Source organism: Pyrus communis, chromosome 9 (genome assembly GCF_963583255.1).
Source record: "Pyrus communis chromosome 9, drPyrComm1.1, whole genome shotgun sequence".
NCBI lineage: Eukaryota > Viridiplantae > Streptophyta > Magnoliopsida > Rosales > Rosaceae > Pyrus > Pyrus communis.
Window position 1 is genome coordinate 19,544,972 of NC_084811.1, and position 72,089 is coordinate 19,617,060.

At 40.0% G+C, this 72,089-nt stretch overlaps 2 protein-coding genes across 2 annotated transcripts; one reads left to right on the forward strand and one right to left on the reverse strand.

Annotated features, from left to right (window-relative positions):
- The first annotated feature begins 12,872 nt into the window (after positions 1-12,872).
- LOC137745194 (uncharacterized) lies at positions 12,873-19,415 on the forward strand. The gene is made up of 11 exons (XM_068485102.1): positions 12,873-13,285; positions 13,777-13,864; positions 14,949-15,040; positions 15,158-15,276; positions 16,170-16,285; positions 16,359-16,486; positions 16,576-16,662; positions 17,736-17,796; positions 17,920-17,960; positions 18,058-18,178; positions 19,056-19,415. Exons 1-11 carry the CDS (start codon positions 12,927-12,929, stop codon positions 19,113-19,115), a joined length of 1,272 nt encoding a protein of 423 aa, XP_068341203.1. The 5' UTR covers positions 12,873-12,926; the 3' UTR covers positions 19,116-19,415.
- Positions 19,416-19,634: 219 nt separating this feature from the next.
- LOC137745046 (U4/U6 small nuclear ribonucleoprotein PRP4-like protein) lies at positions 19,635-24,599 on the reverse strand. Its single transcript, XM_068484902.1, has 5 exons — positions 23,596-24,599; positions 22,807-23,260; positions 22,515-22,712; positions 22,318-22,399; positions 19,635-20,237 (listed from the first exon to the last, which is right to left on the reverse strand). The coding sequence occupies exons 1-5, from the start codon at positions 24,354-24,356 to the stop codon at positions 20,104-20,106; spliced, it is 1,629 nt and encodes a 542-aa protein (XP_068341003.1). The 5' UTR covers positions 24,357-24,599; the 3' UTR covers positions 19,635-20,103.
- Between the last annotated feature and the right edge of the window lie 47,490 nt (positions 24,600-72,089).

Consider the following 72,089-nt stretch of genomic DNA (forward strand, 5'->3'; position numbering starts at 1 on the left):
TCTCAGCTTCTTCCTTCTTTGATTGCCTAAACCTGCCAGGAAAGGGTACATTTAGTGGAATAGAACTAGAAAAAGTTGAATTGGGACTTACCTTGATGGTTTGGAACGGTTTAGGAGGACTAGATGAATTCGGCAAGGTTTGGTCATCCTTGGCCGTGGGCTTTGCTCCCCGTGCTTCTTCTTGCAGCAACTTGTCCTCCTCGTTTTGACTTGATTTGGATGTATTTGAGTCCGTTCCAACCTGTTTACCACTTCTCAACATGATGGCCTTAGCGGTTTCAAATCCTCCCTTCGGGTTCATAACGGTTGAACTAGGCAATGTGCCTTGTTCTCTAATTTGCCCCATAAACTCGGCAATTTGACCCATTTGCTTCTCCAAATTATCCACCCGTTTGTCTTGGATTTGTCTCTCCTTATTTTGAGTTTGTACTTCCTGCGTCAAAGTAGTAAGTAACTTAACAACTTGATCATTATCCAAAGACATACCTGAGGTTGTTAGGGCAGATTGCACTTGGTTTTGATTGGGGATGAATGGCTTTGTATAAAAGCCCGGTGGTTGCTGCCTAAATCCTCCTTGTTGTTGGGGTTGTTGAGGATCCCGCCATTTGAAATTTGGATGGTCCCTCCAACCCTGATTGTAGGTATTAGAGTATGGATCATGGCGTGGTTGATTTTGGTTCCCAAAACCCACGGCATTGGCAGATTCCCAACCTCCATTCTCTATTAACTGAGGGCATGTCTCCGATGGATGCCCTTGCATTGAACACACGCCACACACTTGGTTTTCTTGTGGTTTTGACCCCTTGACAACCTGAGACACGAGAGAAGTAAGATTAGCCAATTGTGACTGAATATCAGAAATTGCACTTACCTCATTCACACTTTGTTGTCGTGGCCCCTCTCTTTGTCCAACACCTTCATATTGTTGAGCGTTGTGTGCTCGGTTGGCAATTAGAGCTTTGGCATCCATTAGAGTCTTGTCCACTAATGCACCACCCGCCAAAGCATCTAGCATTTGACGTTCCATGGGAAGGAGTCCCTTGTAGAAATATTGAATGAGCAGCTCCTCCTTCATTTGGTGCTGTGGACATGAAGCAACAAGTGATTTAAAACGTTCATAATAAGATGGGAACGACTCACCTTGATTTTGTTGAATGCCACTAATTCGTTTCCTCAAGAGAATGATCTTTGCAGTGGGAAAGAATTTCTCTAAGAATGCACGTTTCATACTTTCCCAAGAATTTACAGTTCCAGGAGCCAATTCAAACAACCAATCTTTGGCCTTGTCCATAAGTGAGAATGGAAAGGCCTTCATCTTCAAAATACTTCCATCAACGTTGATGGGTGTCATACATGAGCAAACTACCTCAAATTCCTTAAGATGTTTGTTAGGATCTTCCATGGACAACCCATGGAATTTAGGAATATGATGTAATAAACTAGACTTAAGTTCAAATTCTTCTGTCTTACCTTCAGCTGCCGTAGGGTATTGTATGCATAAAGGAGCGGCATTGCCCATACCTGAGGCAGAGAGCTCCTTGATGGTCCGATTGTCCACTGCCATGGTTGGTACTTCTTCTTTAAATTCAGGTTCGGGACTAAGAGGATTAGATGCTTGTGATTTCTTTTTCCTTCTCAAAGTCCTCTCGAAATCACCGTCAAAGTCGGAGATATGCTCACGAACAGGTTGTGAGCTACGGGTCATAAACTAGTACCTACACACAAGAATAAACAAGATAAGTAATCAACTTAATAGACTTGGCAAAAAAAACAAAACACATACACACGGTGCAAAAAAAAAATTAAAACAAAACAGAAACTAAACAATTTAAACAAGACTCAAGATAAGGGATTAGCAAATTTGCCAATTCCCGGCAACGGCGCCAAAATTTGATGCGATATTTATACGCACACAAACTAAACCCTATTTGTGACAATTGTAGTAATGATGTAAGTAGGGATCGTTCTAACCGGGGATTAACTAGGGATGCTAAACACTTGACTCAAATAAATAAAACTAACTTTTAAAACACTAAGACAACTAAAAGACTCAAAACAAGTTCAAAAGACTCCAAATACTTAAAAACATAAAATAAGACAAATCAAATGATTAAGACTTAACAAAATAGGGGGGGGATTGTGGTTGGACGAGATTAAATTAAACGGAAAGATTATAATTTAAAACAGATAGTAAAGATGAATGTGATGAAAATATGGATGATGGAATAGCTAAGGGGTTCTTCTCCACACATGTTACACTTGCATACAAGATTGATTTTCGGTTGGTCTTTCGATAAATTATGAAACTCAATGCTCCAAGTTAATTAGGTCCGCTTAAATTAACTTTCAGATTTCCCTAGATTCGTTAGATTGAATGGAATACGCATTACAACCAACTTATTCTTAATCAAAGTCCCTAACTATGGAATACGCATGATAGAGACATTCAACAAAGATCATTAAGTTCAATGAAAATTATAAGTGTTGACGAGGCATTCGTTACCATGGAATACGCATGAAACTTATGCCAAGAATTCGTTTAACGCGATTGTTTATAAGCAACCTCCACTACTTGTGAATATAAGTTCGTAACTATTAGGTGAAACTCACTTATATTCTAGCGTCATATTCATTCAAACGGTTAAACAAATTGAATCCACAACTTATGAAATTCCAACCAAAAGTAATCAATTCATATTGTAAGCATAAACATGTATTTTGAATCACCCCCTAGCTAAAGGGGGGTTTAGTTCCTCATAACTTTGAAATCAAAGAAACACCTAAACATTCCAACAACTCAAACTTGAATTGTATGAACGTTTAGGCACTCTTCTCTTCCATTACAAAACAAAGAAAATTGAATTTAAACATTGAAATCAAAGAAACACCTAAACATTCCAACAACTCAAACTTGAATTGTATGAACGTTTAGGCACTCTTCTCTTCCTAGTTGTTGTAGCACAAGGTCTAAGGTGAGCTTTGGGGATTATGTGAAGTGGTTGGATAGTGGCTGCAATGGAGGATAAAAACTGCACAGATTGGAAGGATATGCACGGCAATGGATGTGTATTTGTGTTGTATGTTGTGTTGTGAAATGAATGAATCCATTGTGGCTAGGTTGCATGCTTATTTATAGGTAAATGAGAGGGAACATGACAGCTTGGAATAGGTGGAAATGTGGCTGCAAGTTTGGTGAATGATTATGAGTGAATGCATGTGAATGTGGCTAGGTTGGAAAGCTGGAATTGCTGGAATTGTAATGTACCCCACGACATTGATTGTGTTTGAGTGTTGTGGCTGCAATGTTTGTTGGTTAAAGATGCATGTGGATGTATTATACAATGGGAAAGTATGTGATTGACAATTAGGGTGAATGGTGGCTGCAATGATGAAGTGTGATGGCTGAAAATGCAAGGGAAGTGCACGACATTGATTAGTTTTAGGTGCATGTGGCTGCATTGTTGTGCAATGATGGAGGAATAAGTGCATGTGGTTGAATTGGTGATGAATGTGCATGTCAAAGAATGGATTTGGCTGCAATGGTGTGTAATTGGGCTAGGTTTTAAGTGCATGAAATGGACCCAAATTGCTCCCCCTTGCATGGCAAGGAATGGTGTTTGTGTTGAGCCCATGGCAAGGTGTTATGTAATTGGGTTAGGGCCATTGTTTTGTATCCTCAAGTGCATACAAGGCCTTCAATTTCATCCAACACTTGGGCTCCAAGCATAAGCTATCTATCCTTAGCCCAATAGTGCTCCAAAAGGCCCCAAAACACTCCACAATGCATCCTTTCGCCAAAACACGTCTTTCGATCCTGAAAACACACAAAAGAAACATAAAGGACTAAACTAACTAAAGAAACATAATGTAAATGTACGAGAACAAGCCATTTAAGTCGCATGAATATGGTCCTATCATCCGGCCGAATTCCGGCCTTCTTCTCCGGCGTGAAACCCAGCCCAAGAAACCTCCCAGGCCTTCGGGCCGTTCCTGCCAAGCCCAAAACCCTGGGCAGCCCAACCCAACCCTTTTATTATTTTGTTTTGTTAATTTAAAGGCCTTTGGGCCATTTCCTTTAGGGCCTTTAGCCCGTAAACCCTAAACCTTTTTTTTTAAACCCTAAAACCCATTAGACCTAAACCCTTTAGGCCCAAACCCAAGTCCAAACCCTTTAATCCGGATCCAAACCCAGACCCGTTTGACATGTTGACCCGAACCCGGTTTGACCGTTGACCCGATCAACGGTCAGCATTGACTTTGACCGGTCAACTGTCAACGTTGACTTTTTGGGTTTTCGTGTGGAACCCCTTCTAGACTAATTTCGACATCCTGAACCCATTTCCGATGTACGTTTTCCCAAATTCAGTTGTTTGAGTAGAGTTTGACTAAATGTACCATTTATGTGCTTAGGGGCAATTATTTGTGGCGTTTCCTTCTTCGCTAGATGGCGTGGCTTTTCGACAGCGAAGTACTGTGAGTGGACCCCTTCTAAAAATGCATGTTTTGATAGTAGAAATGTATACATGAAAAACATGATTTAACAATTATGTTCTATGAAAGGCTTTGAGATAATATGCTTACTAAGACTATTTTGAATTATTACTATTTTTCCTATAACCCATGTTCTTATAGAATATCCAATGGATGACGATATGATATTTAGAACACTTCTTTATAGTATAGATGATGGATGACTTTATACTATAAAGTTGCTTTTCAATACATGTATGTTCAATGGTTTTGTACTTACCTAGTGGTCATTTCCGCTACGGGACGTAGGGCTAGATTCCCGTCCGTCTCGGGCGACGGTTTGGTGCTGGCATAGGGCCTGAAGTGTGTTTCCTCTGGCTATTTAGCACAGGGACGGGGAGTCGGCATGAGGCTTGTAGTGTATTTTCCTCTGACTATCTTCTCAGAGACAGGGAGCCGGCATAGGGCCTGGAGAGTTATATCGGACATTCACTAGTGATTATTATATATACAAGTTATGATTTAAGATATTGCAAAACATACTAGGTTTTGGAAAACCTATGTTTATCATTATATATATGTTTTCATAAAACCTGGGGGTTAGTACGTTGATAACTGTTTTATTTTATATATATATATATATAAATATATATATAAATATATATATCAATTTGGTCCACTCATGTTTGTTTTGCGCCCCCTTCAGGACTTAGAATCGAGGCATACAATCCTGGCGTCCAGCCACTTTCGCATCGGCATTTTCGTGACCTCTTGGTGTAGGATCCATTCTTTTATTCATTCAATTTTATATTATTTCCTTTAGTGTTCTAGTTAGTTGTATGCTCTGAACACATTCCTTATTTGCATATTCATTATTCTTTTATATTTATAAGTCTTATTTATCCCTTGTTTTTAGCATTTGCATTCAATAAATGACTTTCGTCACCTTCGAGTGTCGGCCAGCACGTGCCTATCCTAGTATTCAGGGAATATCGGGATCAGGGCGTGTTAGGGGGGGGTAAGAGGACGAACTGAGTGTTGGAATTTTTTTTTTTTTCAATAACTGTTTTTTATTATTTTAATATTTAAAAAATATTAAATGATTTTTTTTTAGTTTTTAATAATTTTTTTTAATAGAAAATGGGTCCCGGATCAAGCCATAGTAGCATTTAACTAAGAAATTCACGCCAAGCTAACGAAAGGTATAACATTGTCAATTTTAAAAGATGAGATATGAAAGTGTCGTGATACCAATAGTTAAGGTAGTTTTTTGTACTTTACCCAATAAATAAACACTAAAAGCCAAAATGTAAAACAAAATTTTAGAAACTCAATGGGCTGTTAAATATCCATTTCATTTCTGAAAACTAAAATCTTATTTAGTAACTATTTTCAAGCTTCAAGCCTGTTGATGCACAAAATCGGCGAGGACTTTGGTACAACAGAAAGTGTCAAGTTTGTGACCTTCGCTAGGTTCCTCTGGTCATTAGTGTGGATAAGTATGTAAATGAATAGAGACAGAGAAGCAAATAACACAAGATGTACATGGTTCACCCAGATTGGCTACGTCCACGGAGTAGAGGAGTTCTCATTAGTTCTGAAGGGTTTACACAAATACATAGGTTCAAGCTCTCTTTTAGTGAGTTCTACTGAATAGTTTAGTACAAATGACATTAGGGATTATTGTGGGAGAATAATCCCCTTTTATAGAAGAGAGTTTCTAGCTTTGTTCTGACATTGACACATGTCGTGTTGTGATTGGCCTCTGATATCGACACGTGTCGCGTCGTGATTGGCTTCTGATACCGACATGTGTCGTGTTGTGATTGGCCTCCTGGTTGGAGGAAAAGTCTTGTGGGTCCTTGACGGTATGCTGTTGACCGGTGCTTAGTAGTTTCGGGATTGGTCAAGTATGGTACAAACAGAGCCCCCCTAAGTTCCCGAGTGAGGGAAGCTCCTCGGTTGGGGACTTGCAAGATCCAAGCCATTAAGTAATCACGAAACTTCCAAGTACCGAAGTGTGGTGTCACCTTCACTTGCCTTTTCTGTCCTGTAAGTAGATGTGGCATCTTCTCTTGGAAGTACTTTTCCTTCATCCAAGAGTGGTATCTTTAGTTGGCGTTGACGCACAAGGTAATGTATCATTTTCATTTGAAGCTTACTTGTGGTGAAGCTTTTGTGTTGAGGCTTTGTAGGTGAAGCTTTTGTATTGAAGCTTTGTTGGGCACCATAACTTGATTTTGCTTCACACTATCTTGATCAAGAGTGTGTGAAGCTTTTGAGAATTGTAGTTGCTCTCCATTAATGAAGCTTTGTAGGTAAAACTTTTGTGTTGAGGCTTTGTAGGTGAAGCTTTTGTGTTGAAGCTTTGTAGGTGAAGCTTTTGTATTGAAGCTTTGTAGGTGAAGCTCTTGTGTTGAAACTTTGTGGGTGAAGCTTTTGTGTTGAAGCTTTGTTGGGCACCATAAATTAATTTTGCTTCACACTATCTTGATCAAGAGTGTGTGAAGTTTTTGAGAATTGTTGTTGCCCTTCACTTGTTGAAGCTTTTGTTGGCACCATAAATTGATTTTGCTTCACACTATCTTGATCAAGAGTGTGTGAGGCTTTTGACATTTGTTGTTGCCCTCCATTTGTTGAAGCTCTTGTGGTGAAGCTTTTGTGTTGAAACTTTGTGGGTGAAGCTTTGAGGTTGAAGCTTTGTTGGGCACTATGAATTGATTTTGCTTCACACTATCTTGATCAAGAGTGTGTGAAGTTTTTGAGAATTGTAGTTACCCTCCATTTGTTGAAGTTGTTGAATTTCCCAATTTCCTTTTTTTTTTTTTTTTAGGAAAATTAGAAATTTGAAAATGTGGGAGAGACAACATATACAAATTTTGTGGAAGAGAGACAACATATACAAATTTTGCTTCCAAACTGTTGAGCAAGAGATTGTGATGTAAGCCACACCTTGTAGTAGTTGAAGGTTTGGATGAACCATATAAATTGAATTTGCTTCGAACAGTCTTGATCAAGAGTGTGTGAAGCTTTCTACGAGCTGTAGTGTTTGCATTGTTACAAAGGAGAAATGTCTGAAGCAGATGTAAGAGGGCTGAAGAGCTTGATCTTCGTATACCATACACCGAAGCCGTTGTTGGCTTGCAATAAGACTTTGTTGGTGACTATAACTCTTGTTAGGCATAAGTGCTCCCCTAGTTGAGTTGTAAAACTTGAGGGTTTTTGATTATTTATGAATGCTAGGAGTTCACATGTACAAGTTGTACCACTCGTCTTCTGGTTGGTGGAATGAATGGTGAGTTGCTTTCATCACTTTATTAGTGGTACGAATGTGAGTTCCTTTATCACCTTTCATCACATTTCACCACCTGGTTGGTGGCACGAAGATGAGTTCCTTCTTCACTTGGTTGGTGGTACGAGTGGCAAGTTGCCAAATGATGTTAGAGTACGGGTTGTACATTTCATCACCAATCAATTTCATCACCTGGTTGGTGGCACGAAGATGAGTTCCTTCTTCACTTGGTTGGTGGCATGAGTGGCAAGTTGCCAAATGATATTAGAGTACGGATTGTACATTTTATCACCTAGTTGGTGGCATGAATAAGAGTACGAGTTGTACATTTCATCACCTGTTTGGTGGCATGAAAATAAGTTCCTTCTTCACCTGGTTGGTGGCATAAGTGGCAAGTTGCCAAATGATGTTAGAGTACAGGTTGTACATTTTATCACCTGGTTGGTGGCATGAAGGAGAGTGCAGGTTGTACATTTCATCACCTCGTTGGTGACATGAAGATGAGTTCTTTCTTCACATTTCATCACTTGGTTGGTGAGAATAAGGGCGAGGTGTCGAGGCACATTGTAGCAAGTGTCGAATGACACAAAGTATGTTGAACCCTTTCGAAGCACAGTTGGCCTATGTATGGATGTGTTGGAATGTATGATGTTCATGTTTATTGACATGAGTGATGCTTATGAATGTTTTGCTATGCATGAAGGGATCCATGCTTTCGATATGTGAACCATGTTGGTTGTAACACTTAGTATCACATACTTTGTGTCAAAGTACGCATGTTGAAGCTCTGAGTTGGAGTATAGGGGTAGGTCAGCGTAGACCAAGTGTTCTAGTGCTAGGAATGCAAAAAACTCAGAATAAGTTGTCTGAATTCCCTCTTCTTTAAATATTTGCCGAATGGCTTGTGTGACAAAAGATCTCAAGTGGTTGAGAGTCAAAACATTTGTAATGTGTATGCCTTCTTATGATAGCATTTCCTTCAATACCCAGTCCTTCACTTTGAAAAAATGAGGCTTGGCCCCATAGTCATAATAGTTAACGGTACGTTCACCCCTGGTTGTCTTAATACAAACTTTTATCCCTCTTGTTGTAATAAGCTTGCTGAGAGTAAAAATTCTTCCTCTTACCAAGAGACAAATACATTTGGTGACTTAGCGAGTAGCTAAATAAGGCAGGAGATGATGCAATGGGTGTTTGAATGGCCAAGATCTCTTCACTTGGTAGAACTTGACTTCCACTTCCTACTTGTTGATAGGGGTTAACCATATGGGGGTTCCCTTGGTATGTCCTTGCTTCGGCGAAGGCGTGGTTGTAAGCTTGCATTATCACCCCAGAGTAAGTCTTCCAAATGTTGGCATTGATCATGTACTTGAAGAAACAATCACGTAGGCCTGCCATGAAGGCTTTGAGGGCGGTCTTGTCATCCGCCTCAGTGCAGCGAGAATACTTATGGCTGAAGCGGCCGACATACTTTCGTAGTGGCTCGTCCGGCTTCTGGCGAATAGTGTACAAGTCATCTGCGGAATGCAAGCGATCTGTCTGGAAGATGTGTTGAGAGATAAACAGTTTCCTCAGTTCCTCAAATAAGTCTACTGTTTCAGGTGGAAGACGACAATACCAATTCAGAGCTCCGATAGAGAAGGTAGAGGGGAAGAGAAGACATCGTTCTTCGTCGGTGTGCATCCGATATGCCATGGTGGACTCAAAGAGGTTAAGGTGTTCAATCGGGTCCTCCTTTCCAGTGTAGAGCTGTAAGCCAAGCTTCTGCTTTGTCTTTGCTTGGAGAGGGTGTCGAGGATCCTCCTTGTAAGAGGGCCAGGCCTAGGTTGGTTCCGATCAGGTATTTCGGCCTGACGTTCGGCCTTCAACTTGTTTACTTCCTCAAGGAGTTGTAGGACAAGGGGGTCCTGAGTGGAGTCATGTACTGCTGGATCCTTCTTCCGTAAGTTTCCATCTTCTCTTGGAAGTAGGAAAGCTTGATCAAGGGCATGAGATTTTTCTTTGGACTCACCGTACTGACTTCCAGGGCGAGCCTGTCAAAACGCCCCCGAGTCCCCTGTACCTTCATATTCCTCTAGGACATGTCGCTCATTCCCTAGATTGGCAGTTGGCTTAGGGCATGAGAGATGACTGAATCTTTCAGAAACCCTTGGGTTATTGACCTTCGAGCTTATGTGGATGGGGTTCTCTCGACGTTGCCTCAGGAAGTCTCGACAGTCGCGATAAACGGCTTTTGATCCTTCTACTCTTTCTGCAAGAAGGTGTCTTCCTCCACTTCTCCTGCTTCGGGTCGAAGCAGCTGCGTCGAGAGAGGTCTCATGTTGATCAACACCTTGATGAGTAACTCGCTCCCCATTAAGGATATCCATGTTGAAGACAGGTGATCCCTCGTGTTGGGGAACACCCAGGTGGTGGTTGACTTCCTCAAGGACGATGAGTTCGTGTGTTTGAGCATGCCTAGCTTCATGGAGCATCTTGAAGAGCTTCTCATACTGCTTCTAAAGGATCTCATTCTTTATCGCTATCTTGTTGTTCTGAGCATCTAGCTCATCGATTTTAGCCTGAAGAGCAAACTTCTTTCATTCCTTCTTTCGTTGCTTCGCACTAAGTAAGAGGGGGTGTCGTTCTGTGTGATGTGGCTCCCTTCACTCCCCATGTTGGAGAGGGGTGCCTGGTCAAAAGAATGTGTACGAATGGTGGAAACCAGTTTGACAAAGCTGGAGAAAGTAGGAATAAGTGCGATTCCCATAGACGGCGCCAAATGTTGATGCACAAAATCTGCGAGGACTTTGGTACAATAGAAAGTGTCAAGTTTGTGACCGTCGCTAGATTGCTCTGGTCATTAGTGTGGATAAGTATGTAAATGAATAAAGACAAGGAAGCAAATAACACAAGATGTACATGGTTCACCCAGATTGGCTACGTCCACGGAGTAGAGGAGTTCTCATTAGTTGTGAAGGGTTTACACAAATACATAGGTTCAAGCTCTCTTTTAGTGAGTTCTACTGAATAGTTTAGTACAAACGACATTAGGGATTATTGTGGGAGAATGATCCCCTTTTATAGAAGAGAGTTTCTAGCTTTGTTCTGACATTGACACGTGTCGAGTTGTGATTGGCCTCTGATATCGACACGTGTCGCGCTGTGATTGGTTTCTGATACCGACATGTGTCATGTTGTGATTGGCCTCCTGGTTGGAGGAAAAGTCTTGTGGGTCCTTGACGGTATGCTGTTGATCAGTGCTTAGTAGTTTCGGGATTGGTCAAGTATGGTACAAACAAAGTCCACATGTCCGCAGCTCATATTTAGATACTACCACGAGTCCAGATTCGGATTCTCCATCGCCTTAGGATTTGGGAGCAGCCATGAGATAGCCTCGGGTTTATCTCTAGTTGCCTTGGAAGAATGGGTTGTTAACACTAAATCTCAGACTAGCGCCGCCTAGGCCCCGCCTAGGCTCTAGGTGGCTAGTCACTGCCCCGATTAATGCCTAGACATTTGAAAATTAAGAGAGGGCACCTAAACCTGCTAAGTGCCCGCCTAGACCACCTAGACACTAGCCTAACCCATCCAGACCCGTCTAGGCACTCACCTAGCCTGCCTAGACTTGCCTAGGCACTCGTCTAGGTTGTGACTCACTTGGACAGAAAATAGATAACTTTTTTAAAAAAAAAAAAATTGTAAGAGGCTTGTTGAATACTTAAATGAACACATATTATATGTGTATTCTCCATATATTGCATTATGTTCCAATACTTCATATTATATATGTCATTATATTTTGTAGTTTATGATAAAATTATATATATTTTAAGTATAAACAGACACTTATTTACACGAAATATAATAGATTTACTTAAATTTGCCTAGTTTGCCTAGGCGCTAGGCCTCAGCCTACTGCCTGACTAGCGTCTAGTGTCTTGTAGAACCTTGGTTGTTAGTGGTTGGGTTGAGGCTAACATTGGCCTGTGTTTCGAAGGGAAACTAGGGGGAAGACGTTGAATTTTTTTTTTTTAATATCCACGTAGGCCCATATTGACATGAAGTGCCCAATTATTGTTTACGTGGGTGTCACGTCATCAGTTAACTTAACAGATATATGAGAGTGTCCTAGAACTATGATTTTAGGTACCAGACTGGGATGAAAAAAAAACTTGATAGAAATGGTGAAAACAAAGAAATTTCAGGGTAGTAAACCTTAACCTTTTACTTTTTACTTTTTAACCTTTGAGAATTTTTTGGTAATAAAAAATTTGATTTTGACAAAAAAAATGTAAAGAAGGACTGGATTTGGATCCTCTCCTAAGGAGGGGGTTCGAATCCTCCTAACCCAATAACACGAATTGTTGGATTTTGATCCAATGACTACAAATAGGGAGCCCCTCTAAAAGTTACAATAATTGTAACAGTTAGATCAAAATTCAACGGGTCGTGTTATTGGATCAGGAGGATTCAGACCCCTGCTCAGGATCCAAATCCAAAAAGACTAATGTTATATGTTAAACAAAATTCAGGACCAAATTTAGTTAACATACCAAATACAAACTAGGTGCAAGTATTCATGGACCCAACATGGAATCTAATCCCTCCGGACCCTTGTAAATTGAGCCTGTTGAGCAAAGGATCCGGACCATTGAAATTTGATTCAACTGCTACAATTATTATAACTTCTAGAGGCCCCTGTTTGTAGTAATTGGATCAAATTTTAACGGTCCGGATCCTTTACTTAGCAAGCTCATTTTACAAGGGTCTAGAAGGGATCTGGTTCCACCCAACATCATCAAATTGGTTGATCAAAATGGATGAGCATCCTCTCTAGATCCTCACAAAAGATTATTTCCAAATCCTCATTGTGAGGACTCTAAGAATCTTTACATTATATTTGTTTATTATATATCGTGAAGTTAGTTTTCGTTAAATACTATTTCTGTTTAATCTTGAATAGAAAAATTATAATGATTTCTAAATGTACAATTAACGGATAGATATAAGGATGATAAGCTGGCAGCGTGCTACAGGTGCAATGACGAGGTGAAGAAACGTAACTGGACAGTCAGGAGTCATGATTTGCCGATTCTAAACGCAGAGTTTCAATAAAAGACTAGAAACTATTACTCAGATCATCGCAGAGAGAGAGAGAGAGAGAGAGAGGGGAGAGAGAGCCATGGCAGCTCGAAAGCGAGCTTCAACAGATTCATCGGCACAAACCAAACCAAACGAGACCGCCGCACGGCCAAAACCCGAAGAACCCACATTAGCAGAGCCGCCGATTGCACCACCAAAGTCAGGCCTAATTCTGAAGCTCGTGCTCTTCTTCTCAGTCCCATACTTTTACCTCCTCTTCTACCACTACAAGATCGAAGCAGAGCTTCGCAAATCGATTCTCATCAATGCTGGTCTCAGCCTTGCCGGATTCTTCGTCACCGTTAAGATGATCCCCGTCGCTTCCAGATACGTCCTCCGGCGCAATCTCTTTGGCTACGATATTAACAAGAAGGGTACCCCTCAGGGCACTGTCAAAGTGTGAGTATTTTTTCAAATTATTTGTTTCGCTAAATTATCCTTTTATTGAAATTATGAAGTGGGTATGTACTGGAATTAGTTTTCGTTGAATTCATGAACTGGGTATATGTTTGTTACCTTGAGGATTTGACCATGGCAATGAATACGGAATGTTGCATTCTAATTTGCACCTCAACTGTCTTGTGTTTCGAGACTTTCGAGACTTTCGAGCTTGTTGCTTAGACTGTTGGTTATGAAGATTTTAATTAGATACAAAATTCCGTATATTTGACAATTGAGTGCAGTGATTGTCATCCATAGTTTTGTATTTGGTTTTGCATTTTCGATTCTCGATTGATTGACATAAAGTTTGTTCTGGAAATACTCATTGTTTATTGGAGAATATCCTGTTTTACTTTCCAAAATGTACCTTCTCATGTATATTGATCTGATGCTTCATGCTCCCGACGTATTTTATTTTTGATAATCATGACTCTATTTTTGGTTGTCAGGCCCGAGTCACTGGGTATTGTTGTTGGAATTGTCTTCTTGGTCTTGGGAATCTTATTTCAGTATTTTAACTTCACTGCAGATTCAAATGTAAGTGTGCTATTTTTCATTGAACTCAGGAACATACATTTTATGCCAGTTTACTACTTCTGCAGTAGCTTTTAGCTCAACGATGAAACTTTTAGTTCTTAGTGACACGAGACGCTTTATGTCGGTTTGTTCTTTATTTTTGTCAAATTGTTTAATGTAGTTATTTACATAATTAAGGGCGTTAATGAAGGCTATTGCTACTTAGGAAGCCAATGGACAGGGAGAAATATATGAGTGCATACTAAGGTCATAGTCAATCTCAGAGCCATGGACATGCTTCCCGAAATAGGCATCCTTTTGTAAATGGTAGTGTTATAATGCTATCAAGGCAGGCTTAATGTTGTAGGAGATGGTCATTACTTTGGTGTGGTTAGTGATGTAAGTGGCATAGAGGGAATTTCACTGGTGGTGATTAGAGCTGACTTGGTTCAACTAGAGGCCTAAGATGAAGTTATAAATTTGGCACTTTTGGTAACTAACATCTCAAAAGAATTCATTTTAATTGATTTTCTTATTTATCTGAACCTTTTTACTTGAAAGAAGAGTAAAAAAGAACGAAAAAGGATATTAAAGGGACAAAATTGGAAAGTTAGCTTTGTTTAATTTAAACCTTAAATACATGGGGGTTTAAATTTCATTTTGGTCCTTGGCCATTGCCTTATGGCCGTAGGAAGAGCTGGAGCAAAACGATTCAGAACTGCTGACAACCCCATCTGAACACCATATAGGCCCTGAAACTTCCTCTAGCCTCTGGCAAGGCAATGGGTGGAGTGGAAAGTCCTAGAAATCCAGAAGCTTGTGAGGCTTAACCTCGAAGTCTTTCACACAAAAGCGCAACAAGCATACAATTCACCAAAAAGCCGTATGCCTTTTGAGCATTTTGTATATCAGAGGTGTGCCTAATTGTTTTTGACCTACGTTGCCATAAAGCTTGCCTCGAGGCATGTCTTTGAGAACACTTGGACAAATTTTATTATTTTGTGACATCAGCTTTAAAGGCTTCTTGTATTGAACTTTATGTTTGCAAATTGTGACTATTTTTTTATGATGGAAGACTAAAGTGTTAAATATGTGAATCATGCAGTGGCTTGTCGAATACAATGCAGCATTAGCATCCATATGCTTTATGGTATTGCTTGGATTTGTAGATGATGTCCTTGATGTACCTTGGAGGGTGTGAGTATCCGGTCACTAATCTAGATTACCACTTAATAGCATTTTATGTTCAGAACGGCTCTTCTGATTAATGCTATATTGTATTTCTGTGTGCTTTCTTGTAATTGTGAAGAGCAGGAAATTAGTTCTGCCATCCATTGCAGCTCTACCTCTGCTGATGGCCTATGCTGGACATACAACTATCATCATACCAAAGCCTCTTGTTCCATATGCTGGGCTAGAGGTTTTGGATCTAGGTATTCTCGCAATATAGTTACTCAACTACAATACAGTTCCTATCGTCATACTGCCCTCTCCCTCTGATACACACACACCAGTAAGGATTGCTAGGATCAATTCTGTTAATTTTCCGTCATGTAATTGTAGTGAGATGGCCATTAAGATCGCAAAGTATCATAAACAGAAAATGTAAAAGATGTAATTTGTACAAAGTGTATATCTCGCTGGGGGAAATGGAAAAGATATCTCCTATGTTTATGTGTTATCTCTGGAAGTATTGAGCATATAAAAGTGTGCACTAGAAGGTAACCACGTACTTGGCAGTAATTATGTTGCTAGCATATACATTAGGCTCAGCAATTCTGATTTTCAAGGAATCAGACCAATTATTAGCATTTGCACCTATGGATGACAAGGACCAGATTTCCTGTCATTAGTCCAAGTTATACTCATCGCATACCCTTAATACGTCTTGTAACTTTTATGCCTCTGCGTATATAGCCAACTTGTCTTGGAAATGATTTAATATACAAGACTTAAAAGTTTTTCTATTTATCTGATCTGATTCTTTAAATAATTCTTTTTTAACATGTAGTGGAAGTGATTTAGGTTTTTTAGGTTCTTTCTTAACAATTACAGTTGTCATTCACTGGCACGAATATTGACTATAAATTAGATCAAACTGAGTCACTAGGATGAATCTTGTAAACAGAGGCATAGGGAAACTTGTAAGTGCTGCATCTATCTGTTATGTGATTGAGGAAGCAATAGATAAATTGATCATATGCACGAGATAGCAATTGAAATTATCTATTTATATGCAGTAATCTCCAAAATGTTTACCACACTTGTAATATGAAAAATTGAATTCTTATCCTTCATCATAAATATGTTCCTCGTTAATGTGAAGGATGGATTTATAAACTATACATGGGACTTTTGGCGGTTTTTTGTACAAACTCCATAAATATTCATGCTGGCTTGAATGGTCTTGAAGTTGGGCAGACGGTCGTTATTGCAGCTGCTGTAAGCATACAGACTTAAGAAACAGTTGCAGTCCAATTCTGTTATGAAAATGACTCGTATGACTGACCTGCAGATTTTAATACATAATATCATGCAAATCGGGGCATCTGCAGATTCTGAGTACAAGATGGCACATGCATTCTCTATTTATCTTGTCCAACCCTTACTAGCCACCTCTTTGGGATTGTTCGCTTACAACTGGTGATGCTGCTTGTTGTATTTATGTACTAAGTTGCTTATGCATATGGCTTTCTTCATAGACTTTAACATTTTCGTTTCTCTTTATTTAGGTATCCTTCTTCAGCCTTTGTTGGAGATACTTACACATATTTTGCTGGAATGACGATGGCTGTAGCTGGGATTTTAGGCCATTTTAGGTGCGTTCTCAATCATCTTTCAATTATAGTTAGTAAATTCGCGTATAATACTCGTATTATACATGTACATACATATTTTTAATAAAAAAAATTCCGTTTTCCTTGCACATTTTAATGATTCGTTAAACTGCACGTTTTTTATACCTCCAAATTACTCTACACGTATTATACACGAACATACATATTTTTTGCTTTTAATGCATGTTAATCTGACACATTTTTCAATAAAACATATAAAAATCGCGTTTTCTATACTGATTTTCAACATATTATCAAAGAACTGAAAATAAATGTATATTGTAAATACATAAAATATTAATATTTAAAAAATGGCCGAATTTTTCAAACTAATTTTTTGGCAAAGTTGCCAAATAATATACGTATGTATTTTTCACATACAATACCTGTTATGTATTTTACTAACTATGCTGTCAATTTCACTTTTGATACAAATGATATGTGGATCTTAATTTGCATATTTTTTATTGTGGCCTGCCGTAATATGGGGAATCCTTATCACCATACAGTTCTCTAACTGGAACTCACAATCTTGCATAGCTAAAAGGAACTAGGGTGAATTCGTTGTTTTTTTCTTTCAAATCTGCGACATGGCTGGAAGGTTAAAATTATGCTCTCTTGTTTCAATTAATAATTTCTCATTTTATCTTTTTAATTTTATGCAAATATGGTTGTTTCTGCTTTTGCTTAACCCTAAAAATCTCATATCAGAGATGTCATTTTTCCTCTCATGTATACTCTCGTAACAGAAAGATGTTTAAGAAGTGAACCTTAAGCTGTACTACTTAGGTGCAATTTGTGAGAAAGAAATAGTTGATCTTGTCATGATCATCTTCTAGGTAAAGAGAATAAGTATGAAGTATTTGCATTGAATGAAGTGGTCAAGGGTATAATTCTTATGAGCTGTGCCCACAGAACGTAGTAAAAATTAACAATATAAACCCTATGCAATGAGGCTGTTTCTTTCCTTATATGTACTTTTTGTACACTACTTTCTAGCATAGTCATACAGTTGTTGATGATTAACTCTTTTCTTCTTTCTAATTTTGGTTCAGCGAAACACTCCTGATATTCTTTGCACCTCAAGTATTGAACTTTCTCTTGTCAGTGCCCCAGGTTTGACTCTCTCCTCTCTCTCTCTCTCTCACACACACACACACACATGCACGCACACATTCACACACGTGACATCTAAAATTCATGAGATGCAAGGCATCTTATACTGTTTCGTTTTTTCAGCTTGCTGGAATTGTTCCATGTCCACGGCATCGTCTGCCTAGGTAACTTTGTAAAAATTCTAACAAACAGTTTAGGAATTGCTTCAGGCATCTTATGGGAATGATCCTTATAAACGTCTCACATGTCTTTTTACTTCAGGTTTGATCCTGAAACTGGACTTCTGACTGGGACAAAGGATGGGACAGTTGTAAACCTTTTTCTAAGACAATTTGGCAGGATAACGGAGAAGTCACTTTGCGTCTCTCTTCTAGTTTTCCAGGTGATTATTCATGCTAGTTTTGCCTATAACCTGCATTTTTAGGCAAAAGGGAAAGATCCAGCTGAACTACCTTAATCCTTCCAGCGCATGAGTGTTTCCCATTTTGATTATGCCATGTCAGTCAGGCCCCTACCCTTATATGTTGATCAAGCTGAATTATCCTTATAAATTTACAGTGTACCCAACTAGATATTCTAATATGTCATGAATATGCTTCTCAGATGTATTTAGAGAATCGGGTACTAGGACACCCACATAGTGAATTAAGGATCCATGTAATTCACCCCAATATGGTGCGGTTAAGTCTCAGTTGATCGTTTTCTTGGTACATTGGCTTTGGATCAAACCCATGGCTATCCTAATTCTAACCTCTTGCCAGGGGTTTAAGTCTTGATAGATTGCTTTAAACATGTATCCATCTCTTTGGAGTGGGTTCTTAGTGGCTTTACGAATGGTTAACCTGGTGTCCGAAGATAATGCACATTTTGTAGTATTGTTGTGTTATTCAACATTTGCAACCCACTGTTCTGTACCTCGGACGCATTCCAGAAACTTGTTAAGATATTGTGTGTGTTCAATCCGGACAGGTACTGGTTTGGAGGTTCGTTGGAATAGAGTTCAGTTTTTGTCTGTTCTCTGGGCTTCAGTTTCCCAGAGAATTTCACTCGAGTGAAAAGTGGCTACGTTCTAGTTGGTCTTAGGTCCTTTACGAGCTCTGTTGAGTTGGTCGTTTTTTTCCATGCTTTTGTTGTGTAATGTTATCTCGGGTGGTCTTCTCGGTCACCCTTTCTGTTTCTTCTCTTTGGGTTCACGTGCATACTTGCGTTTTAATCGCGTTATTTAAATTTCTCATGCGTTGGATGCATTCATGCAACAGGCTATGGCATGCTGCTTCTGTTTCCTGCTGAGGTTTTTCCTTGCTGGCTGGTACAAATGAGGCGGAAGAGATGAAAGTAACTTCGGTCTAATCGGTGGAAGCATGTTGAACTGTATCATTTCCCGCAGGGGAGTCGATGGCTGCTAGAGAGAACATTTTTTGGTTAAAATACAAATGACTGGTTTGAAATTTTGACATCCTTAAGATGGTTCCAACTTATATTTGTTTATGCTATGTTAAAGATAGATGATAAACGTTAAATTTAGGCATACAAAATTTGTATTTTGGCACTTGAAGTTGAAATATGTACTTTTATTTTTTGAGGAAATCAAACATACTTTTTAAAAAGATTATCGGCGATGCGGGTCGTGAGCGGTTTGCAACTAGTGGTGATTGTTTTTAAGTAGTCTTGATCCTATATGGTCGTGAGCGGTTTGCAACTAGTGGTGATTGTTTTTAAGTAGTCTTGATCCTATACGCACATCGGCCTCTTTTTCGTCGCTTTTTAGTGTTTCACGAGCACTATTTTTGGCCAGCATCAGACAAGTTCACAACAAAAAGGAAAGCTTTACATCCGAGTTTAAAACGATCGGAAAATTTCACCAAAAGCACACAAAACCATCGGAGTGTTTCCCTAACAATTCACAATACGTCAATGAACATAACAAGAACTACAAGCCTTCAACATTACATAACAAAACGAATAATTGAAAGCCAAGTACAAGTTCAGGAAGGATTTTGGCAGTTTAACAAAAACCCTCTTCCACCTTGGGTTCCTTCACAATTAAAAAACTAAGTTGAACACAGATATCTGCCAGTTAGCAAGGGTTGTGTCTGAAGACAGCACAAGAAGCATTGTACATGTTTTTCATATTCTAAGGGACATCATCTCATGTACCTTATCATTTTAAAAGCTAGTACCAACGTTATGATCTTAAACTCAAACACAAGCTTTAGCCTTGACGAAACTGTCTCACTATAATCCATGCATCCGCAAGTAACCACCTCTTTACCATCTTTTGAAAGGTTATCTAGAATTGGACAAGTCCTAATCCGCATCCATTGCCTGATCCTTCTCATTGGTACTGTAATCCACATCCATTGCTTGATCCTTCTTGTTGGTACGGCTGGACCACAGTTTGATGGTTCGGTCATGTGATACAGTAGCAATCTGTTGCCCATCTGCTATCAATAACATACGTTCGGATGTTAATCCAGAAACTAGCTTTCCAGCACAACAATTAGATAACAACTAGTCACTCGAAGAAATACCTGAGCAGGTTTAAAAACGTATTCACAACTAAGAATCAATTAGAGTATGACAAGTGGATAGAAAAAGGCTTTTTCTCCTATTGAGCTTTTGAAGTGTTTTTGTGTTAATCTTGTCGTTGTCCATGTGGTTTTTCTAATTTACTATTGTTCTAATTCATATGAACGTTGCCTCATTAATTATGACATCATGCAATCAAAAACATTCTTTCAGAAGAACCAATCATTCTGAACAATTCCTTTTAAATAAATATGATTACTTGTGAAGCTGTGAAGTTCCACCTAGAAATCCCACTTCTCACCACAGAAAAACAATGCAAAGAATGATGCAATACCTCCTCAGGTAACAGCTACAAATAGCAGCTGGTAGGGTTGCACTAATAACTGATGAGAGTTTGGGGTTTCGAGTACTGACTTTAAAATGGCTGGGTGAGACTTTACTGTTTGAAATTCTAAACTAAGTACAAACTGACCGCAACAAACCTGCTTCAAGAACTCAATCTAAACAACTACAACTTATCACTTTTTTTAATAGAAACGATATCATTCTAATATCAAAAGAAAAAAAAAATTACAATGGGGAAAGGAAGAGAGCAGCACAGAATTAGATAACGGCTGCTCTCCAATTAAGCAAAATACAAGAGAAGACACGTCTTTAACTTCTTTAGTAACCGAAGCCCAAAGAGAGGAGCATGGTTATCACTTTATTTTGACAGGGTCTCTACTGCTAAGTCAAAATGTCCAAATCATCATTAACAGTAAAAAAAAAAGGCAGCAACATTGTTTTCCAACTGAAAAGCCAAATCTGATGTGGCATGACATGGAATGGCAGCTCTCACCCTTGCTGTCAAAATTGACAGCAGCTTCAAATTTTTATTGATTAATTATTAAATGCTTTTTATTAATTTTATTATTGTTTGAAAACATTTATCTTCCTCCCACAACCTCACCAACTCTGAAAATATCAGTCTGCACATTGTTAAACCCAGCTTCTTGGTTCAGAGAAAACCCAACTCCGCCACAAATCTTTGAAGCTTGGCGTTCTCTCCAAACAGTAATTTCTCATTTTCTTCTTGATAGGCCTATGGAGCTTTTTAGCAAATGGGTTTTAGGATTTGGTGTTTATTTGAGTACTGAATATTTGACCATTGAATCTTGCAATGCATTTGAATCAAAGGGAAGAGGCTATGTGAAATTGTATCAATTCAATTTTTTTCGAATACAATTTAAAGGAAAAGAAGAAAACTAGACGGCTTGAAGTTATATAGGTATCAAACTTATCGAGTGATTTAAATAACTTTGCAGCTCAGAAGCCTCAGTTTTTTATGTCTTGGGTATCAATTCAGATGCCCATTCTGCTGTACATGCTATATGGGAAATTATGAAAATAAAATAATGGAATAAAATAACAAAAAGAAAATAATGTAATCAAATTTGTATTATAAAACAGAAATTATGAAAAGAAATAATATAATAAAATAATATTTTAATTTGACATATCGGGTGGAGAGCAAAACTTAGAAAGATGTCAGAGTGCCACATAGGCCATCAAATTTAAATTTTATGTTTAAAATTTGACATCTCCTTTGGAGATGGCCTAACTTGGTGAAGTCAACACACGATGACAAGGTCAGATTGCAGTGGTACACTTTCTGAACCTACTATATAAGGGAGAAAAAAAGTACGACCTAATATAGTACAAAGTTAGGAACGGGTGAAAAATGTAAGAGTGCCTACATGTCACATATGTACACAATATATATCAAATGGTGTACATTACACATACCAAAAGGTGAGATATGTTCACAGCTCTGCCTGCCCCACTTCGTTCCACCCATCAATTTCTTATTACACTTAGAACTATGCCATAATACAGTCATACACCCAAAAGATTTATCCATACTTTTTATCAATAAAGTCCAAGCATACTTAGGTTGGTGAAACAAGTAATAATAATAAAAAAGAATTGCATAACTTGGACGAGGAAACTTACCTCCAGAAATATCCAAAGATGTAACTTTTGCTTCATGTCCAGAAAGCGTTTTGACAGGCTTAAAATCTCGGGCTGACCATATCTGGCAAAGATGAAATATTTCATAGTCAAGATGTGAAACAAACAAAATAGTAATAACAAATAATAACTACAACTCGCTATCAATTTAGAAATCAAGGTTCTGAAAAGAAGTATACCTTTGCTGTCAAATCATATGAAGCAGTTACAAGGAAATATCCCTCTTGAGGCTCAAATTTGACCTGTGATATGAGATTGGAATGTGCTGGAATGGTGTATATGGATTTCTTTTTTCTTAAATCCCATATTCTGCAAGTGTTGTCTTCACCCCCAGTGGCTAAATAATAGCCATTTGCTGAGAAACTGAGTGCAAGAACCTGAAAGATAGCCAAATACATGAATGAATCATGAACAATAAAAAATTATAATTAATAGTCCTCAAATAATGGTAGATAAAAATTAGAGTCTCACTTTCTTGACATGGCCTTCCAAGGCAAGAATACTTCTACCAGTACGGAGGTCCCAAACACGAGTAAGTGCATCTAGTCCAGAGGATGCCACCAATGATCCATCAGGATGGAAGTCTATCCCGTAGACACTCCTACTGTGACCTTCTTGTAGAAGTAACTCTTCACCAGTTTCTACATCCCATAACCTCCATGTCTGGTCAAAACTAGTCGTACCCAAGTACTTACCTGATGGATGGAAGGCAATTCGTGCCAGACGGTCCAAATGGCCTTTAAATGTCAACAGCTGAGTTCCTTCTGTGTTCCACAACCTTGCAGTCCGGTCAGCAGAGGCAGTTGCTAAGAGGTTATGCACAGGAGAAAACTGAACATCAGTCAGTCGCTCTGTGTGTCCCTTTAAAGTGGCAACCTTCTTTGCTTCAGGCATGCTCCACAACTTGGCCACTCCACTTATAGCACTGACAAAAGCAAAACAACACAAGAAAAATTAATTCAACCTCTTGTACATACAATAGTATAGTCTCACAAAACCTACAACACTAGCAAAGGAAATAAATCTTGACCACCCTCCTACACCTCGTTAGCAATAGCATCTTAATACGAAAAGGATGAAACCTGTTTTTCTTCACTTATACAGTATACTGACATGTTTACCTCTCAACTCAAGATAGCCATAGTCATCGAAAATCAAATAGCATTATAGCAGGGAATAAACCATAAATTATCAAACTTAGCAATCAATTAAATTTGCAATTCAATTATACACATAAAAGAGAGGCAAGGATATACATACCAAGTGGCAAGCAGTTGCCCATCATGTGAGAAAGAACAACTCGAAAGTGGCCTATCATCCCCAATCTCACTGCAATCAAGTTCCAAACTTTTTGCCTGCTCCAAAACCAAGTCCAACTCTGCATCCATATCCTCATCTGGGTCATCCTTCTTTCTTCGAGCCCGTTCGAGCCGCGAGGCCGCCCTCCTAATGGAGTACTTGGCAATGTCAATCCTAGCATTCAACAAAGCTTTGGACCCTTCAGTGTAAAAAGGGTACTGAATAATTTGATCATCACCATCCTCCACTGCAGCAGCAGAAGCTGCAGCCTCCTCCTCCTCATGAACTTTCAACAACTTCTCCAACTCCCCTTGCGAATCCAGCCTCGCCATGATCATCCTCAACCTGTCTCGCCTTTCCATCTCTCTTTCCCCAAAGAGAGTAATGGGTTCGCCGAGCCTCCGAAGACGAGCCCTCACGGCCATGTCGTTGGTGGGAACAGCAAGAGCAGAAGCACGGCGCTTCATCAGCAGTTCCTGCATTGCTTTCTCCTGCCGCTCTCTCACCACTCTGCTCTCTTCCGATATCTCGTACTCCCCACCCGAAACGCCGGTAGCTCGTGGAGGCTCCTCCGAGTCGGAATCATCGGAGTCACTTGTGCTCGTCCTGGCTTCCCCATTTATTGGCGGCGGCGGTCTGAGGGGAGGAGCGCGGACTGGAGCAATTGGGACTGCTGCAACAGATGGCTCCGGTAAAGTTGATAGAGGTTTCTCCTCCTCCATAGCAATCTCGATACCTCACGAGGAATTACTTTCTCTGTCTTTTGTTTTTCTCAGTGAGACATATAAACAAACAGTTGGTGCGCAGCGCAATGTGAGAAAGGGACGTAGCTAGCTGAATACAGGACTGGCTGGGCTACTGAGATGCGATGAGAATCGCGAGAGCGAGAGAGAGAAAGGGATGAGCTGAGCGGTGGAGGCCGGAGGGTTCCAAAAATCCCAATTTTTCTTCTAATTTTAAATATAAAATAAAATAAAAATCTATTCTCTATAGGTTTTCGTTTTCCAAAATTATCCCCACTTGCTTAAAATAAGATGCAACCACTCAAGCAACGTCAATTAGACATTGCGTTCGTATCATGTTTTTTTTTGTGCTCGTGTTGTTTTTGTGTCTTATTCAATATCTTAATGAGTCGTTGATAGGAGCATATTTATGCGACTTAATTGGCTTGTTCTCAAGCATTTACGTTGTGTTTCTTTAGTTATTTTAGTCCTTTATGCCATTTTCGTGTGTTTCTAGGTTCATATGGCTAAGGAAGCAAAAATGTGCATTTTGGAGCATTTTGGAGCAAAATTGGGCTTGGAATGGATAGCATATGCTTGGAGCAAAAGGAATGGACGAAATTGAAGACCTAAAAACCTTTTGTTTGAGCAATATCAAGGAATCCTACCTATTCTAGGTCACAAAACAATGTCCCTTCCAACATTGTTACCCTTGCCGTGTGTCCCTTGGTGTTTCCCTTCCTTGCCATGCAAGGAAGGGCCTTGTTTCCTGTTTTAAACCATTTAAACACATTCATTCATCTCCCTATATAACCATACACTTATCACTTATCATAACCATACACTTATCACTTATCACAACAACAACCTTGCACATGCTTTCCCATTTCATTATTCATTCACTTTGCATTCATTCAATTCAGCCACATGCACTTATTCTTTCATCATTGCACCACCAATTCAACACATGCACCCATCACCTAACACAAACATCTCATTGCCGTGCATTTCATATCCCATTTCCACCTTTCCCCCTTGCAATTGCACATGCATTCCCACTTCAATCATTCACCCTAGTTGGCAGCCACATACTTTCCCATTTCAATATCATTCTTCCAAAATCAAATCAGCCACATGCACTCCCCTTTGCCGTGCAAAACACCTTCATTCCAGCCACATTCCACATGTATTTATCATCATTCACCCTAGCTTTAATTCACATGCACACACAATCACAAAACAGCCATTCTTGCCGTGCATAACCATTCATCCCATTTCCAGGTTGTCCACTTCATCCTTGCAGCCATTCCACATGCATTTCCACCCACTTGCACTTTAATCATTCACCCATGCAGCCACACATTCACCCACATGCACTTTTAATCATCCACCAACACAAAACAGCCCATCCTTGCCGTGCATCCCCTTCCATTTTCTGCACCTTTTCTCCTTGCATTTCCAGCTTTCCACAACTTTTCCTAGCTGTTTTGCACATGCATTCACTTAACCTAGCTGTCCTTCACATGCTCTCCCATCCATTCTCTCCCTATAAAAACCATACACACTTCACACAACATTCATTCATTCTTCCATTTTCAGAAATTCACCAAAAACTGCCCTTGGTGCCGTGCCTTGAGGCACCATTCCCTACTAATCCAAACACCATCACTTCCTTCACCATTCCACAAAACCTATCATTCTACATCATCCATAATCCCCAAAACTCACCTTAGACCTTGTGCTACAACAAAGAGGAAGAGAAGCGGGCCTAAACGTTCATACAATTCAAGTTTGAGTTGTTGGAATGTTTAGGTGTTTCTTTTCCTTTGAATTCAATGTTTAATTTCAATTCTCTTTGTTTTGTACGTATGAGGAACTAAACCCCCCTTGGCTAGGTGGGGATTCGAAATATATGTTTATGCTTGCATTTTGATTTGATTACTTCTAATTGCGTTTCATAAGTTGTGGATTCAATTTGTTTAACTGTTTGATTGATAACTTATTTATGTATGTTTATTGAGAGTGCACGCTTAATTTTCATGCATGAATATGACGCTAGAATATAAGTGAGTTTCACCTAATAGTTACGAACTTATATTCACAAGTAGTGGAGGTTGCTTATAAACAATCGCGTTAAACGAATTCTTGGCATAAGTTTCATGCAATCATAGTAACGAATGCCTCGTTAACACTTATAATTTTCATAGAGCGTAATGATTCTTGCTTGTATCTCTATTATGCAATCATGTAGGGGACTTATGAGGAATGTTTTGGGTTGTCGTATGCAATCATCCAATTCAATAACGTTAGGAAGATTTGAAGGTTAATTAGTGCATCACGGTTAACTTGGGGTGTTGAGAATTCATGGTTTATTGAAATGCAATTGGAAATCGTTTTATTATGCAAGTGTAACATGTGTGGAGATGAACCCCTTGGCTAGCATCCATCCATTCAATTCTATCACAAATTCATCTTTACATTCTGCAACTTTTGGAGTTCTTTCTTCTTTTGTTTCTGTTTTCATGTTTAACTTGTTGTTCAATTATGTTAAACATGTGGAACTAATTTCTTTTTAGTTAGAGGCGAATTTGAAGCCATGGACATATGTTGGTTATGATTTGATTTACTCCAGTTATGAATTCATGAACTTTAGATGTGGGTTACTTTTCTGTTTTGATTAAGAACTTGTTTATGTATGTGGGTTGAGGGTCGACACTTAATTTGCATGCCTAAACTTGATGCTAGGATATAAGGGAATTTCACCTAATCGTTATGAACTTATATTCATGAGTAGTAAAAATCGCTGGTCACGATTGTGTTTAGTAAACCCTAGGCTGGATTATCATGCGTATTCCATAGTTATGAATGCCTAGTCGATGTTTATGATTTCTGTTGAACTTAATGATCTTTGTTGAATGTCTCTATCATGCGTATTCCATAGTTAGGGACTTTGATTAGAAATAATTTGGTTGTAATGCGTATTCCATTCAATCCAATGAATCTAGGGAAATCTGAAAGTTAATTTAAGCGGACCTAATTAACTTGGAGCATTGTCATTCATCGTTTGTTGAAGTCATAACTGGGAATCAAATTATATGCATATGTTCATGTGTGGATAAGGAACCCTCTAACTAGTTTCTCATCATTCTATTTCATCAATTTCGTTTTTTACAATCTGTTTTAATTAGAATCTGTGCATTTAGTTTAATTTCGTCCAAAACTCAATCCCCCTTTACTGATCATTAAGCATCATGAAAACTATAAGTGTTGACGAGGCATTCGTTACTATGATGAGCATGAAACTAGTGCCAAGAATTCATTTAACGCGATTGTTTATAAGCAAGCTCCACTACTTGTGAAAATAAGTTCATAACTATTAGGTGAAATTCACTTATATTCTAGCGTCATATTCATGCATGAAAATTAAGCGTGCACTCTCAATCAACATACATAAATAAGTTATCGATCAAGCAGTTAAACAAATTGAATTCACCATTCATGAAATTCCAACCAAAAGTAATCAATTCATATTGCAAGCACAAACATGGTTTCGAATCACCCCTTAGCTAAATAGGGGTTTAGCCTCTCATGTTCACAAAAAGAGAAATACAATTGAATTTAAACATAAAGCACAAAGGATTGATTACACCTAGAACGCACAACGAATCCACTTGAATTTCTGCGCGTCTAAGTCCCTCGTTCTTCTTCTCCTTGCTGCGGCAGTGAGGTTAAATGATGCTTTTTGGATGGTATTTTGGGTTTAGGATGGATTTAGGGAAGAAAGGTGGTGCGGCAATGGTGGGAAAGGTGTGGAATGGTGTGGAATGGTTATGGTGGCTGCGGCTGGTTTGTAAATTCAGGGTGAATCAGGAATGGCCTCCAAAATTGCGGCTAATAGCTCTCTTTTCAATATGTGGCTGAATGGTTTAAAATAATGAATGATGAATGAGAGAGAACTCGGGTCCATTGGATGGGGACTTGCGGCAAGAGGGATTAAATTAGGGTTTTCTTTTTAGGTGGCTGCATGATGTGTGAGAGATGAATCAATATTGCACTAGGATTAGGAAAAAAAAGGTGCGGCTGATTAGAATAATGGGATTATTACGGTGAATGGCTGAAATTGGTCTCCCTTATGCACGGCAGAGAAGAAATAAATAATATATGGTGGCTGCGTGAAGATTTTTGTTTGGTTTCTTAGGGTTTATGACAAATGGGGGGGGGGGCACGGCTTTGTAAGGCCATTAGGTTTTGTGGTGCTGCATGATATGAATAAAAAGTAGGGGAATTAGGGTCAATTGGAAGGTACGGCTGTGATGTTGAATTAGAGGGATTATGGTGGCTGAATGATTTAAAAATATGAATGCATGCAATGAATTAGGTCGGCTAGGGTTTAGGGTTAGGGTTTTGTGCATAAAAGGGGACAAAATTGCCCTCCCTTGCACGGCAATGGAAGGGGGGAAGATACAAGGGCACGGCAAAGGGGTTTAAAGTGGGCTAGAAAATACGGACGTTTAAGTTTAGGAAAGGTTACCAAAACGGGAAACTTAGGGTTAACTTTCCTACCTCAAGTAGGAAACCTTGTTTGAGTAGGATTCCTCGTTTTGGTAAGAATTCATCGTTGGAGTAGGAATTCGTCGTTTCTTCAAGTCTTCAACTCATTCATTCCTCTTTCCCTCCAAAAGACTCCAATTTGCATCTTCTTGCACACTTTGGCCTTATAATATGAAAATACACAAAAGTGGCCTTAAACACTAAAATAACTAAGTAAACACAACATAAATGCACGAGAACAAGCTAATTAAGTCGCATGAATATGCTCCTATCAAGTGGGATCACCCATCTTTGGCAAACTGGCACGTCCGCAACTTCGTCATCTTCTAGCGCCATACTTGAGGCTAGGTTAGCGAGAGCCATTTAATTTTCTTTTCTTGGCACATGTTCTAGCGTCACGGCCTCGAACTTTTGTAGTAGTTGAGTTGCTAGCCGGAAGTATGAGACGATATCATCTTTCTTCACTTCATATTTAGTCAAGAGTTGATTAATTATGAGGTTGGAGTCGCCATACACTTCTAGTGTTGTGATTTCTATGTTAATAGCCATTTAGAGTCCAATAATCAATGCTTGGTACTCAGCGACGTTGTTAGAGCACAGCTCGCTTAATCGGAAAGAATAGGGTAGCACTTTTTTTTGTGGTGACATGAATACTACTTTTGCCTCCGCTTTATCTGCTTGTGCTAATCCATCGAAGAACATTCACCACATTGGGAAGATATCAATGTTGAACACCTCATCGTCAAGCAAGTCGTTCGAGATTTTCCAATTGGCTCAGATTAAATGATCGGCAAGGAAGTCTGCTAGGGCTTGTCCCTTAACGGCTTTAGCTGAGACATAAATGATCTCGTGTTGGTTGATAAGCAACACCCATTTAGATAGACGCCCTATCAGAATCAGCTTGGACATAATGTACTTGACCAGGTTGGCTTTAGCAACCAAGTGGATGGTGTAAGCATGTATGTAGTGTCTAAGCTTTTGGACGGCAAAGACTAAGGCAAGGCACATCTTCTCGATCGGTGAGTAGTTGAGGTTGGCACCAGTGAGGGTTCTGCTTAGGTAGTAACGTGCTTTTTCATTTTAGTTTTCATTTTCTTATGCCAAGAGTGCTTTAATGGAACCTTCTTGTGCCGCAATGTATATGATGAACGGCTTTCCAAGCACGGGTGCTCCTAAGACATGTGGGTTTGCCAGGTACCATTTTTTGCTCTCGAAGGCATTGCGACAGACGTCATCCTATATGAATGAAGCACTTTTCTTCATGAATCGACTGAAGGGTTAACATTGTCTAGCGAGGTTGGAGATGAAGTGTCTGATGAAGGCTAGCCACCCTAGTAGACTTTTCAGCTCGTGTAATTTTCTTGGCTCAGGCACGCTTTGAATGGCCTTAATCTTTGATTGGTCTACTTCAATGCCATGGTGCTTGACAATGAAGCCGAGGAACTTCCTAGAGGTGACGCCAAATGCACACTTTAATGGGTTCATCTTGAGGTTGTAGTGTAGTAATTTGTTGAACACCATTCACAAATCCTTCAAGTGATCGGACCTCTTCTTGGTCTTGACAACTACATCATCTACATAACATTCTATGTTTTTATGTAGTAGGTCGTTGAAGATTTTCTACATTGCACATTGATATGTAACTCCAGCATTCTTCAGACCAAAGGGCATTACCTTGTAGCAGTAGATACCTTTTGGAGTGTGGAAGGCTGTTTGTTCCTCGTCTTCGGAAGCCATATGAATTTGGTTATATCCAAAGGAGCCGTCCATGAATGACAGTGTTTCATGGCCGGTGGTCGCGTCCACCATGATTTCAATGATTGGCATGGGAAAGTCATCATTCGGGCAAGCATCGTTGAGGTCTCAGAAGTATATGCAAAGACGTATTTGTCCAGATTTTTTAAGGACAATGATGATGTTGGAGATCCACTTAGGGTATTGCACATTTCGAATGAAGCCTGCTTCGATTATCTTGTTAATCTCGACCTTAATTTGTGGGATGAGCTCAAATCGATAGCGTTTTTAAGTTTGCTTTATCAGTCGCGTTCTAGGCTTTACAACAAGACGATACACGACGATGGTAGGGTCAAGGCCCGACATTTCTTTGTAGGTCCAAGCAAAGACGTCTTTGTACTCCAATAGTAGTTAGTAGTACTCCTCTATCTCGTTTGCACTTAGCAGCACAATTACGAAGATAGGCCTCGGTTCCTCTTTTGTGCTTAAGTTGAGCTCCTTGAGATCATCAACCGTGGCTTGCCCTCCGTCTTCAAGTTGTGGTGGCACAACAATGACATCTCCCTCAGGGACTTCATCTTCTTGGATTGTGATATGGAAGACGTCTTGGATCTCCTCTTCAGTGTCATCCCCTTGGGCTTGTTGGTGTGAAGATTGGCCAGTATGGATGATGGTGCGCCTCTTTACCTGTAGTTGTCCTTTTGTGTTAACTTCCAAAGTTGTTTGTCACTTTATCCTTGAAGGAATCGAGCTTTGAACGTCGTCTTTTTCTGCTAGATCGTTGGGCTTTTCTTATTTTGACGTTGTTTTCCTCTTTCTAGAATGCTGCTTGCTTTATTCAAGTCTTTCCAAAGCCGACCATCATGGAGGAGAGCTAGCTGTGCTGCTTTGTTTCTTTGGTTTTGATAACCTTTCAAAAATAGAGCTTTGGGGTGTTGGCGTGTTAAGCGGCTTGAAGACGGAAGTTCGGTCTTGACCACCAATGCGATCAAGTGCCGAAATTCTGGGTTTTGAACAATTCAGCCTATTAAAGACTGACGTTCGAGGGGCGGGTTTAGGCTTATTTTGATTTTGTTCAATGCTCATGCTGATGTGTTGAACGCTAACATTTTTCGCTTTACTTGAAATCTTCATGGGTGTATTTGGTGTGAAGCCAAGTCCAGCTTTGTTGTTGTCAACTTTGTAACCATGCTCATTCAACTTCTTTTGAGTTTTGGTGAGGTCGTGTTCTTTGTTGTTGACAATGTTTACATTATTCTTTCCAAGATTTGAAGAGGAGGCAAAATCGAACCTGGCCTTTGACATGAGTTTGTAGGCGTTTGGGTCGAAACCTTCTTTGGTCCTCTTGGTTGGAAGAGAGCTTAGTTCTACCCCCTTTGATAGAGGTTTTACGAAATCTTGTCGTGGTTTTGAAACTTTAGTGTTGCCTAGCTGTGTCAAAGGTAAAACTGCATTTGTCTTAAGCAGCATTACATCGTCCTTATGCAGTTGTGTGTCGGCTTTGCTTGTTCCAGTTTTGAATGGGGATTGCCCATTCTTTTTTCTCGACATTAAGATGTATCGGAAGACAAGTGTGTTTGGCCATTTTGAGGGCGTCACATTACTTTTGGTTGTTATGGGCTCAGCAGGCTCATCTTCGTCTTTGCTTGAAGATGCCACAGCTTCCCCTTCTTGCTTCTTGGGCATGGCTTGCCACTCTTGCTTTTTGGGTGAGGCTTTGCCTGTGGATTTGATCTCTTTTGGAAAAGCTTTGGGCACCATGTCTTCATCCATATAAAACTTAGAGTCCGTGAATTATGATTCGACTTTGGTGAATGGCTTGGTGTCACCTTGTATCACCTTTACTCATTCTAGGTAGAACTTTAAGCATTGATGAAGGGAGGACGACAGTACTCCATTCTTATGAATCCAAGGCCTTCCTAAGAGCAAGCTGTAGGAAGTTCTTGCATCAATCACGTGGAATAACATGCTTGATTTGAGTTCGCCAATGGTCATCTCTACTCGGATCATGCCCATCGCTCTTTGTCCTCATTGGTTAAAACTTTGGATTAGGAGGCGGCTTCAGGATAATTCATCCACCTTGTTGCCGATTGTGGTCATTGTTGACTTTGGCATGATGTTTATGACCGATCCACCATCCATAAGCATGCAGTTGGCTTTGTGCTCCCTTACATACCCAGAGATGAAGAAATGGCAGTTGTGAGGCTTTAATCCCAGCAACAAGTCTTCGTCAGTGAAGTTGATTACATCATGGGCGGCACAACACGCGACATATTTGTGTGGTCGAAGCTTCAAGCATTCGTTCTTGCTTTCTTGCACTTCGTGGTCGTCGGGGCTCGCCAAGACCGCTAATAGTGCTTTTCGCATCTTCTTGGGCAATCGTAGTGCTTCCTGATGCTAAAGTATGTTGGCAGGCTTTCTTTGGGTGTGCGGATCTTCTCTTCCTCGACGACGATAACTTTGCCTTTTAAGGGCACTTCTGTCTCTATTTCAACCATGTGGCAGGCAGCGACAATGCACTGTTGGAAGAAATCCTTTGGGAAGTACTCGTGCAAGGAGACGGGAATGCGTGGTTCTTGCTCCATAGGTTCCCCAGCGTACGTTAGCTTAACAGCTCTTACGCTTATTTTGGGCTTCCTATTGTTGTGGCGGCGGTGCTTTCTCCCATTGTTCCACTTTTGGTCGTGTGGCTTATGGTCTTGACTTCCTCGTATTTTTGTAGGTCACTAGTGTCCACCTTTCTTTATCGTCGGTAGGTGCATTTTGGGCACTTGCCCTGCAACGCAGGTTGTGTAGAAGGTGTCGTGTAGCTTGAGCATGGACGTAAATGGTCAGGCGTCACTTGGAGAAGCACTGGATCAAGGAATCCAAACATAATTGTAGTAGTGTATGTTGCAGTCATGTCTTCAAGGTCAAGCATTTGCCAACATGATGACTCACGATATGATGATACTTGCAGTACCTATGATAGTTAACGCGATTCATCTCTTCAGGACATTTGCATTCAGGTAGCTTGATCACCTTCTTCTCCAGTAAGTCATTTCGCATTGTAGCCATGTTAGAGTCAGGAAAATGGTACGTCTTTTGCTCCAGTTCCCTCAAGGTGTTTTTGCACCTATCTTGGATGTGAGAAGGTTTACCTCTCTTCCTCTCATTCACTTTATTCTTAGAGAAGATCTTGACGGGCGCATATGAGGTCTTGATGAGGGTAGTGTTGACGGTAAAAGCTTTATTGGTGGGATTCTTCCCAGTCTTGTCCACATTTGGAGTAAACACCTTGTCTTTCTTGAAGTCGGTGATCAGCTCATTCTTCCCATGATTGGCGATACTCAGCTCCATGTCATGGGAATGAGTTCCAACTCCTCAAATGTTCTTAGCTTTATGCCTTGGAGGATGTAACCCCAGTGCATGCGTTGAACACACATCTTAATGGCAGAGGTTTCAGAAAGCCGATCTTTGCAATCCAGACTTAGTGACTGCCATTTATTGATGTAGTCGACGCTAGGTTCATCCTTCCACTGCTTCGTACTTGTCAGCTCCAACATGCTTACAGTACGATGGGTGCTGTAGAAACGGTTGAGGAATTGCCTTTCAAGCTGATCCCAGCTATTAATGGACTCGGGCTCGAGGTCGATGTACCAGTTAAAGGCATTACCTTTTAGTGAACACACAAACTGTTTGACGAAGTAGTCTCCTTCGGTCCCAACATTGTTGCAGGTTTCAATGAAATGGGCAATATGTTGCTTAGGATTGCCCTTTCCATCGAATTGCATGAATTTGGGCGGCTAATAACCCATTGGCATCCTCAAGCATCAATATTCTTAGAGTAGGGCTTTGAGTATAGAATGGAGTCATGTGAGCTCTCTTCGTACTGCGTCTTGATGGTGTTTGTGATCATCTCTTGCAGTTGTTGGATAGAGATAGATCCTATGAGTGTGGTAGCTCAGTCCACCTCTAGCTTTTCTTCGGATTTCTCTACCAGAGACTCCTCTTATTCATCGGTTTCTTTCTTTGGTGGATCAACCTTTGGGTCAGCTTTCTCGTCATGCTGCGCCTCCAAACGGTTGACGAGTGTAGCAATCTGTAAGTCATTTTCTTCCACAGTCTTTGTCAGCCTTGCGATTGCGTCGCTCATTTATGCTAGTTGCTCCTCGATGGATGTTGCACCAGTAGCACGACTTGCATGGCTACGGGATACGAATTGCTGCTTAAGTCGGCATCGGAAGTCAACAACTTGGAGTACCTCCTTAGGTTTTCCTTTCTTGGCGCCCTTAGCGAGGCCAGGTGATCATGGGTTCATGCCTCGAGTGCTTTTGCTTCTTCGGCAGGGTTAATGTAGGGGTGAAAGGCACAATAAAGAGAGCTCTTGCCTTGCTTTGGGTTATGACCCCCAAAGTGCCACAACTTGAGGCAATGATGTTCTTATTCTTTGCGTTGGTTGCGGGAACAGCTTGATCCTTTCTTGATGCCATATGTGCTTTTTGCGGATTTGAAGACAGAGATGAGAGGCAAAAATGTCCCACCGAGCGTGCCAAATTTGTAAACACGACAATTCTATAATGATTGAAACGAGAACACGTGTAAAAAGTAAATTTGTATTGATGAATTTGTAGGGTTACAATCTCTGTTTACAATTTTTCTCTGATTCAGTTTTCAAATTTGATGTAGATAAGCATGTTGTTGATCCAAGGGTCGCGATGACTTGATCTCGGACGAACGATTGAACGATTGCTTCAACTTTTGAGCTTTAAACAATGCATGGATAGTCTTCACCTCTAGGTTTGTGTATGACCTGTGGCAAAGGTGATGTTGATGTGGGATTTTGTTAATTCAAGGGTCTTGGTGACTTGATCTTGAATCGAATATCGGTACAAGTTTTAAGCTTACAACAAAGTCTTGAAGGAATCGGAATAAGTGCTTGTTGATTCTTTAAGGGAATGCTTCGGTTTTGGTTATACGTTCTTCGAAGAGAGCTTTGGCAGCATATTAGTCTTCAAAGATTTAGCAGAGGTTCTCCTTTTGTGAGAATTTTGGCCCTTCAATGTAGAAATTGTTGACCTTTTGTTTGTCCTGGGATCTTGTATTTATAGACTTCCAAAGCCTTGCCTTTAGATGGATTTGGCCTTGATTTATGTCTTGATTCGTCCATGGGAGAATTTAGGCATGTTTTGTATCTTAATTTTAGCCACTTTCCCTTGCTTGGCCGAAATCTATAAGGCTTGTTGCCTATTTTGTGAGCAATCTTCAATTCTTGTTTGTTTTGTGAAGATGCTTTAGCTTTCTTTCTGGTTTTGGGAGCAATTTGGACCCCTTACCGATTTTAAAGGATGTTTGCCCTTTTTTACCGAATTTTGAGGAGGTTTTGAGCTTCCTTTGATTGATTTGTGCCACATGTCATTGATGACTTGTCCATTTGTGATGAGTCATATGCCACGTGGAGTTTTGTGATGCATCATTTGTATGCAATGAAATTTACATGTTTACAAGAATAATAATACAATAATATATCTTTAATATTCAATATATACACAATGGCTATTGTATGTTATAGTTGTAAACACGAAAATTTTGTATCAAATGAAACGAGAACACTTGTACAAAGTAGATTTGTATTGATTTGAATTTGTAGGTTACAATCTCTGTTTACAATTTTTCCTCTGATTCAGTCTCCAAATTTGATGTAGATGCGTGATTGTTGATCCAGGGGTCGTGATGACTTGATGTCGGACGAACGATTGCTTCAAGTTTTGAGCTTGAAACGATGCTTGGATGGTCTTCACCTCAAAGTTGCAGCAAAAGGGTGATGTTGATACAGGATTTCGTTGATTCAAGGGCCTTGGCGACTTGATCTTGAAACGAACGTTGCTATAAGTTTATAAGCTTTCAACAAAATCTTGAAGGAGTCGGAACGAGTACTTGTTGATTCTTCATGGGAGTGCATTGGCTTTGGTCGAGAGAACACGACCCCTATGCTTGTGGGAGGACTTTGTACTTATAGGTTTTTCAAAGCTTGCCTTTGGTTGGATTTGGCTTTGATTTATGTCCTAATTTGTCAATGGGAGAATTTAGGCATGTTTTGTGTCTTAATTTCAACAACTTTACAACCTTGGTTGAAATTATGGGGCCTTGTTGCCTATTTTGTGAGGAATCTTCAATTCTTGCTTGTTTTATGAAGATGCCTTAACTTTCTTTCCGTTTTTACGACCAATCTTGACCCTTTTGCCGAATTTAAGGGAGTTTTCTCCCTTGTGCTAATTTTTAGGAAGATTTTATATTTCCTTTGCTTGATTGGTGCCACATGTCATTGATGACTTGTCCATTTGTGATGAATCATTCAAGAAATACACCTCAATGGTCCTGCAATGTGAATGGTCTAACTCAAGGGTCGTTGAGACTTGATCTTGAATTAGTTTGTTTCTTTAAGGGCCGTATAGGTGTATTTCTTGAATTGCAATGATGAATTTCGTCAAGGGCTGTTGAGGCGTATTTCTCGAACGAAACATTTCTTCAAGGGCCGTTGAGGCCTGGTTTTGATAGAGGTGATGAATTTTGTCAAGGGCCATTGAGGTGTATTTCTTGAATGAAACATTTCTTCAAGGGCCGTTGAGGCTTGGTCTTGAATGAAATGAAACTTTTCTTACTCCCTTTGATTCCTCATGGCAAAGAGGTATTTCTCCTTTTTTTTTTTTTTTTTTTTTTTTTTTGTTTTTGTTTTGGGAAACATGTCATCTGACTTGTACGCCAAGTTTGAGGTTGATTTCTGTTTTGGAAAATTCTGTAAAAATATGAGAAACGTAGCTTTATCCCTTATCTTTTCAAGCATATATCGCATGCCATTAGGAAAAATCGGGAAGGCCTTCAACTTTGCATTTTCCTACAGCTGCACAATCTTGACGGGAAAGCAACTTTTGAAGGAATGAATTTTGAAACTGGAATGTTTGGCTTTAGGGAAAATTATGAAATTTGGATACAATGATCCTCAGCCATTTATCTTCCTTCTCTAATTGGCCTTGAATCAAAATTCTTCTGGAAAGTTAAATTATCACCAAAAACGTCTTGCTGGTGCAGATTGGCCGTAACTTACCATTTTTGCTTGGAATTTGCTTCCTTCTTTTGGTGGGAATGTGCTTCCTTGTTTTGATTTTCCTTTTGCTATTCAGGTATGTATTCCCCTTATAGTATTAGGAAGCAATTGACCCCTATATATAGGACAATTGGGTGTGCATTTTTTTTTCACACACACAATTGCTTGCCATGGACTACCTTGAAGCTTTTGCCATGGGTTTGTTGTTGCCGTGCCCTATAGCTGTTGCTGTCGTGCCCTTCTTGCTGCTTGGAGCTTGTTGCAGTGCGTCACTTTTATTGTGTGGGGTTTTGCAAAAGACTGTAGCGAATTTAAGCTTTGTAGTGCCTTTTGGTCACAACTTTCCTCGTTGGTGACGTTGTCGTGCCTCTTGCCACTGCTTGGAGCTTGTTACAGTGCGTCACTTTTATCGTGTGGGGTTGTGCAAAAGACTGTAGCTAATTTATGTTGTGTAGTGCCTTTTGGTCACAACTTTCCTCGATGGTGATGTTGTCGTGCCTCTTGCCGTTGCTTGACCAAGCTTGTGGTTGATTTTCTTTCATCGTTGTGACTTCATCATCGTCAACCTTTAACGTTCACACAAGGTTCGTCTCACATGTCTTTTGTTTTGGCGAAGCAAAAAAAAAACCTTTTTCTTGCCTTGCCTTTGTGCTTATGTTGCCTTATTTGTTTTTGTTGTAGCCGTGATATTTTTCAAGTGATTTAAGAACAATACCATCACCATTCTTATGAAGGAAGGCGATCCACAAGATAGAGGAATGACGTTGAAGCTTTCTGCGCCGTTGACTGGCCCTAAGGTACTTGTTCTTCCTGCCAAAGACAACTTGATGCACATCAAGTCGTGGTTTTCTGAGCATTGGTGTACATCAAGGATTCTTATTTTGAATCCTTTGCACTATGCTTGTGACAACACCGACTTCGTTTGAGGTTTTTGGCGATCGTATCCATAGAGGAGCTATGACTTTGAGTGGTGCCTTGTCGACTACTGGAGAAGCCACCCATGTTGAGTTTTACTGGGATGGCTTGAAGATGTCTTAAGCTGATCAAAAGATGTGCTTACCAACGTGGGCCTTTATCACTCTGTGTAAGCATCTTTGTTTAGCTATGATCGCCATCATTCCATCATTTGCGCGTTCTTCGAGCATTGGTGTTCAGCAACCAACACACTTCACATAGCTCAAGGGGATATGTCGATTTCACTTTGAGATCTTCACAAGATAGGAGGCTTGCCGATCTAGGGGAAATTTTATGACGAGGTTGTTCCTAGCATGGAGGAGTTTTCTCATCTCAACAGTCGATGATTGCTTGCGAGTTACCACTATTTGTTTTGGGCGTACCATAAGCTTTCCCAGGAGGCTCAGGGTAAGTCAAGCGTGAAAATTTCTTAATGGATCCAATTTTGGTACTGGGATGCCATGAAGTACAAGAGGCCTTCAAAGAAAAGTGGCCGTAACAAGACAACCAAGCCGAAGGGAAACTTGGATTCGTCAGGTGTTATTGGTTCAGCTGACTGCCGTATCCTTAATGAGTTGAGAGCATTTAAGGATCTTGGCATAGTGTCAGAGCACTTGGAAAAATCTTACCTAGCCGCTTTCTTTGCTTGTTAGCTTTGTAAGTTTGTTTTCCCCAAGAAAACGCCAACCTTATCCATCCTGAAGTCTTCAAAGTTGCTAGCCTTGCTATTCCAGTCTTAGCCAATATTTACAACTGCTAGAGTGTTGTTTCGAACTCGACGAGCATCGAAGATCGTGCTGCGGTACTTCCCTACCACTATGTGTACGGTTGGTTGGGTGAGTACTTTGGCACTCATTTTTCTTCATCGACTTTAAACAAGCTAAGGTCTTCTTCACCAACTTCAATCAAGCTAGGGCTTTTGATGACGAAGTATTCTGGCATGCTTTCCTCGAAGAATCTTAATGATTCACAAGCGCAAGCGCTGTATAGAAGTTGTGACGGCTTGAGGATGAACCACCTAGTGAGAGTTGGCTCGGCGTGGTGAGGTCTTGTAGATGACTCACACCTTCGTTTATTCTACTTGTCTTATCTTACGAGTTTTCATTATGGGTATGTTTCTTTGCGGTAAGGAGATCGATGCATTATTTAGTCGTACAACCCTTACCTTTTCAGCAGGCAATTTGGTTTTGCCTAGCAGGTGCCAGGCAAACTGAAGGAAAATACCCAGCCGGAACCCTTGCTAGTTGTGGATATGCATTGGGAGTCTTGTACCAGTGTATGCATAAATGCTTCTATTACTTTGCCGACCAAAGACGAGTTTAAGAGCAATCCAATGACCTGTGCCTACGTAGGTTGGTGATTAAAGGTGAACTGTGATGACTTGGGGATAACAAGTGGTACCAATTCTTCTCATTCACGCAATAATGCGCCAAGAGAGGGTTGTTCTATGGTTCATGTGCAGTTGTCACCTTTTAATTGTGCGAGTGTAGCGGCTTTACAAGATGGACCTGCAACTTTAGCTCATCAATGTCCGCGCTTGCCTTCTCAACAGTTGGATGCTTCTGAAGAGGCAGGTGAAGAAGTTGATTCACATGAAGATGAGATTGTTTTGCAGCAGTGTTAACAAGTTTTGAACAAACGACTGCATGAAGATGCTTTGGACAACAGTGATGTCAATTTTCTTCATAAGAAGAAGAAAGTGTTTAGTCCTCCTCAATTTGACTTGGCGGACATGGATGCTCATTATTATATAGAGATGTTGTTTAGAAGTAGTCTACCTATAGATGAGGAGATTGGGGACACAGCTAGTGCAGAGCTTGCTTTGAATCTGCCAAATTGCCCAAGCTTGCCGTGTATAGGTGAAGGGATGTAGGAGCTTGTCGTGTGTCCAACGCCTTTGCCAGCTAACTCTGAGATATCTTTAAGAGGGTTGAACCTTAGTGGCACTGAGCATTTTATCCATCGCATCAAACTTCACACGGTCATGGATCTTAAAAGCCATATTGAGAAGAGGATTTCCAAGTGCCTGTTAGAGGACCTTGCTTTGCTCGAGGAGGACTTGTCGAAGCTTGTTTCTGTGATTGATAATCTTAATGTTGATTCCTCGTTCTTAAGAGTCAAGATTATCGAACTTATGGCTACCTCAATTGAGAATTCTTCCTTGCATGCTATTTCCTTGCATAAATTGAGTCCAGAGATTAGAGCTCAACAACTTGCGGCAATAGACTTATCAATTGCCCAAGTTCGGTCTTCTCAACAAGCTGTTTCGGAAGGTTATAAAGTCATAGGGACTTTTTTGGCTTCTCTCCAGGCATGGATAGAAGCATTGGCGTGTGAGCGAAAGTAGTTGGAAACTGAAGCATCTTGACTTCAAGGTGTTCTCTCAGAGCAGGAAGCTACAATTTCCCAACATCAAGATGAGATTTTATACCTAGAGCAAGAGAAGGGTGCGGCCATGGAAGTGCCCACCTTGTCTCCTACCGATGTAGAGACTTTGAGGACTTTGGAAGGCTTGCTTGAAGATTGTTGTCGTAGTTTTAGGGACATAGCTTTCAAGTAGTGTTTTCCATTTTTGTGCTTTAAGCCTTCTTTGCCTTTGCTCATTTTTGTAATAAGGCTTTGTAGCCAAATTTTTTTTAAAGAAATAAAGTATTCATATTTGAATTTGCTCTTTATTCTTCAAAGTGTTTGTGTTTTGTTAGTGATGTGACTGTACTTGAAGTTTTGAAGTTTCAAGTTGTCTACGTACCCTTGGTTGAGGAAGGATCAAGTCATGACGTAGTTCAAATGAGTGATGGATGTTGGCGATTTTAGTGGTGATTATGATGGTGATTTTGTTTTGTTTTGTTTTTTTTTTTTTTTTGGTTTTGTCGTATGCAGTTTAGGCTTGTGCAGGCCAGGAGCATTGGGTGTCGCTTTTTAAGCTTGTGCGAACAAGGAGCGTTGTTTGTCATTTGGTATCGTTTGCAGTTTAGACTCATGCAGGTTAGGTTCATGCAGACGAAGAGCATTATGTGTCATTTGGTGTTGTTTGTTGTTTAGAGTCATGCAGGTGAGGAGTGTTGTGTCGTTTGTAGTTTAGGTTTGTGCAGGCGAGGAGCATTGTGTTACTCATGGTTAAGTAGGAGGTGTTGGTGTAGACCTTTTATACTGCGTAAGGTCCATCCCACTTTGATGCGAACTTGCTTTTTATTTTGTGAGTTGTGATGATGGGCCTTCATAATGGCAAGACAAGATCTCCGATTTGGAAAAACCTTGGGCGGACCTTCTTGTTGAACACCTTAGATAGCCGTGTTTTTTAGCATTCTAAGTGTTATTAAGCTTCGAGCCTCCTTTTGTTAAGTACTTCCAACTCTTGAAGTCGCGGCTTTATGTTTTCCTCTTCAGTCAAGCCTTCTTGTATAGCTATCCTTAGTGAGGGGATTTGACTTTTGAGTGGCAGGATAACTTCCACGCCATATACGAAAGAATAAGGTGTAGCTTGGGTAGGAGTCTTATGTGTCGTTCTATATGCCCAAAGTGCTTTGCTTATTCTTTCGTGCTAGTCTTTCTTGTTTAGCCGATCACCCTCTTGAGGAGGTTACACATCGTTTTGTTTAATGCTTCTGCAAGACCGTTGGCCGGAGCATGATACATAGAAGACTTGTGCTGCTTGAACTTGTATTTCTCATAGAGCTTGTCAACGAGTCGGTTAGAGAATTGTTTTTCGTTGTTAGTGATGATGTAGCGAGGAACACTATATCGGTGATATGCTCATTGATGAAGCAGACAACAGTTTCCTTCTTAACTTCCCTTAAAGGTATGACTTCAGCCTACTTGGAGAAGTAATCTGTTGCTGCTAAGATGTAGGCTTCTTCGGCAGATGACTTTGGTGTGATTAGTCATACGACATCCAATCACCATGCATCACACGGCCATGAAACAACCGTAGGGTGAAATGGCTCAGGTGGTTGATGCTTGAAGTTGGCATGAAATTGGGAGGCTTGGCACTTTTTGGCATGTTCCAGGCAATCCTTCACCATGTTTGACCAATAGTAGCCCATCCTTTTTAGTTGGAAGTGTAGCTTTGGTCCAAACTGATGTGCTCCGCTTACGCCTAAATGTGCTTCTTCCATGGCTTGATCAACTTCTTCCTCACTTAGGCATCTTAGAAGTACTCATTCAAAAGAACCTCGGTAGAGTGTTCCTTTGTAGTAAAGGAAGCGAGGTGCTCGTTGACATATTTCAGAACGGTGTCTAGGATCGTCTGGAAGCTTTCCATGCTCCAATTAGTCGATCAACGGCTGTCTCCACTTTTCAGTGTAAATTAGAAGTACTGAGATGACGTTTGTATCATCCAGTAGCATTTCAGTGACTAGCGGGATCACCTATCTTTGGCAAACTGGCACGTCTGTAGCTTCGTCTTCTCTTGGTGCCATACTTGACCCTAAGTTGGCGAGAGTGTCTGCCATTTGATTTTTCTTTTATTGGCAAATGTTCTAGCATCATGGCCTCGAATTTCTGTAGCAGTTGAGTTGCTAGCTGGAAATATGGGACGAGATCATATTTCTTCACTTCATATTCAGTCAAGAGTTCATTGATTATGAGCTTGGAGTCGCCATACATTTTTAGCGTTGTGACATATCGATCACCATTTGGAGTTCGATAATTAGCGCTTGGTACTTAACGACGTTGTTGGAGCATAGCTCGCTTAGTCGGAATGAATAGGGTAGTATTTGTCTTTATGGTGACATGAATACTACTTCTGGCCCCGCTCTGTCTGCTCGTGCGGATCTATTAAAGAACATTGTCCATGTTGGGAAGATGTCGACGTAGAACACCTTCTTGTTAGGCAAGTCGTTTGAGATTTTCTAATCAGCTGAGATTGGATAATCGGCAAGAAAGTCTGTTAGCGCTTGTCCCTTGACGGCTTTAGTTGGAACATATATAATCTCGTATTGATTGAGAAGCAACGCCCATTTGGCAAGTCGCTTTGTCAAAACTAGCTTGGACATGACGTATTTGATTAGGTCAGCTTTGGTAACCAAGTGGATGGTGTAAGCATGCATGTAGTGTTTAAGCTTTTAGACTGTAAAGACTAAAGCAAGGCACATCTTCTCGATTGGTGAGTAGTTGAGCTCGGCACCAGTGAGGGTTCTACTTAGGTAGTAGAGTGCTTTTTCCCTTTGGACTTCATTTTCTTGTGCTAACAGTGCTCCAATGGAACCTTCTTGTGCAATAATGTATAAGATGAACGGCTTTCCAAGCATGAAAGCTCTTAAGACGGGTGGACTTGCCATGTATCTTTTTATGCTTTCTAAGGCCTTACGGCAAGCGTCATCCCATATGAATGGAGCATCTTTCTTCATGAGTCGAATGAAGGGTTGACAGGGTCCAGCAAGGTTGGAGATGAATCACCTAATGAAAGCTAGTCGTCCTTATAGACTTTTTAGCTCTTATAGATTCCTTGGCTCAGGCATGCTTTGAATGGCCTTGATCTTTGATTGGTTAACTTCAATGCCATGGTGCTTGACAATGAAGCCGAGGAACTTCCTAGAAGTGACACCAAATGTACACTTCATCGGGTTCATTTAGAGGTTGTAGTCCCGTAGTTTGTCGAACGTCATTCGTAAATCCTTTAAGTGATCAGATCTCTTTTTGGTCTTGACAGCTACATCATCTATGTAACATTCTACGTTTTTGTGCAGTATGCCGTTGAAGATCCTCTGCATTGCATGTTGGTATGTAGCTCCAATGTTCTTCAAGCTAAAAGGCATTACCTTGTAGAAGTAGATACCTTTTGGAGTGCAGAAGGCTGTTAATTCCTCGTCTTCGGGAGCCATGTAGATTTGATTGTACCTAAAGGAGCCGTCCATGAATGATAGCGCCTCATGGCCAGTGGTTACGTCCACCGTGATTTCAATGATTGGTAAGGGAAAGTCGTCATTCGGGCAAGCATCATTAAGGCCGCGAAAATCTATGCAAACATGTATTTGTCCAAATTTCTTAAGGACAATGACGATGTTGGAGATCCATTTAGGATATTGCACCTCTCGAAGGAAACTTGCTTCTTTCTCTCAACCTCAATTTGTGGGATGAGCTCGGATCAATAACGTCTTTGAGTTTGCTTTATCAGTCGCGTTCCAGGTTTGATTACAAGATGATGCACAACGATGGTAGGGTAAAGGCCAGACATTTCTTTGTAGGTCTAACCAAAGATGCCTTTATATTCCAAAAGCAGTTGGTAGTACTCCTCAATCTCGTCCGCATTTAGTGATGCACTTACGAAGATAAGCTTTGGTTCCTTGCTTGTGCCTAAGTTGAGCTTCTTGAGATCATCAACCATAGCTCGCCCTCATCCTCGAACTATGGTGGTGCAGCAATGATGTCCTCCTCAGGGATTTTGTCTTCTTGGAATGTGATGTGGAAGACGTCTTGCACTTCCTCTTCAGTGTCATCCTTCTGGGCTTGTTGGCGTGAAGATTGGCCAGTGTGGATGATGGTGCGCCTCCTTACATTCAGTGGTCCTATTATGTCTACCTCCAGAATTGCTTAGCGTTTCATCCTTGAAGGAATCGAGCTTCGAACATCATCTTTTTCTGCTAGACCGTCAAACTTTTCTTCCTTTGGTGTTATCTTCCTCTTTCTACAAGGTTCCTTGGTTTTTTCAAGTCTTTCCAAGGCGAATCGTCATGGAGGATAGCTAGCCATGTTGCTTTGTTTATGAGGTTTTGACAACATTTCGAACACAGAGCTTTGAGGTGTTGGCGTGTTAAGCCTTTTGAAGATGAAGGTTCAATCCTAATCACCAATGCGATCAAGTGCCAAAATTTTGGGTTTTGAACGGTTTAACCTATCGAAGACTGATGTTCGATGGGCGGGATTAGGCTCATTTTGACTTTGTCAACTCTCACGCTGATGTGTTGAGCGTTAGCGTTTTTCGCTTTTCTTGAAATCTTCATGGGCGTATTTGGTGTGAAGCCAAGTCCAGCTTTGTTGTTGTCAACTCTGTAACCATGCTCCTTCAACTTCTTATGAGTCTCGGTGTGGTCACGTTCTTTGTCGTTGATGATGTTTGAAACCTCTCTTCTAAGATTTAAAGGGGAGGCGAATTGTATCCAGCTTTTGACATGAGTTTGTAGGCGTTTGGGTCGAGACCTTCTTTAGTCCTCTTGGTTGGAAAAGTACTCAGTTCTGCCCCATTTGGCAGGGGTTTTACGAAGCCTAGCAGTGGTTTTGAAATTTTAACGTTGCCTAGCTGTGTCAGAGGTAAAACAACATTTGTCATGAACATCTTTACATCGTCCTTGTGCAGCTGTGTGTTGGATTTGCTTGTTCCAGTTTCAAACCGGGATTGCTTATTCTTTCTTCTCAACATTGGGATGTATCGGAAGACGGGTGTCCTTGGTCATTTTGAAGGCATCACACTCCCTTTGATGGTTGTGGGCTTAGTAAGCTCATCGTCATCTTTGCTTAAAAATGGCACGGCTTCCCCTTTTCGTTTCTTAGGCACGGCTTACCACTCTTGTTTCTTAGGTGTGGCTTTGCCTGTGGATTTAATTTCGTTTGGAAGAGCTTCGGGCATCATTTCTTCATCCATGTAGAACTTGGCATCCACAAAATATGATTCGGCTTCAGTGAACAGCTTGGTGTCAACTTGTATCACCTTCACTCTTTCTCGGTAAAACTTTAGGCATTGGTGAAAGGTAGATGACTCCATTCCATTCTCATGGATCCAAGGTCTTCCCAAGAGCAAGCTGTAGGAAGTTCTCACATCAATCACGTGGAATAACATGTTTGATTTGAGTTTGCCAATGGTCATCTCCACGCGAACCATGCCCATTACTCTTTGTCCTCCTTGGTTAAAGCCTTGGGTTAGGAGGTGGCTTTGGGATACTTTATTCACCTTGATGCCGATTGTAGTCATTGTTGACTTTGGCATGATGTTTATGGCCGAATCTGCATCCACAAGCATGCAGTTGACTTTGTGCTCCCTCACGTACCCAGAGATGAAGAGATGACGGTTGTAAGGCTTTGACCATAGTAGCAAGTCTTCATCAGTGAAGCTGATTGCGTTATGGGTGGCACAACATGTGGCATATTCATTTGGTTGAAGCTTCAAGCTTTCATCCTTGCTTTCTTGCGCTTTGTGGACGTTGGGACTGGCCAAGACTGCTATTAGTGCTCTTCGCATCTCTTTGGGTAATTACAACGTCTCCTCGATACTAAAGTATGATGCCAGGCTTTCTTCAGGCGTATGAGTTTTCTCTTCCTCGACGGCGATAACTTAGCCTTTTGAGGGTTCTTCTATCTCTACTTCAACCATATGACAAGCAGCAATAGTGCACTGTTGGAAGAAATCCTTTGGGAAATACTCGTGCAAAGAGATGGGAATGCGCGACTCTTATTCCATAGGTTCCCCAGCGTACATCGGCTTAGCAGCTCTTACGTTTCTTTTGGCTTCAGATTGTTACGGCGGCGATGCATTCTCCTTTGTTCCACTATTGGCTTTGCGACTTGGGGTCTTGGTTTCCTTGTCTTTTTATAGATCACTAGTGTCCATCCTTCTTCATTGTCGGTATGTGCATATTGGTCACTTACCCCCAATGATGGCTGTGTAGAAGGTGCCGCGCAACTTGAGCAGGGATAAGAGTGGGCTTGTATCACTTGGAGAGGCACAACATCGAAAGATCCAAACACAATCGTAATAATGTGTGTTATGGCTATGTCTTCAAGGTTAAGTTCAATTTGCCCTTATTGTGCCAGCTTCATGATGAGCTCCTTGAGGACGAATCATTTGCTAACAGAATGGCTCACGATACGATGGTATTTGCAATACCTAGGATCATTAACACAATTCATCTCTTCGGGGCGTCTGCACTCAGGTAGCTTGATCACCTTTTTCTCTAACAGGTTGTTTAGCATTGCGGCCACATCAGAGTCCCAAAAAGGGTACGTCTTTTGCTCCAGCTCCCTCAAGGTGTTTTTGTACCTATCTTAGGTGTGAGAAAGCTCACTTCTTTTTATCTCATTCGCTTTGTTCTTGGAGGAGATCTTGACGGGCGCATGGAAGGTCTTGATAGGGGTAGTGTTGATGGCAAAAGCTTCCTTGGCGGGCTTCTTCCCAGTCTTATTTATCTTCAGAGCGAACACCTTATCCTTCTTGAAGTCAGTGATTGGCTTCTTTTTCCCATGATTGGCGATACTTAGCTCTATGTCATGGGAACGAGTTGCCAGTTCCTCAAATGTCATTGGTTTTATGCCTTGGAAGATGTAGTGTAGCCCTCATTGCATGCCTTGAACGTACATCTCAATGGCGGAGGTTTTAGAAAGTCGATCCTTGCAATCCAGACTTAATGAACGCCATCTGTTGATGTAGTCGATGACAGGTTCATCCTTCCATTGCTTCGTACTCATCAACTCCAGCATGCTTACGGTGCACCGAGTGCTGTAGAAACGGTTAAGGAATTCCCTTTCAAGCTGATCCCAATTGTTGATGGATTCGGGCTTGAGGTCGGTGTACCAGTCAAAGGCATTACCTTTCAGCAAGCGCACGAACTGCTTGACGAAGTAGTCTTCCTCTGTCCCAGCGTTGTTGCAAGTTTCGATGAAATAGGCAATATGTTGTTTTAGACTGCCCTTTCAATTGAATTGCTTAAACTTTGGCGGCTGATAACCCATTGGCATCTTCAAGGCATCTATCTTCTTAGAGTAGGGCTTTGAGTACAGCATGGAGTCATGCGGGCTTCTTTGGTACCGCACCTTGATGGTGTTAATGATCATCTCCTACAACTGCTGGATAGAGAGAGATCCATGAGCGTTGTTACTTAGTTTAACTTGTCCTTCGCTTTCTCCACCAAAAGTTCTTCCTTTTCCTCGGTTTCCTCCTTTGGTGGATCAACCTGTTATCGTGCTGCGTAGCAATTTGAAAGTCCTTCTTTTCCACGGTCCTTATCAACCTTACAATTGCTTCACTCATTTGAGCCAGCTGCTTCTCGATGGACGTGATACGAGCATATTTATGCGACTTTGTTAGCCTATTTCCTTGTTTTTAGTGAGTTAGTTTCTATTTATTATGTGATTTAAGCTATTTTCGTGTGTTTGTAGGTTCAATTGCCTAAAGTGGCAAGAAAAGGCAATTTGGAGCATTTTAGAGCAGTTTTGGGCTTGGAATGGATAACACATGCATGGAGCAAGGTGGATGGACGAAATTGAAGTTCAAGAAGGGCTAAGAATATGTTAAAAAGATGGAAGAATTAATTCAAAGCAAAGAAGATCTCAGCAAGAAATAAGGAATATGAGTCAAACTACCTTATTTTGTCTTAGCTCAATCTTAATCCTTCACTATCTAATTTCCAACCGTTAGGAGGATCCCAAATTATATTAGAATAATTAAATAAATGTTTCTAGAAGGCCTAATCCTATTCCTAAAGGGAGCCGCACCTTTGCCCTTCTAGAAGACCTTTCGTTGTCGCAAATCTCTTTCCCTTTCCTTCTAGGATGCTGCCGCACCCTGTCTTTCCCTCTTCCTCTTGGATTCTGATTTAATTACCCTTTTTCCTTAAGGATTTGGAGTGCAAATCTTTCCTAAAAACATTAATTAATGCCGTGCCCTATTCTTCTTTTATTTCTATGTTTCTGCCGCACAAAGAAGACAACCATTCAACCCTTCATTCATCCTTCAACATAATTCACACCACTCATCCACAATAACCCAATTTTCAGAGACAACACCTTTGTGCCGCAACTTTGCAAGGAAAAATGAGAGAAGACCCTTGGAGCCGTGCTTGTCATTCAAGTTTGGATTGTCGGAATGTTCTTAGGTGTATTATATCTTTTGTTTTCAATGTTTAATTTAAGTTATCTTTGTTTTAGTGCGAACATGAGGAACTAAACTCGTTTTGGTTAGAGGAGAATTCAAAGCCATGAACATATATGTGATATGAATCGATTTCATCCAATTATTGTTTCGTAAAACATGAATATGATTTACTTATCTGTTTGATTGATAACTTATTCTTGTATGTCGATTAAGGATGCATACTTAGTTTGCATGCATGAATTTGATGTTAACATATAAGGGAATTTCACCTAATCGTTATGAACTTATATTTGCAAGTAGTGGAAGTCACTAGTCATGATTGTGTTAAGTAAATCCATAGCAGGAGTATCATGCTTTTCATATTTACGGATGCTTTGTCAATGCTTATGATTTTCATAGAACTTAATGATCTTTTATATGTATCTCTATCATGCTGTTCATATAGGGAACTTGATAAGAATAATTTGATTGCGTCATTGAGTCCAATTCAATGAAATTAGGAAAATCTGAGAGTTAATTTGTGTAGTTCACGATTAACTTGGGGCATTGTCATTCATGGTTTGTTGGAATAATAATTGGAAATCGATTTGTATGCTTATGTGTCATATGTGGAGAATAACCCTTTAGCTAGCCATTCACCCATTAAAACACCCAATTTTGTCCAAAGTTGTTTAGAGTCTTTAAATCTGTTTGCTTTTACTTTAAATTCGTCAAAACCAATTCCCCTTTAGTATTTCGTGTTTACTTAGTTATAACCTGTTTAAATTTGTTTCCTTTAGTGTTTTGAGTCAAAGTTAAATCAAAATTCATCCAAAGTCACCCATAATTTTTGTTTTGAGTCAATTTGCTTGTTTTGTGCTGTTTTGAGTCATTCTAGTTTGTTTTGAGACATTAGAGTCTAGTTTTCTATTTTTGAGTCTAATTTGAGTAGATTAGCAGTCCCTCCTAATCCCCGGCCTAGAATGATCCCTACTTATCCATACTACAATTGTCAAAAAGAGGGTTTAATTTGTGTGCTATTTTATTTCATATCAGGAAGTCGCACCAGTAGTCATGACTTGCATGGCTACGAAACACAAGCTACTTGAGTCGACATCAGAAGTCAAAGACTCAAAGTACTTCCTTGGACTTTTTTACCTTGACGCCCTTAGCGAGGCCAAGGTGATCACAAGTTCGTGCCTCGGGTGCTCTTGCTCATTCGGCAGAGTTGATGAAGGGGTGGAAGGCAAGGCAAAGAGAGTTCTTGCCTTGCTTCGGGTTATGACACCCAAAGTACCACCACTTACGGCAATGATGCCCTTGTTCTTCGTGTTGGTTTGGGTGGATTTGGCTTTGATTTATGCCCTAATTTGTCCATGGGAGAATTTAGGCATGTTTTGCGTCTTAATTTCAGCCACTTTACTCCCTTGGCCGAAATTATGAGGCCTTGTTGCCTATTTTGTGAGCAATCTTCAATTCTTGCTTGTTTTATGAAGATGCCTTAACTTTCTTTCCGGTTTTAGGACCAATCTAGACCTTTTTGTCGAATTTAGGGAGTTTTCTCCCTTGTGCCAATTTGTAGGAAGATTTTATATTTCCTTTGCTTGATTTGTGCCACATATCATTGATAACTTATCCATTTGTGATGAATCATATGCTATGTGGAGCTTTGTGATGCATCCTTTGTATGCAACGAAATTTACATGTCTACAATAGTAAGCTTCAGAAATGTTATGCGCATTCCAGTGAGGCCTAAGCTACTGGCTATATTTATGGATAAGCGTTATCTTAAATCCAATTGTAAAGGTTCAAGAAGAAATACTGATGTATTTGTAAGATTATTAAATGGCATCCTCCACATCAGAGTTATGTAACCTAAATTATGACGGCTCGGTGACTAAGGACAAAGACGATGGCAGGATTTGTCTTACGAAATCATAATGGCCAGCTCATTGAAGGTGGAGCTTTATATCTTGACAGTGCCACTATTTCTGAAGTGGACGCTAGGGCCCTTAGAAAGACTCTTCTTTTTACTCAGACGAAAGGCTAACAAAGATTATGCTAGAAAGAGACTTTAAGTTGGTCATTTAGTTAGTGTTGGACCGGTGCGCGACGCCATGGAATCTAGTTCCTATCATTGAAGATATCAAGTGGACGGCGACCAAATTTGCTTGCATTGATTGGAAACATATATTTAGGGAGGCTAACTTTGTGGTAGATGCCTTCGGTCGCCAAGGCTTTCTTATTACTGATTGTCATATTTGGGATCACTTTATTCCTTCCTTTGCTCTTCATGCTATTCAGTTCTTTTTTTTTTTTTTTTTTGTTGGAGAACTGGATACTTTCATAACCAGGGCGAAAGCTAGAAATACAGTGAAAGCCTATGAGAAGGACAAGCAAAGCAAAAATACATGAAAGGGCAGTTAAAGGGACATAAACATAGGACATTGCCATTGAGGCAAGACGTCGCCCCAAAACACCCCCACAGCAAAAGAAAAATATTACTGAGGACACGGAAAACCAACTTTGTTGAGAATGTCAACGAAGATGAGGGTTGTTTGACCCAAGTTTTGCCGCACATCTCCATGTTCTTCCTCAACACCAAACAATCTGCCGTTTGGTTGGCCGATCTTAGAACCCAAGACCAGCAACAGCCCTAGAAAGAGTTACCCAAACTCAAAAATTTTACTAAGATTGGGTAAACTTCCTAGTTGCCATTAGAAATATCATCCTGCAAGGATGAGATAACCTCAAAGGAATCCGATTCAACAATGACACATCGAAAACCCAATTCAACAGCCAAATCACATCCCCGGAGCACAGCTAGTGCCTCAACAACCGCCACTTTCGAAGCCAAGATAGATAGTTTGCAGGCAACCAAACAGCCCCGACCATCAGCCGGGAGCCAACTAGCGTCAACGTTTATCTTTATAAATGGGTCGTTTGGGGGACACCATTGAGGATCAGGCATGGGGGAAGCAAAGAGTGACCGGAAAGGAGGAGAATATGGAAGATTGGCCTCCCAGAAGGTAGCCGAAGTGAAGGAAATGGTATTCACATCCTGAGCAAGGACGATCGCTTTAACATTGAAAATATAGTTACATCGCGCCTTCCAAATATGCCAGCAAGAGAATGCAAAAACATATAGGAGTCTCCTTCTATTAGGCAGGTGTGGAGCCGAGTTAATCATACCTCGAAGCTAGCTTCCAAATGAGGAAATACCATATCTATCAATTCAGAGGCCAAGTGATCCACCAAACCAAATCATTTCAAACCAAGGGCAAATAAGAAACATATGCGGCACCGATTCCACCTGGTTATGGTAAATAGGACCTATGGGCGAAGGAGCTGATCGGCGAGTGAACAATCCCTCCACGGTGGCCAACGCCTCCCACACAGTTTTCCACATAAGGTTCTTGATTTTTTGGGGCATTAGTTTTCCAAACCATAGCATCCATTAGGGGTGCAACTTGGGTTAAACCAATCTGAACCCGCCCATGTCCAACCCGACTTTAAACCCGAACAAGCGGATTTCTTTTTAGTTATAAACTGCCCGAACCCAACCTAATTTTAACCCGTTCATTGATTGGGTTGATTTAGGTTGATTATTTGCATGTCCATCCCTAACCCAACCCAGCCCGATTAACCAAACCCGATTGTGGCCCATATCAATTAATACTCATATTACACCTAAGCGGGCCAAGTCCAAAAACCCACATCCTTTCTAATATTTTTTTAATAAATTACCCCTTAAATCCATAATCCAATCCGTTGCATTATCTTCTTCCTTAATTGATTTCTTAATTGATCGTAAAGGATTTTGGGTTCGACCTGAAAAAAAAAAATCTTTTCTTTTCATTAAAAAAAGAAGAAGAAAAGAATAAGAAGCTTTGATTAGTCAGTCCGTACTTGCAGTTTGTAAACCCTAAAGTTATATATTAAATTGTTAGTCTCCAAACCCTAAATTCTTTGTGTCTAGAAGCAATTGATCAACAACTCAGTTTACCTTTTTCATTCTGCCTAAACAAAACAGTAAGCCTTTTCTCCTTGATCAATGGACCTATTGGTTTAATCATATATATAATATACATAATATACATATATATTTGATAGGAGCATATTTAGGCAACTTAGTTGGCTTGTTCTTGTGCATTTACGTTGTTATTTCTTAGTTCTTTAAGTCTTTTAAGTTATTTTCGTATGTTTTCAGGTTCTAAGGGCTAAAAGAGCAAAGAAGTGCTCAATGGAGCACTTTTGGGCTAAGGATGGATAGCTTATGCTTGGAGCCAAAGTGTTGGACGAAATTGAAGGCCTTGTATGCACTTTAGGACATAAAACAAAGGGCCTAGCCCATTCTAACTCCCCAAGTCGTGCATTCTCCATACATTCCAGCCTTCCCCTTTGTGTCAAAGTCGTGCACCCCCTCACCAACAAATAATTCAGCCACATGTATTCATCATGCACTCCAAATACAAATGTATTCTTCCATTCACTCTTTAATCATTCACTCACATGCTTTCCCAACAAATAATTCAGCCACCATCCCTTTTTCCCATCCTTTGCCGTGGCCTTCCCATCATTCCCCACTCCATTCCAGCTTTCCACCAACCTAGCTGCACCCTACATGCATTAAGTAGTCATTCTTTTCATATTGCAGCCACCATCATGCATATATTCCCCCCTCAAGCTGTCACACTTCACATCATTCTCCCAAAAAACCATCCTTTGTCGTGCATCTCCACATTCCAGCTTTCCCCCTTCATTATTGCAGCCACCAACCAACCTAGCTGTCATTCCACATGCATTCCCTCTTTAATCATTCAGTCACATTCTCTCCCATTCTCTCCCTATAAAACCATACACACTACACACCATCAAACAATCCCAGACCTGTGCATAACGATCCATTCATACACACTTCACACCATCACATAACCATTGCCGTGCATAACATTCCATTTTCCAGCATTTTCTCCTTCATTGCAGCCACTCCAACCACTCCCCATCCCTCCAAAACACTACCCTACCATCACACATCTATTCCTCCATACAAATACCACCCCAAAACCTATCCTTAGACCTTGTGCCGCAACAAAGAGGAGGAGAAGATAGCCTAAACGTTCATACAATTCAAGTTTGAGTTGTTGGAATTTTTAGGTGTTTCCTTTCCTTGATTTCAATGGTTAAATTTACTTATCTTTGTCTTGTACGTATGAGGAACTAAACCCCCTTTGGCTAAGGGTGTATTCGAAACCATGATTATATATGTGAAATAAGTTGATTACTTCCAGTTATCGTTGCATAAGTCGTGAATACAATTTGCTTAACCGTTTGATTTAGAACTTATTCTTGTATGTTGATTGAGAGTGCACGCTTAAGTTGCATGCTTGAATTTGGTGCTAGGATATAAGTTTGTTTCACCTAATCGTTATGAGTTTATATTCACAAGTAGTGAAGGTCGCTAGTCACGATCATGTTAAGTAGATTCCTGGCAAGAGTATCATGCTTTTCATAGTTACAAATGCCTTGTCGATGCTTATGATTTCCAAAGAACGTAATGATTCTAACTTGTATCTTTATCATGCTGTTCATATAGAGAACTTGTTAGGAATAATTTGATTGCGATGCATATTCGTCTAATTCAATGATTCTAGGGAAATCTGAAAGTTAATTTAAGCGGACCTAATTAACTTGGAGCGTCGAGGTTCATAACTTATTGAATTGATAACTGGAAATTGATTTACGTTGCATATATTTCATGTGTGGAGAAGAACCCCTTAGCTATTCCATCATCCATTGATTCATCACAATTTTGTCTTACAATCTGTTTTCTTTACAATCTGCCCATTTAGTTAAATTCGTCCAAACACAATCCCCCCATATTTTGTTGAGTCTTAGTCATTCAAATCTGTTTTATTTTGTGTCTTTAAGCATTTGGAGTCATAAACACTTTCAAATTCGTCCAAATCAAGTTCTAGTTTCTGTTTGAGTCAATTTGATTGTTTTAGGCAGTTTGAGTGTTTCAAATCTGTTTTGAGTCATAGTAGTCTTGTTAAGAGTCTTTAAGTTTAGTTTTTGTGTTTTTAAGTCAATTTATATTAGATTAGCACCCCTAGTTAATCCCCGGTTAGAACGATCCCTACTTACATCATTACTACAATTGTCACAAATAGGGTTTAATTTGTGTGTCACATTCGTAACGCATCAATATTACATATTGGTTTAATCATATATATAATATAATATAATATACACTAAAAGTTTGATTAGGGAGCTCTTTCGAATCATATCGCATGAAAGTGAAGAAAGAATTATAAAATAAAATAAATAAAAAAAGAAGAAGAAGTATTCTAGGTAATTATGCATGCATATCTGATAAAATCTCAATTACTTAGTTCCTATACAAACTAAATTAAAATTTTGACATCTTTATGTCTTATATGTTTATGTTACTTTCCTATCAGCTATTTTTGTTGTCATATGTTAATATTTTGTTTCATGTGTTAATTGTTCAGGTCCATTTGATTGTCATATATGGCTGAACATAATCAGATTACTTCAAGAGCCTCTGCCAGCTGCTTCTGTAGAGCCTCAAAATGCTACAATTAAAACTCAGGTACCATCTCAACGCAAAAGAGTATATGAACCTGTCTAAAGTTTGGGCACATTATGAAATAGTTTGGAAACCTGAACCCAACCTAAGTAAATCCGAACCCAAATGAACTTGATTGAAACCCAACCCAAACTCGATCTTGAATTGTAAAAGTTGGGATTAGGATTGGGTTGACCTTCCAACCCGTCCAATCTGCACGAGTTGCACCCCTAGCATCTGTAGTATTGGGGAGTAAGGATCGAGAAACCCTCATCACAGACCTATTAGAGTGGATCCAGTGGTAACCCGAGCAGACATAATACTTGCCAGTCTATTAGCAGGCCAAATCAAGCGATCCCGGTCAGAAAGATCCCTAAAAAGGGTATCCCATATGGCACTTGATAGGAGCATATTTAGGCGACTTACTTAGCTTATTTTCGTGCATCTATGTTGTTAATTCATAGTTGTTTTAGTAGTTTAAGCCATTTTCGTATGTTTTTAGGTTCATATGGCTAAGGAAGCAAAAAGATGCATTTTGGAGCATTTTGGAGCAAAATTGGGCTTGGAATGGATAGCATATGCTTGGAGCCAAAGTGTTGGACGAATTTGAAAGCCTTGTATGCACTTTGGACATAAAACAAAGGGCCTAGCCCAATCAAACAATCCTTTGAGCCATGCAAAACCTCTAGCCCAATCAACAACCCTTAGCCACATGCATTTCCACCTTCCTACTTCATCATTTCATCATTGCACCACCATTCACACACACATGCACTTACTCTTTCATCATTGCACCACCAATTCAACACATGCATTTCCACCTTCCTACTTCATCATTTCATCATTGCACCACCATTCACACACACATGCACTTACTCTTTCCATCATTGCACCACCATTCACACACACATGCACTTACTCTTTCATCATTGCATCACAAATTCAACACATGCATTCACACACCAACAACCTAGCTCTTTTCCATCATTATTTCATCCACATGCACTCTCAATCATAACAACCACATTCACTCTTAAACAATCACCCACATATTCTCCCATTCCCCCTATAAAAACCCATGCATTCATACACAAAAATCACATCTCATTTTCATACACAACACATCACAAACACATCCAATCTTCCCTCATTGCCGTGAGCTACCATTCCCTTATAATCCAAACACCACCCCTCATCCATTTCCATAATTCCCCAATCCATTCAACACACCAACAACATCCCTTAGACCTTGTGCTACGACGAAGAGGAAGATAAGAGGGCCTAAACGTTCATACAATTCAAGTTTGAGTTGTTGGAATGTTTAGGTGTTTCTTTGATTCTCTTTGTTTTGTACCATGAGGAACTTCCTCTCGACTTCATTCCATTAGATACACTCTCCCATTTCTTAAAGGATTTCGATATCAGTTTTGCTTCAAGGGTTCTTTCTTCTTAATCCTATGTTCACTCATGTTATATATTTTTATGTCAAACCTTTTGTAAACATGAAGTGTAACTAATCTCTCTCTAGGGATTCGATGTAGCCTTGCAAGATTGCCATGTAGTTAATTCGGAATTCTCATTTAATCTATCTATTTCTTGTTTCATTCTCCGATTTAATTGTGACTTAGTGTGTTGATTTTAATGCTTGATCATCATTTGAATTAACCACAGGTTGTTTAGCCAAGATTAAAGCACACATCATGCATAATCTTGGTAGATATGTGAATGAATGAAGGGAATGTTTTGCAAACATCCTGCCGAGTGTTCCCTTTGGTTTTGTGAAAGTTTCTTGTGCACTACATAGTCTTGATTAGGAACCAAAGTTGCACATCACAATTAGGCTCATGATTAGAGACATTTGATCAAATCCACACATCATATGGCTGATCATATCTAAGTGAAACAAACCCAAGAAATAAGTAGAGGGATGAGTATAATCTGACTTAACAAGCATGGACTTGGCTTAGCAATGGTGAAATCGAATCTCTAGCTTCATCTCCATTTGTGCTATCTCTTTTTATTAGCTGTTGATTCATTCATTTTGTGTTTACTTCATTTCCTTATGCTTTAATTTACAATCTGTCATTTAGTTTAATCAAAACCTAAATCCCCCTTTACCTTATTGTTCAATTTAGTTAGAAATCAATTTAGTTTATGCTTTAAAGCATTTTGAGTCTTTGGTTTGTCTTAGTGTTTTAAAGTTTAGTTTTGCATTCTTTGAGTCTAGTATAGTGTTTTAGATTGTGTTTTTAGCGTTTTTGAGTCAAATCCAAGTGATTAACAATCCCTCCTAATCCCCGGTCCAGAACGATCCCTACTTACATACTTACTACAATTGTCAAAAAGAGGGTTTAATTTGTGTGCGTATAATTTTCGCATCAAATTTTGGCGCCGTTGCCGGGGATTAGAAAATTTACTAATCCCTTGGATTGTTTTATTTTCGTTTGATCTTGTTATTTTTTTTATTCCAGATTCTTAATCTTGTTTTGTTTCTTGTTTTAGGTACTAGTTTATGACTCGGAGTTTTCATCCGATTCGTGAACATATCCTGGAGTGATTGGGTTCTTCGTCCGGCTGCAAGACGTAAAAGAAAACGCTACTTGGGAGGCAACCCAATGCACTGAATAAAGCAAAGCATGTTCATAATAAAAAAATAAAAAAATAATAATAATAATAAAAAAAAAATATATATATATATATATATATATATATATATAGAATAAAAATAAACATGGCAAAAAGATGGAGCCTTCACAAAGGATGTTTACGTGAAGCCCCACTACGAGGCGTCGGAGCAGAAGGCGTCGGAGCAGAAGGCATCGAAGCGAGAGGCATCGAAGCGGGAGGCATCGGAGCTAGAGCATTCCAGGCCTCAATACTTGGCCAAACGCTGGATGACCCAGGAAAAAGGTGCCTCTGGAGATAAGCCGCAAGCCTTTGACGGTCACTGTGAATTCGACCCTCAGATTCTTGCAGCTCATCAAACTTCCTCTTTATGCCCGACGAATAGTTATTTGCAAGCACATGCAAACTTCTATTCTCGTACTTAAGCTGCTGGATCTCTTGCTTAAGACTTTCCACCTCTGCCATCAATGATTCCACCTGACGGGAGCGGGCAAGCAGGCGTTGGCCCATGTTGGACACAGAGCCTGCACATTGAACGCTGAGAGCGAGAGACTCTTGAACGGCCAACTCATCGGACCGTCCTGAAAGCAGCCTACTGTCCTTAGGAGTAAGGAGGTTCCTAGCTACTATCGTAGCTGTTGTTGCATCGGTCATCATGGAGTCTTCACCTGAAAGAGGACCATTAGAAGATAACAAAGAAGGGCGCCATACATTACCTTGACGGGGCGCAACCGTATCGCTGCTGAGACTCAAATCTAAGCTAAGGTTCGATGAGTTAGTCATTTTTCAAAAATGTTCAATGAGAAGGGGTGGATGAAGTTAAATTTCGAAGGGTCGGAGACGATTTTCAAGAATGGGAAATCTTCAGAGTGTGTATGTTGGCGGTGATCGATAGCTCTATAAAAGCTAAGGCGACGCGTCCACCGATTCAAAGAGCCGGATTTTCCGGCGTAAGTTAGGCGACGCTCCCTCGGCTTTTCAGAAAACGCGTTCAACTTTGTCAAAAGATTTCTGACAAAGCTGAAAACACGTGGAGGCCATCATCGCAACTACACATCTTTAGCCGACAAGCGCAAAGTCCGGCGACGCTTTCTCTGCTTTTCAGAAGACGCGTGCAGCTTTGTCAAAAGGAGCTGCATATGCACTACCACGTGTCATTCAGAAAGCGAAGGGGCGTCGTTCAGAAATCGAAGGGGCGCCTGCTCAGAAATCGAAGAGGCGCCAATATTTCAAAAAGCCGGATTTGCGGGATCAAAACGTCTGTCGACAAAGGTAAAAGAATGGTACCACCACTTGTTATTATCTCTATATATGTCGACCTTCATCTTTTATGGCAAGGAAAACCTGAAGAAAATGCCCAACTTTCCCTCACCTCTGAGGGCGCACTCCCAGCAAAGCCTTTCGAAATACTCAATTCTTTCTTCTTCCCCAAAGATGATACCGGATGCCTGGAGTACAGATGACCCAGGAAGAAACGGCGGATTGAAGTGTGCTGATTCATTCACCGCTTCTTCAAAAGCAAAGGTATCTCATATCATCAAGGTCAAAAGCAAAAGTATCTCATATCATGCTCTTTCCCTGTCTTTTTCTTTGTCCTTGTTCTTACTCGCATGGCAAAGTGAAAGAAGCAATCAGCCAGCACTTGGAGTCAGTCTTCTGTTCTGGAGCCAACTGCCTGGAATCTATTCCTGATTGCTTACCTAGCATTGCTCTCGAGTAGTCATCTTCAACGGTTGATACACTTCCAGAGAAGGGACCACTCCTGCAAAGATTGAACAAAGAAACAGATAAAAGGGGTAAGCTCAGACCTTCGGGGAAGACCAAAAGAATCCTGCTACCCAGTTCAAGATTATGTAGCACAAAGGAAAATCAACGATGGGCGGAAACCAGTTCAAGAGAAAGCCTGTGGAATCACCAAGATCAATGCCTCAATGCAATCACCAAGGAGAAGAGGGAATTTACACTCCATAACCAGATTTGCGTCCCTAAACTCTTCTCTTTGTTACTTACATTTTGCCATGTTTAGTATGTTTAAGTGCTTTTTGTGTGTTTACTTATGTTTTGTGTGAATCTATGCTTAAAACATTGAGGACAATGTTTGATTTAAGTGTGGGGAGGTAACTAATGTTGTTAATGCAAATTCGTGAGATTTTATCACCCATAACTTCAAATGTTGTTCCTTGCTGTTTTAAGGTGTTTTTAAATTGTTTTAGAGTGTTTTAGTGTGTTTTGTTTTATAACTCCGAAAATCACATAAAAATTTGAAAAAAAATGTTTTGAAAAGCCTAAAAAGAGTGTTTTGAGTCGTTTTTGTGTGTTTGTGTCTTAGGGTACCTTCCAACACAATGATAAGGATTTGGTTTGTAATTGCATGACGGTTAAAAAGAGTTATAAACATGGATGAAAGTTTTATTTACTCTTGGTATATGCTTGGTTATGGTTATAATGTATGACTTCACATGCAATCATAAAAGAAAAATTCGTTTTTGTAACATGCTTGAAGGAAGGAACTCAAACAAACGCTACAACCTTGTGAGACTTGAGCCTAAACATTCTTTGGAGAGTTATTTTCTGTGATTCTTTGTTTTCTAAAGTTGTTGCATGATCTCATTATTCCTTGCTTGGTTGCTACTTAGAATGCAATTGTATCATGCTAGAACTAAATGCTAGAACTTATATCCATTTCATTCAAAGCATTGAATTGCATAACATATATCAAGATAAAGTTGTGTAGTTGCCACCATAGCCAAATAGCCTTACTTCCCATATTTCGTATTTGTTGTAAGTTTTAACCCCTTTGAGCCTTGTTTAGCCTGTGTTCTTTGTTAACCCATGTTATCCTTACCTAGCCTAGAATAGGATCATCCATGCCTTTGTTCTTAAAGCATAGTAAGCATGACGGAAAATGAATTCCTTTTTGATTAATATGTTGCAGAAAATAAGTATGGGGGAAGGATTATTGATGAGAGTTGTTGTGCCATAGGCACGGCTAAAAAAAAAAAAAAAAAAAAAAAATGAAAAAAAAAAATGAAAAAGAAAAGAAAAATAAGAGTTGTTTGAATTTCCCCTATTAGTCTAAAAGTTGTTTTCCGCGCTCTAAAGGGAATTCTAAGTGCCTAATTCAATACTTTGCTCACTATTGCTTTAAGAATGTTTGTTTATCCTTCACCTTTCATTGTTAACTAATACCCTAGCCCCGTTACACCCCTTTGACTTCTATCTTGATCGTTATGTGTTCAATAATGTGGAGTTTGGATTTGATATGAGCTTATGGAATCACTGGTTCTCATTCTAAGTAGTAGCATTCCATTCATGAGATCATATTCATGTCATTATTGTAAATCCAGAAAATGCTTTCTTTGTTATAACATATGTGAGATACTAGTCTTTCATGTTTACATCAATCTCTCACATATAACTAGTGTAGGGTGTGTAGTCAGAAAATCTGTGTGAAAATAGAGTGCATTCTAGTAAGGAATTGAGTAAATTCTCTAAAGCATGTTACTACATTTGAAATGTGTTTTAATTGCTTAATTGTGAACTAGTATGTGGTGACTATGATTAAGAATGTACTTAAGTGTAAAGATGGCTAAAATCTGTGAGAATAATGATTTTTAACTTGTCATGTGCATTGGAAACCCCTAAGACGGTTGTTGGAAGGTTTAGGTTGTGTTTTACTTGTTTAGTGTCGTTTTGTTTATTTGTTATTATTTTGTTTTGCTCGAGGACTAGCAAAAGCTAAGTATGGGGGAATTTGATAGGAGCATATTTAGGCGACTTACTTAGCTTGTTTTCGTGCATCTATGTTGTTAATTCATAGTTGTTTTAGTAGTTTAAGCCATTTTCGTGTGTTTTTAGGTTCATATGGCTAAGGAAGCAAAAAGATGCATTTTGGAGCATTTTGGAGCAAAATTGGGCTTGGAATGGATAGCATATGCTTGGAGCCAAAGTGTTGGACGAATTTGAAAGCCTTGTATGCACTTTGGACATAAAACAAAGGGCCTAGCCCAATCAAACAATCCTTTGAGCCATGCAAAACCTCTAGCCCAATCAACAACCCTTAGCCACATGCATTTCCACCTTCCTACTTCATCATTTCATCATTGCACCACCATTCACACACACATGCACTTACTCTTTCATCATTGCACCACCATTCACACACACATGCACTTACTCTTTCATCATTGCATCACAAATTCAACACATGCATTCACACACCAACAACCTAGCTCTTTTTCCATCATTATTTCATCCACATGCACTCTCAATCATAACAACCACATTCACTCTTAAACAATCACCCACATATTCTCCCATTCCCCCTATAAAAACCCATGCATTCATACACAAAAATCACATCTCATTTTCATACACAACACATCACAAACACATCCAATCTTCCCTCATTGCCGTGAGCTACCATTCCCTTATAATCCAAACACCACCCCTCATCCATTTCCATAATTCCCCAATCCATTCAACACACCAACAACATCCCTTAGACCTTGTGCTACGACGAAGAGGAAGATAAGAGGGCCTAAACGTTCATACAATTCAAGTTTGAGTTGTTGGAATGTTTAGGTGTTTCTTTGATTCTCTTTGTTTTGTACCATGAGGAACTTCCTCTCGGCTTCATTCCATTAGATACACTCTCCCATTTCTTAAAGGATTTCGATATCAGTTTTGCTTCAAGGGTTCTTTCTTCTTAATCCTATGTTCACTCATGTTATATATTTTTATGTCAAACCTTTTGTAAACATGAAGTGTAACTAATCTCTCTCTAGGGATTCGATGTAGCCTTGCAAGATTGCCATGTAGTTAATTCGGAATTTTCATTTAATCTATCTATTTCTTGTTTCATTCTCCGATTTAATTGTGACTTAGTGTGTTGATTTTAATGCTTGATCATCATTTGAATTAACCACAGGTTGGTTAGCCAAGATTAAAGCACACATCATGCATAATCTTGGTAGATATGTGAATGAATGAAGGGAATGTTTTGCAAACATCCTGCCGAGTGTTCCCTTTGGTTTTGTGAAAGTTTCTTGTGCACTACATAGTCTTGATTAGGAACCAAAGTTGCACATCACAATTAGGCTCATGATTAGAGACATTTGATCAAATCCACACATCATATGGCTGATCATATCTAAGTGAAACAAACCCAAGAAATAAGTAGAGGGATGAGTATAATCTGACTTAACAAGCATGGACTTGGCTTAGCAATGGTGAAATCGAATCTCTAGCTTCATCTCCATTTGTGCTATCTCATTTTATTAGCTGTTGATTCATTCATTTTGTGTTTACTTCATTTCCTTATGCTTTAATTTACAATCTGTCATTTAGTTTAATCAAAACCTAAATCCCCCTTTACCTTATTGTTCAATTTAGTTAGAAATCAATTTAGTTTATGCTTTAAAGCATTTTGAGTCTTTGGTTTGTCTTAGTGTTTTAAAGTTTAGTTTTGCATTCTTTGAGTCTAGTATAGTGTTTTAAATTGTATTTTTAGCGTTTTTGAGTCAAATCCAAGTGATTAACAATCCCTCCTAATCCCCGGTCCAGAACGATCCCTACTTACATACTTACTACAATTGTCAAAAAGAAGGTTTAATTTGTGTGCGTATAATTTTCGCATCAGCATTGATCTCCTCCTCATAAATAAATAGGCATAAGAATTCAATACCTCAGGTTCTGGTGCTTTAACAAATAAAAGAGGAGACCCTAGTATTCAAAGTGATATAGCTGGAGCAGCGGGGAACAGGATGTTTGAGAGGTAGTGAGGGAATCAACCTGTCGACCCAAAGTCGGGTGTCCCGCTCATCCATCATCTGCCAATAAGCCCAGGCCCATGAGCCCGACTCCCTTTTTTAGCATCAAGGAAAGTTATGTGTGGGAAATATCTAGCCTTTAGGATCCGAGCCCAAAGGGAGTTGGGATTTTGAATGAGTCGTCAGCATTGTTTAACAAGCAATGAGTCATTAAAGTCCTAAAAGTTCCTGAAACCTAATCCCCCATCACATTTAGGCAGCCCCAATTTGTCCCAGCTCACTCAATAGATCCTCATTTCTCCACCATTATTTCACCACCAAAACTCGGCAGTAAGAGAATCCAGTTCCTTACACATAGCAACATGGAATTTGAAGAGATTCATTGGATAGGTCGGTGTAGCCTGGATCATAGCCTTGATTAAAACTTCATTCCCCATAAGCAAAAGGGAAGATTGTTTCCATCCCTGGACCTTACCAAGCACCATCCCCTTCATATAGGCTATACCCTGATGCTTCGATCTCCCACACATAGCTGGCATTTCCAGATATGCCCTCGAGTCAGTAACCGATGTCATCCCAACAATGGAGCTAAGTTGAGTTCACAAAACAAGAGGAACATTCTTGCCAAAATACACACTGGATTTATGAAGACTCACCTGATGGCCCAAAGTGAGGCAATACTTATTGAGGATTTGCATTAGTTTTCACAAGTTATCCGTAAAAAACACATGAGAGATACTGGGTCCATGAGGATTCATTTGTATGCCTTTAATCAACCCAAGATCTATCGCACAGTGGATTAGCCGAGAAAGTACATCACTAACCATGAGAAACAAATATGGGGATGGGGGATCACCTTGGCGGATTTCACGAGATAGGGAGAACCAATTCCCTGACTGCCCATTTATCATAATCCCAAATTCCACAGTGCTCACACAATTCATAATCAATTGGTCCATCCTCTATTAAATCCTATTTTTAGCATTATCGATTATAAAAAATCCCATTCAACTTGATCATATGCCTTATGCATATCAAGCTTAATGCCTAGTTCATGCTTCCGCTTATCCTTTCTCAGCTTCAGAAAGTGGAACAGCTCATGAGCTATCCTAATGTTCTCCTGGATTTGCCTATCCGCAACAAAGGTATTTTGCATGGGTGAGATTAAATTAGGCAACAAAGGTTTCAAACGATTAACCAACACCTTTGACATGATCTTGAACGAAAAATTACATAGGGTAATAATTTTAGGAATCAAAACAATATGTTTGGAATTTAGTCCTTTTGTATTTCCCACATCCATCATGAAGTCCCTAACCAGTCCATCAACCTCATCCAGTATAATGTCCTACTATGAGTGGTAAAAAATACCTTGAAACCCATTAAGACCTGGGGCCTTCAAACCTTCCATTTGCTTAACATCAGCCTTGATCTCATCATCAGACATTGGTTTGGTGAGCTTCGTGTTCATCGATTCCGTAACCAAAGGTATGACACAATCAAGCGTGTCCCCCTAATCCCTGCATCCCTCACAGGTAAATAGAGATTTAAAATGTTCCTTGACCAAGTTAGAAACCCGCCGAGCATCTTCCACCCATTGTGTGATATCCTATCCCCAAAATTAGTATTTTATTTTATTTTTGATGTATTACGGAGATTTAATTGAAGTTAGTTTGTTGATTCTCCGATTTTGAGAAAAGCGAAGTGAGGGGTACTTTAGTCATTTCCAATTTTCTCAACCTTTTCGGTCAACTCTTGAGTTGGTTAGGTAAAGTTCGATTCCATGAGCACGTAGGCACAAATGGATCTCAATTCCGAGTTAGAATGAAGAAGTTAGAGTCGTTTGAAGTTGGGGGCATTTTGGTAATTTTCCTAAGATGTTATAATTGGAGGGAAAACCTCCAGAAAGCCCTGAACTCCCAAAAATGGTCACCTGATTACAGACCTGTTTTGGGTGCGATTGGGTCGCCGACCCGCCAACTTGACCCGCTCGTTTCTCCTCCGTCTAACCTATGTTTTGGGTGATCTTGGTGTCCATGGAAAAGTCTTGATGAGCCATACATCTTTGTAGTGTTAGATTTCCCATTTTCTTATCCATTTTTCCAGTTCGAGGCAGCAAATTCTTGTGGGTTTCTAGCTGTTTTGTCATTTTTCTAGTGATTCCGGCAACCATTTCCTTCGAGTGAGGTATGAAACCTCATCTACTCTTCATAATCTTCAGGATAGCATGCTTGGTTCGTGCTTTCGTATTCATTTTAGAGTTGGGTGTTTAGAACCCTAGAAATCCGGTTTTCTCCGATGAATTTGGGTGGTTTCCTGTTAGAATTTGTCGTCGGCCTAGTTATGAAAAGTGTTTCTCTTGTTGAGCTCTAACTACCACGTAAAATTTAAGCTCATTTAGTTAATGTTGAAAATTCGAGTTTTCTAAACCCTCCACCTTGGCTACCATCGCATGTGGCGGTGCGTGGAACCGTTGATGAATGTTGTCTAAGTACTAAATACCTTCTATTGACCAAGTGAATCTATGTCTAGCTCGGTTTCCCAAATTTCAATTGTTTGGTGTCGTAATCAAATTGGATCACCACTCGTTTGTATGATTGGCAAAGATCCAACCGTTAGATCATTGTCAATTTGTATTATGTTGTTGTCAAAGCATAATGAGGCCTTAGGAAGTTACAGATCAAAAATCCGATGTGCGGATCTTCTGGATTGAATAACCTTAGATTGTTGACCTTAGTGGACCTACCTTATCAATGGTTGATGTTCTAGTCAACGTGCTCTACTCTAGAGTGTTGTTTATCTTTAGTTTTGTCATTAAGGCTTGATGGAGCTTAGTTGGCTCATCTCGATGACGTGTCATTCCCGATTGACAAGCGTCTCAATTTACGTGCAAGTGACACTTAGGCCTTGTTTTACGTGTTGATCTTATTAAGTTTCCTAAGTGGGGTTTTGTTTGTTGTATTAGGTTCCTTGGAAGTGGAGTTGGTGAATCTAGAAGTGCAAATAACCCAGGTGAATGACATTAATATTATGTGATATGGTTATTACCCATGAAATTCCTTGTTATATACTTTGTAGATATAACATGGATTTACAAATGATTTTATGGAAATGTGTGCTACTATGCTATGTTTACTTGATGATGCTATCGAAAATATATATATATATATATATATATATATATATATGTTATGCTTGAAATGATTGTGATATTTGAGGGCTAGTAGAAGACCGCTAACCCAGTACATGGGGTAATGTGGGGTAAAATCGGAATCTGCACCATGCAGCAATGGTACATGGATGGTCGTGCTTGGTTAAGCCACAATGGGGGACCATACTTTAGGATCGTGCTTGGTTAATCCGCGATGGGCAATCCTTATTACTTAGGTATAGCCATACGTGCTTAGGGGTGACCATGCTTGGTTAATCCGTGATAGGTGATCACTACCTATTAGTATCCAGAGGAGTGACCCTGCTTTGTTAATTCTCAATGGGGATCACTACCTACATGATGTTTGCAGGAGTGGTTCTACTTGGTTAATCCATAATAGGGGACCATATCCTGATTGGTTGCCTATTGTAGGCTTCGTCCGAACTATGTCCCTCTATAGCCCTAGACTCTTGATTAATACATATATCAAAGATGAGATTGAAGGCCTATGTGGCTCAATCTAGAAAATGATTGAATAAAATATTTACATGATGGTGTTGCCTAAAAAGATAATGGATTCGGATATGATGCATTCCTACTCGTAACGAAGAATTGCAATAATGAAAAAGGTACCAATCTCATTCCTACACGTGATAGTATTATTGATCGGGTTGTGTGATGACTGGATGTTATCTCAATAGACGTGTGGTGAGATTCAGAATTGAATAACCATTCCTATACGTAATAATGAGGCGTATGATGATTAAATTATGAAATATGAGGCAATTGGACCCTTGTGATTATTCGGAAAATGAAAAAGGTGAGTGGTGAGTCACAATCTGAGGAGAATGATGGAATAATATTGACGGTGATCATATAGGCAGTTAATACGGTATACAAAAGAAATGTCATGAGTGGACATAGCACTACTTTGACATTTAATCATTTGATGCTATTTATTTTCACATATGTTGTATTATTGTCACTCACATGAGCTTCATAGCTTATTCGGGTTTTGATTTGCCCAATGCGCCATTCCTACGATGTAAGGTTATTTTTCAAAGTAACTGGTCGTGTTTAGAGGAGAAGATGTCAGGTGGTGTAGCTATAAGGGCAGTGCACTTAAGAGTAGGTATTGCCATCCTTTGTTGTAAGTATTCCGCTGATGCTCTGATGTATATCATATGTATGAGTCTTAGCGACTCTATGTATTTTATATTGTAATTCTACAGTCCTTCTCTCGCTCGTCGATTCTGGGCGTATCTCGGGATCGGGGCGTGACATATTGACCACCCTCGTCCTTTAATTATTCACTCTTCTTTTTCCGCCGCCTTTGGAGAGTAGTCCAATGGAAGAAAGCAGTGTTGGCATCGCCTTCTCAGAGCCATTTCACCTTAGATTGCTATTGCCAAAACATTTCTTCCTGTTCCCGCAGATGATTAACCCGAGTGGTTAGATTCTTTATTTCCTTAATATTTTTCGCCCAGTTATATTGGAAAGAATCTAAGTGCTTCACCATATCATCAATCTCCAAAGCTCTCATCTTGAACTTCTTCTTACTCCAATTGATTAATCAAGATCAACAAGTAGATAGTTTACGATGCCACAATTCAATCCAGTTCTTTCGGCCTCACAAGGTCCAACAGCGGTGCACAATATCTTTGCATTCCTCCTCCTTAGCCTAATAAACCTCGAAATGAAAGGGTCTTTTCCCTTTACAAAAATTGGGTTGGCATTCCACAATAATTGGGTAGTGATCTGATCTATACACAGTCCTATGAGTGACTAATGTATTAGGCCAAAGGTCTTGCCATAAACTATTATCAGTAGCCCGGTCCAAATGTACCTCAATAAGCTGACACATCCTCATTCCTCGCTAAGTAAACTTTGGGTTAATGAAGCCCAAGTCCATTAATTCCACGGTACATGACATCAACTCCCCCTGATTCTTCATGATCCCACACAAACTCATTGAAATCACCTCCACATAGCCAAGGTATGTCGGTTGGACCAAACGAGCGTTACCTGCACCTATAGGACATTCCAATTGCAAAAATCAACCTTTTCCGCCCGATAGGACGTTCCATAAACAAATGTAACCTGCACCTAAGAGGTTGAATCCTCAAGACAAATACAAGCATCAATGACATGTTTCAAGAAAGATAGAATGTTAACATTTAACGTATCATGCCACCACAAACTGAGGCCTCCAGCCTTTCCTACCGAAGGGATGTGAAAACCATGAGAATATCCCATACGTCTTCAAACACCATCAACCCTATGATCTTTCTTTTTGGTCTCAGAAAGAAAGATCATAGTGGGTCTAAACTTCCGAATTAGCCCATGTAGGGCCCGAACTATCATGTCCGACCCAAGACCACAGTAATTCCCCATGAGGTGTATCATGGGCGCTTTGCGGCTATTGTAGGCCAACCACCACCGCCTTGAGAGGATCCTTTGGCTTTCCGGACCTGAATTGCTCTATTCTCTTCTTTCCCAATTTCCTCCAAATACTCTCAATATTCTTGGCATTTGATGGGAACCTCATGAAGATAGCATGTTCTTCCTCCAAGCACATCTCTCTTACATTCATGTTTTGGAATCGTTCTTTGCCCCTTCTCGAAGCTCCACTCTCACCTTTCTTAATTTCCTTCTGAGCTGATAGGGCAAAATTCATTAGTTTTATCTCCAAGCTCCTCTTGTTTTTAAAACTTCCTTGAGGAAGGTTAGTAGTCTGGGCCGGGGCATCCTGTGAAACCAGCCCTACCATAATAGTAAGGACATAACTTGGGCTAGTAATTGTCTCTTCCTAAGCCTCTATTCCTATCAAAGGGCTTAGAGTTATAGTGGGCCTTCCTGGTATTAAAAGTTGTTCCACTGTGGGCGAGTGGTGCGAATCCTTATTAATCTCCATTATGCGTGTTGGTGGGCCTAGTTCCTGCAGACTTTGGACTCCCATCATGAATATAGGTTGGTGGCCCATTTGTCATACCCCACTACCAGATGGCAGTTGAAAACCTGGGTATTTCCTTTCATACATTGAAAATACTCCCTCCTTTAACTTATATGGCTGGAGCCCCCAATTTGTCAGAGGAGGATTCTCTACCCTTCTATTCTTATCCTCTTCCATCCCCTCCTTTCACACATTATTTTTTGTCTTATCATCTCTATAAAAAAAATCAATATAAGATGTTGACGTGGCTTAACCGTGACCTTTCAAATAGGAGGGCATGGAAAGGTAGAGAAATTAGGAGGGTAGATAATCTTCCTCCCAATTTGTCCCCATGACTATACCGCCCTTGTACTACGCGCTTCGTCAGAGTTAATGGGTTCCTCCCTCTGTTCGTCGATTCCCCACCTGGGATTCTCCTCCGTGCCAGCTGCTTGGTGCAAATCTAATATTTTCCTGAATTTCACGAATTGGTGCTGCTTTAGTCCATTCCCCAAATCTAGTACCTCATTCCCTTCCAAGTTTGAAAGTACACTCTGTGTTCATATGCCTGATTCGTCCACATCGATAACAAAAATCCTGGAGTCTTTCATACCTGAATTCGATCCAGGTATCTTGATTTTGCTTTCTTAGCAACCAACATCCCGTGATGAGTGGTTTGGTAGTGTCAACTACCACACGCACCCTCAAGAAGTCACAGACCAAGGAAGGATCTTCTAACTCCTTAAACTGCCCATTCTCCTTGGCTAGACGCTTTATGTTCATTTCTGTACTAAGACACAAAGGAACACCCTTATTCTGAACCCAGAACGGTACCTGGTCCAGTTGAATCTCGTCCAGGGCTAATTCGTGAGGCCATCTTTTGATTGAGAAATTTTTCTTCGTAACTGCCCATGGAACCTGAGAAATGTTGAGCTCTCATCAGGGACAATTATGATAAGAATATTGTCTTTAACCCATTTAACTTGCACTTCTCTCAGCTCTTTCCAGTCGGATCTTAGGATGTTTTTGACCCCCCATTTATTCAAAGGTCGCTCATTTAACACAGCACCCATCAAGTTGACGCCCTGCTTCATGGTTGTTAACTCCAGAGACTCTTCGAGATGTACCACCAAGTCCTCCACATCCTCGTTTACCTTTGGACGATTTTCTTCTTGAGTTGTACTCATGATCTTGTTGTTTGTATTGTTGAAATAGACAGTAAGTTGGACACCTATTGCTTGACTCTTCTTCTTTTGTTTTCTGTCTCCTATTTGCCTCAGATGTACATACTGTTGCTGTGAGTAGTAATTAAAGAGTATGTAAATATGTTGTAAATATTAGGAATCCTTTATTAGGAAGGATATATGTGTGTGTCCTTTATTGTTTATTGTTTCCTTATAGAACAAGGATTGTATCTTGTATATATATTTTAGTTAAGCAATACAATGAAAATTAAGTCGTAAAATTGTATTTGGCATCTAGAGTTAGGTTTTGATCTAAACCCTAACCAAAGTTGTGTACTGCTGCAACTGTAAATGAGCCCAGCGCTAAAATCCAAA

Coding starts and splice junctions, on each gene's coding strand:
- LOC137745194 (XM_068485102.1), top strand. CDS start 12,927: ATGGCAGCTCGAAAGCGAGCTTCAACAGATTCATCGGCACAAACCAAA. Junction 16,487..16,575: donor GGATTGTTCGCTTACAACTG/GTGATGCTGCTT, acceptor CTCTTTATTTAG/GTATCCTTCTTCAGCCTTTG. Junction 17,797..17,919: donor TTCTCTTGTCAGTGCCCCAG/GTTTGACTCTCT, acceptor TCGTTTTTTCAG/CTTGCTGGAATTGTTCCATG.
- LOC137745046 (XM_068484902.1), bottom strand. CDS start 24,356: ATGGAGGAGGAGAAACCTCTATCAACTTTACCGGAGCCATCTGTTGCA. Junction 22,713..22,806: donor TGGAAGGCCATGTCAAGAAA/GTGAGACTCTAA, acceptor GCTATCTTTCAG/GTTCTTGCACTCAGTTTCTC. Junction 20,238..22,317: donor ATCTTTGGATATTTCTGGAG/GTAAGTTTCCTC, acceptor TATTGATAGCAG/ATGGGCAACAGATTGCTACT.